General features: G+C 35.0%; 2 protein-coding genes across 3 annotated transcripts; one reads left to right on the top strand and one right to left on the bottom strand.

Moving 5' to 3' along the window:
• Positions 1 to 19,903: 19,903 nt before the first annotated feature.
• LOC106138387 (leucine-rich repeat-containing protein 24) lies at positions 19,904 to 66,822 on the top strand. 2 transcript variants are annotated; one of them, XM_013339519.2, is made up of 2 exons: positions 19,904 to 20,037; positions 64,854 to 66,822. In XM_013339519.2, the coding sequence occupies exon 2, from the start codon at positions 64,889 to 64,891 to the stop codon at positions 66,638 to 66,640; it is 1,752 nt and encodes a 583-aa protein (XP_013194973.2). In that variant the 5' UTR covers positions 19,904 to 20,037; positions 64,854 to 64,888; the 3' UTR covers positions 66,641 to 66,822. The 2 variants fall into 2 exon arrangements, with proteins under 2 accessions (XP_013194973.2, XP_060806220.1); XM_060950237.1 differs by having other exon boundaries at positions 19,940 to 20,037; positions 64,858 to 66,822.
• A 140-nt stretch (positions 66,823 to 66,962) lies between these two features.
• On the bottom strand, positions 66,963 to 71,203 carry LOC106141856 (uncharacterized). The gene is made up of 2 exons (XM_013343493.2): positions 70,610 to 71,203; positions 66,963 to 69,784 (listed from the first exon to the last, which is right to left on the bottom strand). The coding sequence occupies exon 2, from the start codon at positions 69,777 to 69,779 to the stop codon at positions 67,503 to 67,505; it is 2,277 nt and encodes a 758-aa protein (XP_013198947.1). The 5' UTR covers positions 69,780 to 69,784; positions 70,610 to 71,203; the 3' UTR covers positions 66,963 to 67,502.
• Positions 71,204 to 72,089: the final 886 nt, after the last annotated feature.

Below are 72,089 nucleotides of genomic sequence, written 5' to 3'. Positions count from 1 at the left end.
GCTTGAAAACAAGACTATAAAATATATGACATACGTATGTACGAGTACATAAGTCACGTCTTAGATAGAGCTAACTGTCTCGAAAATACTGAAAAGCCACGTTGAGCTGATGGAATTGAGATTCAAATAGGTTGCTCGCTCATCGCCTAAAATAACAATCCTTATTATTAGCGTTTCTCTTGGTTGACTTTTACATTCTGCACGGAAAGAGAAGCATGTATATTATTGTATATGTGCCGGACATATTATGTTTATCTTTGCTAACAGATTAACATAATATGTCCGGATGCATAGACCAGAAACAGTTATTAATTTTCTAATGGTAATGAAGTGTGCTTCAAAACAGTCATAATACATACATTATAGTCACGTCTTTATCCGTTGCGGGTTAGACAGAGTGCACAGTCTTGAAAAGACTGAAAGGCCACGTTCATGTGTATGGAATTGAAATTAAATTAAAATAGTGACAGGTTGCTAGTCCATTACCTACAAGAAGTATCCCAACTTACCCCTATTCGCCTTTTACCACATTCATGTTTTCATTCAACATTCATTATTTTTATTGTGCAATAAGGAGTTGATCTATCTGTAGAACTGCTATACAGGCGATTCTAAATCTGATGGCAATTTTTGGAATAAAAAAATATGACACTACATTTAATGACTCACGCTTGGAGCCTAGACAGTTATGAAGAGACTGATAGGCCACGTTCAGCTCAGCAAAGCTGAATGATGGAATTGAGATTTTAAAAGTGACAGGTTGCACGCCCGTCGCCGAAGAGAACAATCCTTATTAGCCCCCATTAAACTGCATTAAATTGCATTAAACTTCATTAATCTGCATTAAACTGCATTAAACAGCATTAATCTGCATTAAACTGCATTTAACTACATCAAACTGCATCAAACTGCATTAAACTGCGAAGTTTAAGCATTTTTTTTGGTGACTCGCGCTTGTAGCCCTTGTGACGGTTATAAAGAGAAGGGGTCGTATAAGGCGACTAAGGGATAGGCAAATAAACTTAGTACTTTTCGAACTCTCTCCGAAAATTTATACAAATCTGTTTTACTTTACAGTATCCAAGATACAAAATTATCAATGCAAAAGACCAAAATATCGAAAAACCATCGGCCAAAGACCTTGATAAATAAATTTTTACACCGGAGAAATAAAAAAAGTTATATGTACTTCCCTTTTTATTTACGGCGCTATAAAACCTTTGGAATATTCAACCCTGTGGTTGAGTTTATAGAATTCATCATAAATAGATGCCTGCAAACAGAAAATCACGCTTGAGGTAGACAGAAAGCTTCCCACTTGCCACTATCCCAGCATACTTCTTTCGCTTCATCCACATTCATAACTCTGTCCAACCAAGCCCGTCGAGTCGCTTTGAAAAATTTTCGGAAATCCTCTCTAATTGCACCTCTTGATCACTTATACATACATACATGTTAACAAGTGTATATTTCTTGCGGGGTAGACAGAGCCAACTTAAAAAAGACTAAAGGCCACGTTAAACTGTGTGGCTTATTGATTGAATTGAGATTTAAATATTGACAGGTTGCTAACCATCGCCTACAAGAAGAAACCCAAGTTTATTATTAGCGTGTTCCTTAGTTGCCTTTAACGACAAAAATGGTAAAGACATGGAGTGGTTATTCTTAAGAGCCGGGAGATTCAGATTCTTCTTTTATGTATATAGAACCACTAAAACTAATCTATGCTAATATTATAAAGCTGAAGAGTTTGTTTGTTTGTATCACAGGAACTACTGATTCGAATCAAACAATTCTTTTTGTGTTGAATAGATCATTTATCTAGGAAAGCTTTAAGCTATATAACATCACGCTGCATCAATTAGGAGCGAAGAAATAATGGAAAATGTGGAAAAAACAAAACGGGGAAAATTATTCATCCTTGAGGGCTTCAATGATGCCCAAAATAACTATTCCACGCGGACGAAGTCGCGCGCAGAGCTAGTTTAACTATAATATAATACATACGATCAAATTAATGTAATAACGTGTACGTACAAAATTGAAAATAAATCTCACATTGAAAGCGCCTAAAAAAGAATCCCAAGTTTGTAAATCTAAATCGCCTTTTACGACATCCATGGGAAAGAGATAGAGTGGTACTATTCTTTTTTGTATTGGTGTCGGGAACCACACGGCACAAATGAAAATAAATTTGACATTGAAAGATATACATAGAAGGAACGTGATAAATTGTAAAAAAAATAAAACAGTCGTTCAGATAATATTACAGACGTGAATATCACTATGTAGTGTAATCAGAATTATTAGCTAAAACGAACAGGATTAACTGTTTCGAGCGTCAACAGACGAACAGACAGCAGCGTAAACAAACGGAAATATGAGCCATTGCTTTGATCTGTTACGCCTTAGTTTATTTTTGTCGTTGTTTCTTTCAAAATGAGGTCGACAATTTTAATTTAATATTTGACAGGCTTTTTATTTTTTTTTTAATTTAAATTTTGGAGATTTTCTAGTTAAAATGAATAAATACAGTACATATTAGATATATCTCGCCTTCTAGAGTAAGTTCGAGGCGTGTGTTACGAGATATTAACTCAAAAATATTTTATAATAAATACTAATCTTATATATAAAATTCTCGTGTAACAATATTCGTTCCCGTACTCCTTCGAAACGACTTGACCGATAATGAAATTTTGTGAGCATATCGAGTAGGTCTAAGAATCGGCCTCGGCTTGAACCGTTTGCTGCACAAGCGGGCCGCTACTAATTACTATGCAAAAAAATACTACATAGCTACATTAATTCCCATCAAGCTGAAAATGAGTATAATTATTTAAAACACAATCAAAAGCATTATTTCAAAATTCCCCATGATTCCGGTTTAAGGAAAAAAACTTACTCACGGTCAAAGGTATAAAATGGGTGTATCGCAATTTTCTTTAAAACGGTAAGTTTTTCAAATCGGAAAATAACCTCAGACATAAATTGTAGATCATAAAGTTATCTATAAAACAGGTATCAATAATTTTTTTCAACAAAGCTACCGTTTCTGAGATATAACGATGCAAAAAGTTGCAAGCGTCATAATATGCACACGTTTCCACGCCACCTCTGAGGTAGTGTAATATTAGCGCGTTTTTTTTTTAACATTTTTATTATTAAACTTGAAAAAGTCTGAAATAAGTTAGAATAAACACGTGTTTTCACTACGCAGTGGCACTCAAGACTAACTTTCGCATTTATTATTAAAAAAAAAATAGAACAACCCTAAGTGAAGAAAATCATCTTAGGACAATAATAGAGATTACAATTATCAAATTCAATGCAATAATCAAATTAAAACTAAAACTACTTATAAAAAGAAAGAAAAAAGATGACTACAAACTAAAATTTAATTTATAAATTGTACAGTCCTTGCATAGCATCAACATGCTGGAATGTGCCCAGAAGGCTGGCAGCATTGCCAATTCGAATGGCAATGCTGATTCTCTGAGCCAGATAATTTCCAGCCCTCCGGTCAAGAGATACCTCAATTAGCTTTTTCGACAATTGTCGGAAAAGCTGATGGGCAGATAGGCCCCCCGGTCCCAGAGTTTCTACCCCAAAAGGTTCAAAAGTATAGATATTACCGATAACTACATATTTGCGCCTTTTGAGGTTTTTTGCCTCATTTGAAGCAGAACGGCGTTAGATTTAGTAACCTGAAGATGAGACGGCGCAAGTGTGTCCACACAAGTAACATCCCACACCAAAGGCCGCCCCAATCTCCAGGGTACCAAAGTCATACCACCCGGTCTCTTGGCATCATCCTGAGCCAGACCGTTTCGTTCTTAAACGGGTGGAACATGGATGGTGGCAAGAGCACGGAGGATTATATCATTTAGGCTGGCATGGCGCCCTAAACGGCCGGCACTCCTAGGGCATGAGAGGCCGTGGTGTCCATAGCCGACAACGGTATCCCCGCAAGGACTACTATTATTAATTAAGATTAATTAAGACTAACGGTATTTCATGTGTTGAGCATTCTGAGATAAAGCAGCTATACGACCCTAGCCACGTACACAATTACACAGAGAGACAGATGTTGTCTCAAGGTTTCACTACAGTATAAATGAAGGGACTGGGTTTCATTATACTTATGTATATTTTATATTTTGAATTCAAGTTAAAATTACCGACAGAACAATATTTTTACTTATGTTACTGCTACATAGAGTATATACGAGACGTGCTTATGCATATTATGACGCTTGCAACTTTTTGCATCGTAATATCTCAGAAACGGTAGCTTTATTGAAAAAAAATATTGATTCCTTTTTATAGATATCTTTATGATCTACCTACAATCTATGTCTGAGGTAATTTTCCTATAAAACTTACCGCTTTGAAGAAAATCGTGAAAATCCCATTTTCTTACCTTTGACCTTGGGTAATTTTTTTCCTTAATCATGGGGAATTTTGAAATAATGCCTTTGATTGTGTTTTAAACAATTATACTCATTTTCAGCTTGATGGGAATTAATGTAGCTTCATTCTTATTTTTTTGGTCTAAATTGACCGGACTGAAAATAAAATGGAGAAATAAACCATCTACGCGAAGACCGACATCCGCGCGGACGGAGTCGCGGGGGGAAGCTAGTCCACAATAATTGTTGTTTTCGTTTCTACCTACTCCTCTGGATAACAGTCATGATAAATGATGTTTGTAAATGCATCAATTAGAAACATACATACATATATATGGTCACGTCTATATCCCATGCGGGGTAGACAGAGCCAACAGTCTTGAAAAAACTGAATGGCCACGCTCAGCTATTTGGCTTAATGATAGAATTGAGATTCAAATAGTGGCAGGTTGCTAGCCTATCGCCTAAAAAAGAATCCGAAGTTTGTAAGCCTATCCCTTACTCGCCTTTTACGACATCCATGGGAAAGAGATGGACTGGTCCTATCTTTTTTCGTATTGGTGCCGGGAACCACACGGCACAATGTCGATTATATTGTAAGAATTAATCGGTTAGTAAATGAATGAGCAATCGCATAAAAAACAGGTCGAATGTAGAACGTCTTCTTCTAATGAAGTAGGTTAAAAAGTTCCACTGAGCACTTTCTTAACATAATATAGGTACGATACTGATAATAAATAACTGTTAGAACTGTAATAGTAATGAATGTGCGGTTTTGCTTATAATTCTGGCAGCTGGCATGTGCAATGTGCATGCAAACTGGTTTGCTCTTCGTTACAAACAGATTTTGTGGTTTTATGACAACGTCTTCTAGATATGTAAATTTTAAATAACAAAATACATAAACACATTATCCATTACGGGGTAGACCCGTTTCAAAAAAATGTAAGGCCACATTCAGTTGGATAGTTTCGGTTTTTGCTAGCTTGAGAATGTTAGCCCTTTACCAAAATGAACAATGTTTAGTTTACAGGTATTTCCCTTTACTGTCTTTTACAATTCATTAATTCCTATAATCACGTGTTTATCCCATGCAGGGTAGACAGAGACAGCTATCTTGAAAGATAGGCCACGTTCAGCTATTAGGCTTAATGATAGAATTGAGATTCAAATAGTGACAGGTTACTAGCCCATCGCCTAAAGTATGTATTTAGATACATACATATGGTTACGTCTATATCCCTAGCGGGGTAGACAGAACAGTTTTGATAAGACTGAATGGCCACGTTCAGCTATTTGGCTTAATGATAGAATTGAGATTCAATTGAATTCATTCAGTCTTTTCAAGACTGTTGGCTCTGTCTACCCCGCAAAGGATATAGACGTGACCATATGTTATGTTTGATATTCAAATAGTGACAGGTTGCAAACCCATTGCCTAAAAAGTAAACCCAGGACTCCTCTTCACGGTGATGATGCAACCGGGACTGAAGTCAGGTGGTAGAAGAAGACCTTTAAAAATTCTTTTGACTGATTATCCGGACTTCTATCCATGGTGAGGATGCAACCGGGATTAAAGCCAGGAGGCAGAAGGAGACCTTTAAAATTCTTATGACTGATTACCCTACTTCCCAGTCATCATAACATGACAAAGATTCAGAAAAACCGCTGTAACAATCTGAATGACTTGGCGGCCCGCCAGCCACGAACATCTTCTAAGTAGAAAGGGACAGAAATACTCCGTTAGGGCTGACATTTAAAGGATTATAAAGTTTTAATTAATAATTCCGAGTTGTACATTTGAATCGAGTTGATGTAACTCATCGGTTTAACAATTATTCAGATAGGGCATTCAACTTTTTTTAAGCATTTTTTCTATAATTCGACTTAAGGAAAAAATAACATTTTTTATGTATGTATGTTTGTAAAGCGTTAACTTTCGAACCATCGGTCTGATTTTGATGAAATTTAGAATGTATATAAGGTTTGTCAACAGAAATTTAAAGTTCGTAGCAGACAACGGTTCAATATCAAAAAAATATGAAAACGATCGCGGTGACCAAATAAAAAACAAAAAAATATTAAAAGTTAACAGCTATTAAAGTGAGCAATATACATATCACTGAATATTAAAAAAAATAATAGTGACAACCCTATATCGACGTGCTTGTAATAGCCGACTGCCACTGTTCCCAATTTCCGTCTACCGAGCATTTATACAATTGTACGTTTTAGTACAACAACTACTGCGTTTTATGAATGCGGGATAGACAGGGCCCCAATTGGTCAAACACGAAGAATATTAGCATTATAGCATAGATCTGGACAGCGGGAAGCAACTTTTTCTTGACTACATACTACATATACATATAATCACGTCTATATCCCTTGCGGGGTAGACAGAGCAAAAAGTTTTGAAAAGACTGTTACTTCAGCTGTTTGGCTTAATGATAGAATTAGGATTCAAATAGTGACAGGTTGCTAGCCCATCGCCTAAAAGAAGTATCCTAAGTTTATAAGCCTATCCCTTGGTCGCCTTTTACAACATCCATGGGAGCGAGATGGAGTGATCCTATTCTTTTTTTTATTGGTGCCGGGAACCACACGGCACATACTATTTAGTGATAATTGTTTGTTTGTTTGTAAATTCTTTATTGTACATAACAAATTATAAGTTATACATAAAAACATTAAAAATAACGACGTACAAGGGCGGACTTATCCCTGTGAGGGATTTCTTCCAGTCAACCAGGTATTTCAAAGAAATATATAATGTAAAGGGATAGTAGCTGATAATATAGAAATTCGATGATGCGTAAGATAAACGAATGTATTTTATGTGTGTACGAGTAAGATAAAAGTCTAGCATGAGTCGGTAGAAAGTTTTTTAGCATAGGTATCTAATCTGCACAGCTATAAATATGGACTGAAATCTGAACAAAATACTCGAAGCACCTAAACTTATGGCCAAAGCACTCTGTAAGTATGGATCTGAGAAGTTCTCACAATATTCTGTGTATTGTTCTTACTCGTACTTTATCGGAAACTTTGACAATGGAGCTAAAAGATTACGTATTAACTTGTCTCGGGCTTTTCTTGTTTATAAAGGCCGTTCTTACTTACATACATACATAAAATCACGTTTTTATACGTTACGGGGAAGACAGAGGCAACAGTCTCATAAGGACTGAGACGGATAATACTTACTATTAAAACTAACCCTACATACGTAAACACGCCTTTATATTTTACGGGGTAAACAGAGCCAACAGTATCAAAAAGCCATGATGGATAATACTTAATAGGGTGGAGTGAAATTTTTTTTTTCTTAATTTTAAGTTTCCTGTCTTTCCAAACAGTGATCCATGGTAATGATAATGTTTATGCAAAATTACAGCTTTCTAACTCAATATCTTGAGGTGGCGCATTAGATATAAAGGTAGGCAAATAAGAAAGAAAAATAGTTTCAAACTAACATTTATTTAAGACATTATTACCATATATTTTACTGAAATTATACTTAAAACTACTAGTAGTATGAATAACTATATAAAATAACCATAAAAACAAAAAAAAATATGTTCCGTATCAGAAGATCTAGAGTCTTATTTTTGACGGAAATACTGAGATTTGGCGTTAAAAATGGGTATTTCTTGCCTGTATTTTATTCGCGTACGAATGAATCCATCTCTAGCATCGGGTCCACAAACAGATGCTGAAGCCTCAGTAAAAATTTTGAAACACATTTCGACTGCCTGAGTGTGGCAAGGGTAGGTACTTTTCAATGTCAAACAGTTGAACTCCAGATGCAATTTATTAGTATCTAATTTCAAAGTCGCTGTATTTCATTGTTACAGGAGGTTCTGTTATCTTCTCTTTCGCCCATTCTATCAAATCATAATAATTTGTCGCATCTATTTTTTGCTCTAGTAACTGGAAATCACGAACTTTCTTGCCTTTGGACTCTCTTCTTGCCTTTAAACCTCTCCGAAGAGCCAGCTCTCGTAAGTGTTGAATATCATCTTGATGTTACATAGCCAGCAAAAGATTTTCTGGGTGTATGATATGATATGATTGAGATATGTTCTTCAACTTTAGTCTTCCTTTGATATATATTATAAGCTTAATATATATAATTATTAGTTATATTAAAAGTTTTGTCCTTACGACCATAAAAAAAATAGCTGTTATAGGTTCATGTTTTTTCTATAAATTGCAATTCTTTACGAATCATCTGCCGTTCTCTTCGTATTTTGCTTCGGTCTATCACTTTTGTTGAGTCCGCAATACTAATAACATGTAAGTCAAGTAACGCTGCCTTAAATTAATGCTGCAGATCGGTCAGAAACTTTAGTTCTATCACACGATGTAGCAAGATTTTTTAGCTCATATCTCATCTTTTGAGTTATTTTTTAGAATGGTTTAGATAATAATTCTGCAGAAATTCAGCGTCCTCATCTGATGTTTTAGCAGAGCAACTATCAGACGTCCAAACTATAGCTGGGATAGATATTGATGTACTTGGAGTGACGTTACATTTTGCAATAAATTCTTCATATTTTCGCTTCCTTATTTCACGACGTAGGAAAGATTGAGTTGTCACCTTATCTACAGAACCAATAAACATTTTGGGCTCATTTCGTTGATCTTTCAAGAAGTTTTCCTCAGCAGCGGGTATTTTAGTCACACATTTGCATAGTTCTCGATATATACGCTCGATATATAATAAATAAGTTGTTTGATATCGCAACGTGTAAATGTTTACACGTTGCGATATCAAACAACTTATTTATTGAATCTTCGTAGAATATCGGCTTTTTTGAGTCATTGCGTAACTTTTTCACATTCTTGTACTCTTGATAATACGAAATTAGTCTAGACACGATTTGTTGATGGGAAATTGTAGGCATAGATGCTTTACTCCGGATTGTTTCAATATCGAAAGCAATCATTTCACATAAATCTTTGACTGAAGGGTCCTTCCCAACTCTATCAAACTCTAACTTTGTTTCTTATCCACAAGTAGTGTTTAATCACATCATAATATGTAGGTAACATATTATCACTGAATTTAATTGGATCACCTGGATCACCAAATAAAGGACACCGCACATCTTTACGCGTTTTTTGGCATTTTTATTTTAAATCACTAAACTTTTTGCACTATTTAAAAACTATATATTTAAGATTTATGAAAAAAAATATATATTTGACTATGAGATAACAATTAGACAAACCTAAAAACAGTACATTTGAAAGCAAAACATTTAAGAACAACTCTTTTTTTAAGGGTAGGCATATAAGTAAAAATATTCGTTTTTGAGAAACAATTTTCTCGATGCGCCACCTGAAAATAAAATCGTAGACCTTTGCTTTTCTGCACGAATAAAGCTTTCACATATGGTCACCTATTAATAATACAGGCGATATATAAAAGAGCAAAAAATTTTTTTTCATATGTTTCACTCCACCCTAATACTTAATGCTAACACTACATTCGTATTAGTCACTACATATTATAGAATCGTATTTTCTCTGTCTTTATGTATGCGCTAATCTCGGAAACTTGTGGATGGATTTTGTTCCTATTTAGAAAAATTAGAAAAACGGTTTACTGAGGAAGGTTTGTATCTATTAATGCTACCCGTGCGAAGCCGGGGCGGTCGCTAGTAATAAAAAAGTAATAATTTGGTTTAAAAATGCAAAAGTTCTCAAATTTTTACAGCTAACTAATAAACGGTGTTTCATTACCTAAACAATATTTTCCTTAATAAATTTATTTTGTAATTTATTCATATGAAACCTGATATAAAGGGGAATGATTATATCTGGTAGGAGAACCAATCTTAAAATTCACATACATACATATAGTCACGTCTAGTCAATATTCCTCGTGGGATAAACAGAGCCAACAGTTTTGAAACTGATAGGCGACATTTAGCTGATTATTTTAATGATAGAATTGAGATTCAAATAGTGAAAGGTTGCTCGCCCATCGCCCGAAAAAAAAAAAGAATTCCAAGTTAATAAGGGGATCAAAGAAAAAAAAATGGTAAAATAAGAAAAAAATAAAAAGAAAAAAATGATTTTGCCATTTACTCATCAAAAACATTTTGTAAACACCAAAATTTTATATCAACATGAAACAGTAACAAAATTTCTTAACATAATTTTACGTCAACTTAATCCCCATATCATGACGAAGGCTGACAGGCAAATCCTGGGTACAAACATAAGCTGAAAGGGTCGCGAAGTTTATGTGAAAAGAGTTTTTAGTGAGCCCATTAATTATTAAGTCCCTCGACTGATTTTCTTCTTTTTATTTGGCTTAAAAATATATATATTTACATAGTAAGAAGCGTAAATATTAGAGCGCCGTTTGTTGAAATAGTAAAGTGGCCGGTTAAAATGCGTGTTGCGCGTAAAAGACACAGGTTCTAATCCCACCTCGGTATATAGTAATGACTGTTCTAGAAGTTATGTACATTAGTTTATATACTAACCGATCCTCTACGGCGTGGGAAAACATCGTGAGAAAATCTGCACATTCAGGCAACTGGATATGTAACCATCATAGTTCCAATACCGTTATTTTACCGTATTTTCAGCTTTATAATACTAGTATAGATGATAGTCAAGTCGTTTGGCTTAATGATAGAATTGAGATTCAAACAGTGACAGGTTGCTAGCCCATCGTCTAATTAACAACAAAATTAAAATTATTTTTTTTTATTTATTATTATATGGGACATTTTAAAAATCACTTAAAAATTGTCATATCTTTAAGGTTTCACAATATTGGTTGACGTCAAATAAATTACTTAAAACTAAGTTTACTGCCGCTTCTAAAGCGTCAGTGCTAAAAAAAGACATATCTATATTATGAAAAAAAAAATATATATAATAATATGAACAACATGATACATACAACGTAAGAGACTCTTAAATTGCAAAAGTTTTTCCAGTTTGTCATAAGACTGGACATCTTAGACGTTCTAAATATAACGGGAGAAATCTCCGAACGAAATAGCTCTTATTACAGACAGACACCTTTGTAATAGCTTTTAATATTGTTGTGGGTATTAGATTTCAAACCGATTATAAGATTCGATTAAACGGGTATTCCAAGTATAGATATTACTAGAAGAGTGTGATTAATATTAATGTCTCTTTCGTCACTTCATTATTAATTTATAAACTGACTAGCTGTTGCCCGTGACTTCGTCCGCGTAAATTTCGAATTTTTCCGCGTAAACTTATTTGCAGGCAAACTCATGCCTTGAGTTCATTCAAATGACGATAACTTTTTTTTAGTGAACCGATTTAGATGAAACAAACTTTAAATGTTTCTCTGAGTTAAAACAAAGCTATTGGTGAAAGTTTTAAGTAAATCGGTTCAGGATTTTCAGAGATAAGCGTATAAAAAAGAATTTTTGCTTTCTATTATTCATTTTAAGAGTCCATCTATAATATATAATCATAAATACTAAATGTGCAGACAAAATATTTCTACTGTTTTATTATATGTATGTATATAGATTTATTGACTGACTGAATGACTGACACATTGCAAACCGACAGGTCTAGAGATTTGAAATTTGGCAAACAGGTTTCATATGAAGTCTAGGAATTATTTTTTCCGAAATTCTTGCGGGAACGAATATTATCTCAGCTGCATGGCTTAATAATGAAATTCAAATTCAAATAGTGACAGGTGGTAAGCCCATCGCCTATAAGAAGAATTCCAACCGTGTCAGCTTATCCCTTTATCGCTTTATTGACAAACCTGACTTACATAGTGCCGTGTGGTTCCCGGCATCAATACAAAAAAGAATAGGACCACTCCATCTCTTTCCCATGGATGACGTAAAAGGCGACTAAGTGATAGGCATACGTATGGTCACGTCTATATCCCTTGTGGGGTAGACAGAGCCAACAGTCTTGAAAAGACTGATATGCCACGTTCAGCTATTTGGCTTAATGATAGAATTTTCAACATAAAATAGAATTTGCAAAAACAGGTTGCTAGCCCATCGCCTAAAAAAGAATCCCAAGTTTGTAAGCCCATCCCTTAGTCGACCTTTACGACATTCATGGAAAAGAGATGGAGTGGTCCTAATCTTTTTTGTACTGGTGCCGGGAACCACACGGCACACACAAATTGTTTTAAATACACCTATCACGAATTTCCTAGGAAAAACAAGATAACATATCTAGAAAATTAATTCCTAGTTGGAGCATTATTGAAACCGGATCGTTCAATTGCTTGTAAAGATTTCCAGCTCAGCTTTTGTGCTTGAATCGTTCTGTCGTCGGAGGCGATGGTCAATCGAATAATAATGATGAAATCAGATTGAATTTATTTCTTCTTTGGTCACAGCTACAACCTCATCATTTTGGAGAGGAGCTTTTGAATGTGATCCTGGATTAGGTGAGTCAGGTTTTTACACGAAGCGACCGTTTGACCACCGCGACTTTGCAGGTAAACCTAACCAGTATTAATAAATAAATAAATATATACCTACGGGACAAATTACACTGATTAAGTTAGCCTCGAAGTAAGTTCGAGACTTGTGTTACGAGATACTACTCAACGATACTATATTTTATAATAAATACTTATATAGATAAATAAACAAGACCCAGGCCAATCAGAAAAAGTTCTTTTCTCACCATGCCCTGGCCGGGATTCGAACCCGGGACCTCCGGTGTCACAGACAAGCGTACTACCTCTGCGCCCCAGAGGCCGTATTGGATCGATCATGGTTACACATCCAGTTGCCTGAATGTGCAGGTTTCCTCGAGTTTTTCCATCACCGTAAGAGTACATAACTTCGAATATAGTTATTGGTACATTGCCGTGGTGGGATTCGAACCTGTGCCATTTTGCGTCACACCCATTTTAACCAGGCACCTTGCCGATTCGACCAACAATGCCCTTATTTTATTTATTTACAGGTATATAGTGATACGTATAAATTGAGACAGATTCTCCTTCTCTTTGGACCAAATGTCTTAAAAAAGGAAGATATTAGGAGTAATCGTCGAATATGCGTAAAAAGAGTAATGAGTGTGGAGGAAGTGGGAGAGGTCTCTAAGAATAGCAGCAAGCCTACTCCGATGGAAGACAGTCGTGATGGTATAATAACAGAAAAAGAGATTGTACCGCATGGAAATTTAGAATACGACCACTTCACCTGATCCCAGGTGACTAAGGGAATAGAAACAATCTAGTGGAGCTTTTACTGTGACCTAATAAGCTGAGGTTCCCCTGCAAAGGCTGGGGAGGTAGACGGGAGTCATTCCGTGTAAAAGCCAGACTTACACAATGTAGGTTTATGGTCAAAAGGTGTACCCCGGGGTCAACATGGGATGTTGCTGGGTTTTGTGCCAGGAAGAAGTTACAGGAACAAAAGCGGGTATATCTTACATACTTGGCTTGATCAATTGGAGTGAAAGCTGACTTACTCAGCAAACTGTATTCTGTATGAGAAAGTTCGGAGGTGAAGTTCGTAAGGTAAAGATATAGGACTTCAGGTCAACGATACCCGAAACCGACGAGCTTGCATGACGGGAGTAATGAATGGGAATGAAGCGAAAGTATTATGCAGGAATCGTGAAAAGATTGAGTTTCCGCCTATATACATCACTAGCTGTGCCCGCGACTTCGTCTGCGTAAAATAATTATTTGTTTTTTTTTTCGCTCCTAATAGTTGCAGCGTGATATTATATAGCCTAAAGCCTTCCTCGATAAATGGTATATTCAACACAAAAAGAATTTTTCAATTCAAACCAGTAGTTCCTGAGATTAGCGCGTTCAAACAAACAAACTCTTCAGCTTTATAATATTACTATAGATTAATTTCAAGAGTAGAATTTGTTTTTCAGCAAATTGCCTTTGAAACCCTGTATCCTAAATAAATATATACGGGACAGAATACACAATTTAATTACATTCTTCATTCAGATAATAAGATTTTCTTCCATTTAAAATCTTTCAGTAATTTAGAATAGTATCACATACTACACATACCGTGCGGTTCTTAGTACCTAAACAAAAAAAAGAATAGGATCTCTTTGCCATGGATTTCGTTAAAGGCGACTAAGGGATGGGCTTATAAACTTGAGATTCTTGTTTTATGCGATGGGCTAGCAACCTTTCACTATTTGTATCGCAATACAATTAAGCCATTCAGTCAAACGGCTAATTAGAATTTTACAGGCTATAAGTACCGTTAAGGGAAAAGAAGTGATATTTCGGATAGTTAGCAATAGTTTGTTTTATTATTTTCGAGTTTTCTTATCGTGCCGTGTGGTTCCCGGCACCAATACAAAAAAGAATAGGACCACTTTATCTCTTTCCCATGGATGTCGTAAAAGGCGACTATGGGATAGGCTTACAAACTTGGGATTCTTTTTTAGGCGATGGGCTAGCAACCTGTCACTATTTGAATCTCAATTTTACTTTAAAGTCAAATAGCTGAACTTGGCCAATCAGTCTTTGCAAGACTGTTGGCTCTGTCTACCCCGCAAGGGATATAGACGTGATTATATGTATATATGTATGTTTCTTATCGTTACCTGACTGGGGTACGAACCCGGGATCTATTGATTCAGCGAGAATCCAAAATCTGCGGCAAAGAGGCCGCCTTATGGTAAATCTAATGGACACCCACTAGTTATATATATACAAGAATCGATTTAAACTCTACAGAGTCACTAATTAAAAGGGTAAGGTAAATCTTGAATCGCAATCTGAAATGGACGACCTCAAACCTCAGTCGAGGGTCGAGTCAATTAAATCGATGGTCAGATAATCGGGACCAAACTGACCGATTGACAGCGGTTTATCGATTTCGTTGTTATGTTTCATGACTATTAATGGGACTGAAGTTAATTGGAGACATTGCAAAGGAAAACTGTGCCGTCTGGTTCTCGGAATATAGATAGATAAAACTCTTTATTGCATCATAAGAGTAAAACATATAAAACAACATAAATAAATAATAAATAAATAAATATATACAGGACAAATTACACTGATTGAGTTAGCCTCGAAGTAATATCGACACTTGTGTAACGAGATACTAACTCAACGATACTATATTTTATAATAAATACTTATATAGATAAACATCCAACACCCAGGCCAATCAGAGAAAGTTCTTTTCTCATCATGCCCTGGCCGGGATTCGAACCCGGGACCTCCGGTGACACAGACAAGCGTACTACCGCTGCGCCACAGAGGCCGTCAAAACAGATAGAGATGGTACAAAGGCGGACTTATCGCTAATGCAATCTCTTCCAGTCAACCTTTGGGTGGAAGGAAACCAAACAGGAGATTGGCGTTGGCGCAGAGCAAGATAAATAAATCTTATTATAATAGAACTGCTCCTTTTTCTTAAAATTGTCGTGAAAATCTACTACAACATTAGGAACAGTAATCTAACTAGATTAGAAGGAACTAAACCCAAATTGTATCAATAAAACGTAGTTTCATTTATTCGTAGTAGAAAAGCTAGTGTTATATGAAGTTTGTATTATAGTGTTATATTATGTTTTTTGGACAAATCTTTCCAGGTTCAGGCTGTAAGGCTCTGGAATGCTCTTTCTGAAATGATTAGAAGAGCTCCTAGTCGCTCTGCGTTCAAACATGCTGTGAATGGGTTCTTTCTTCGGCAGATCAATAATGGGTCATCCTTATTTGATATTTTATGTATGCATATGTATTTATAATGTTTATTATGTGTCTTTTATGTATTTTTGGATTTTCTTTTGTAATGTATGCATGTGCACTTTATCGCACCACCAACTTAAAGTTTTTTCTGTTTGGTCAGCTGGTTGACTGGTAGAGAATGCGAAACGGCATTAAGTCCGCCTTTTGTACATTTTCTTGTGCAATAAAGTTTTAAATAAATAAGGCTTTAATAAAAACATAATACGGATCTGACTATTTAAAGACTTTGATTGATCACACGTCTTCATTTTACGACGCTCTTATTAATAAGTCTTCGGTTAATTTCAGAATTAATTTTAGTTTAATCCATAAGTTAACATGGACAAATTGTATTTTATTTAAAAAACAATAATAGGGTATCAAATGCTGTGAAACCCTTTGAGCTGAAACAATTTTGAATTTAGTCATGTAATTAAAGCTGCCTAGACGAGTTAAAATTCACAAAGTGCAACATAGCTGTTTATTGTACAAAATTCAACATAATTTTGTGCGTTCTATAAACAATTATTTAAGAGAGGACATTGACTGACTGACTGAGTGACAGACAAAGCACAGCTCAAACTGCTGTATCTAGAAATGTCAAAATTGACAACAAGGTTCCTTAGTTGATTTAAAGGTGCACTAAGGCAATTTTTCTCGAAAAAGCTGATAACGGGATTATACTATTTTACGCGGGTGTAATCACGGGCATACTATAGCGGTATAATAAAACTATTCTAGACTTTGTTCTGATCTAGCCTTTCGGTCACAAAGATCGATAATGTAAAAATATGAATTAATGTCCCAGCTGACCTCGGTAACCTTTGCTGGGAAACCAAAACTCCCTCGTTGTCAGGTCATTCATTCATTCATATATTCACGTCTATACACCCTTGCGGGGCAGACAGAGCCAACAGTCCCGAAGAGACCGAAAGGCCACGCTCAGCTGTTTGGCACTATGATAGAATTGAGATTCAAATAGTAACAGGTTGCTAGCCCATCCCAATCCCAAGTTTGTCAGCCCATCCCTTAGTCGCCTTTTACGATATCCATGGAAAAGAAATGGAGTGGTCCTATTCTTTTTTCTGATGGTGGCGGGAACCACACGAAACTTTAACTTAGAAAATAATATTTGTTACATGACCACGCAATAGGGTTTGAACCTGTACCACACTTTTTAATTGGTGCATCTTAACCATTTGACCAGCGATGTTCTCTTGAACATAAATACATTCACCTTAAAATGTATGAATGGTCCAAAATTAACATATACATATGTATATTCTCTTTCTTATAAACTTTAAAAAATGCTAACCTATTTTGTAACTTCGACAATATAAAACCTTATGATGACCTTATCAAAAATAAATTGACGTACTTATTAATTAATAATTAACAAGTTCAAAATAACAGCACCTAATGACCTTATTAAAATAAATTAATTTATTAATTATTCCTTTCATTTTTTTTTAAATTATCGAACTTATTTTAAAAAATGTTTCAGCGATGACTGAAGTCTGAAAATCGTTTTAATTAAGACCGATTATACGCTTTAGAAATTGATTTAATTACACTTTTGTGAGCGAAGACTCATATCACCAATTGATAAAATTGGTAAATGTATTTTTTTTTAATTTATAAGGAAATGACAAATTTTAATATCGACAGATGAGGGGAAATTTTTAGTGATAAGTTTTTGTCTTTATCTAAGCACTACCTGTGCCCGCGACTTCGTCCGCGTGGAATAGTTATTTTGGGCATCATTGAAGCCCTCAAGAATTAATTTTCCCCGTTGTTTTTTCACATTTTTCTTTATTTCTTCGCTCCTTAAAATTGCAGATTGATGTTATATAGCCTATAAACTCCTTCGATAAATGGTCTATTCAACACAAAAAGAATTTTTCAATTCGAACCAGTAGTTCATGAGATTAGCGCGTTCAAACAAACAAACAAACAAACTCTTCAGCTTTATAATATTATTATAGATAAACATGCGAGGATATAAGGTCATCTGCTACTTCAATTCATGTGAATTTATTTATTATGTGTCTTTTCCTTTTCCGAAGAAAATAAAATAAATAAATAAATGTCAACTTGCAGAAATTCATGTTTAGTTCCCGGCACCAAAAGAAAAAAAACATAGGACCACTCCATCTTTTTCCCACGGATGTCGTGAAAGGCGTCTAAAGGCTTATAAACTTGGGATTCTTCTTTTAGGCAATGGGCTAGCAACCTGTCACTATTTGAATCTCAATTCTATCATTAACCCAAACACCTGAACGAGATCTATCAGTTTTTTCAAGACTGTTGTCTCTGTCTCCCCCGCGAGGGATGTGGACGTAACTATATGTATGTATGGTGGACAGAGGCAATAGTCTCCAAATACTGTAAAGCAACCTATAACTGGATGGCTCTACATAAAATGAAACCTGTTGTGGGCAAAAAAGTATTACCAATGTATTTTCTACTATATATTCCAGGAAATAATATAAATAAATATAATTACGGGACAAATTACACAAAATGAGTTAGCCTCGAAGTAAATTCGAGTCTTGAGTTACGAGATACTAACTCAGCGATACTATATTTTATAATAAATACTTATATACATAAACATTCAAGACCCAGGCCACTCAAAGAAAGTGTCTTATCATGCCCTGCCCGGGATTCGAACCCGGGACCTCCGGTGTCACAGACAAGCGTATTACCACTGCGCCACAGAGGCCGTCAAAGAAAAATAAAAAGTTTCATACCTGAAATCGTTAACCATAATTTGTGGACAACAAACCATATTTTAATATCAATTCAAAGCAACGAACTTTGAAGGAAACTTGCTGAATTTTCGTATGTGTTTCAAGCAAACAAATGCGCGTAATTGAAAAATATTAAATCCGCTTTCAAGACATGTGTAATTTATATCCCAATTTCATTTGTACTGTACAGTGTATATACATATGTATGTATGTACATACCGCAATTGGCTAAGTCAACCTTTTTCTAACCTATCACATTAATTTTTTTTTCTTAAAGAAATAGGCCATATTGTGGGCTCTATAGTTTATTCAGTGATTTGTATCGCCGTCCGCGTGATGTCATTTATTAAACGGTTATTCGGAGCTGTTATTTCCAACTAAATAATTTTCTAATTAATTCAAGAAAAAATAACATAACGCAGGTAAAGAAAAAAATTAAATACCTACTTGAATCGATATTTTTATTTCCAGATTTAAGTTCAAAGAATGTTATTTGCAATGTCTTTTTTTATTAATTTTCAATTTTTTTTTTAATTTTTAACGACATTTATTTGTCCTTTTTTACCTAATGTTTCTCATTTATTTTCCATTAACAGCAACAATGAACATTTTCCAGGTTCTGTCAATAATTTACCCACTGACGGTTTTTCATTCGACATTGATAGCTCGTGTGACAATTGAAAGGGTTGGAATAAATTCTATTGACAAGACCAACAATTAAATACGAAAATGATGAAAGAGACGTCTTCTCCATGAGTTATTTTCAAAAATGACATCACCGGAAAATAAAACATTTTTATTTTCGATTGAAAATTTTATTGGATTTCCTAAAAAAAATTTTTTTTTTAATTAAAATATTTTTCGATACTGCTCTTTTCTTAATTCAAAATATAAAATAACTTTATTAATTTAAGTAAACCTAGCCAATTCTTGCATGGCGCAATATGGTAGCTGAATAAATATTTTTATGGGATTCTGTGTAACGCCGCCATGGCGGGGAGCGGGGCAGGCAGTATCCAACGCGGCAGAGTTCTCGCTCCACGCGAGCGTTACAGACGTCCGGTGGAGGTGTATTGTCATTGTGTTTTTTACGTGTTGTGTCAAAAACTGTTTGCTCCCAAACTGTATTGGATTTGAATGCTTGCTCTATTCAATGGTGAGTATTGTTTTTTTATTGTGATATTAATATAATTTTTTCCTTTGATGTTTGCGAGAGTGAAACATCTTAATGAATTATAAGATTATGCGGGACGATTGTGGTGTATTTTCGTGAATAAGGAAATACGAATTGTCTTCCTTATTTATGATGATTTTATGAAGTGACAATACTTTATGATAGATAAATAAATAATAAAAATATGTAGATATTATTATAATTATTAATTGGAGCGATAACTTTAAGCGATAATTCTTAAATAAAATTTTATTATTTTAATTACAGAATGAATGATAAAATTGAAATTTCTGCATTCAAATAAATTTTGAGTAGACTTTTTGAGTTGACATGATAAAATAATTAAAAAAGTAATGAAGCTTTGAAAGTATATTCAAAAAAATATTTTGTTTTAACATTATCTGAAATAAAAATATGGCAACGTCAATTTGAAATCAACTGTCAATACTTATTTAAGGAGACAGTCGGGAAAACGTCTCTACCTACATCCATTCTAAACCACATATCATATAAATAAAATAAAAAAAAATTACGGTAACCAAGTGTAACCTCAAGAAAGATAAAGTTATAAATATCATGGATGTCTTAAAAGGCGAAAATATATAATATATTGTAATATACTATAGGCCGCCCGCGACTTCATCCGCGTGGAATCAATCCCGCGGGAGGTGGGATAAAAAGTAGCCAATATGTTATTCTGGGTCTCCAGCTACCTACATACCAAATTTCATCGTAATCGGTTCAGTAGTTTTTGCGTGAAAGAGTAACAAACTTTCATACTGACATCCTGACATACTCACAAACTTTTGCATTTGTAATATTAGTAGGATTAATAATATATAAGTCACCGAAGTAGGTGTATAAATTTCATTTATGCTTATTTAATAAAGATTTATTACTATTATGATTATGAATGTATGAGAGTTATTAAAAGACAAGAAAAGCATTTTTTTTTTTCAAAAAAAGTTTATTCACCATTAACCTAGTTGGTATTTGTGACCCAAATAGAAATAATAGCAAATGTTACGTGCAAATATTAGTCAGGACTTTTTATGGCCGGAGCTTTTGGGTTGTAATGTTCAGGGGAAGTATGCTTTATGGCTTGAACCTTGAGCTTTTTAATCTTTTAATTTTAAGAGATGCTTGTAATAATTATTCTCTTTATCGTTTTCATTTTTTGTTTAGACAATAAGCTTGTATTATACATAAAGTTCCACAGTACCACATAAAGTTTCTGTCAAACCCAATGGTTGACTGATAGAAAATGCTTCTAGCATTAAGTCCGCCAATTGAGCTATACATTTATATTTTGTGCAATAAAGTTTAAATAAATATTATAAACTTAACATATTATTAAGCTTTTGGTCTTCCAATTTCATCTTTAAGTTTTACCGTTAAATACCGTTTAATTACCGTGTGATTCCTGACCATTAGAATAGATACCACTCAAAATCTTTCCTACGGATGTTGTAAAAGGCGACTAAGGAATATGCTTATAATATTGTAGGCGACGGGCTAGCAATCTGTCAATTATTTAATCTCAATGCCATCGTAAAGCCATACAGCTGGTAGTGGCCTTTCAGTCTTTTGAAGACTATTGGCTCTGTCTACCCCGCAAAATATGTATGTATATTTATTTATTTACCAACACAAATTCGAGTGTGGTCGCTCATTCTTAAAACAGATTCCACGGTTCCAAATTTCGCTTCAATAAAAACAACAAGGCGTCATTTTTCACTTCAAACCAGTTAATTATAGACTTTACAGTGTCAAAAATAGAGATGAAACTGGAATAGCAATGTGCATCATTAAAGCAAGAGGTCAACAGTAAATGGGGAACTTTATGAGAGAATTTCATGAGATACTTCTAAAGTGAAGGTTTTTTTTTTTTGTGGAATTGGTTTTATGTAATTTTTTCAGTGTTCAGTACAAATTAAACTTACATACATACATACAATGTGCCGCGTCGTTTCCAGCAATACAATACAAAAAAAGAATAGGATCACTCCATCTCTTCCCCGTGGATGTCGTAAAAGGCGATGATGTATATGTTGATGTTGACCTGACCTCTTACCAGGACGTTCTAAAGATCAAGGTACGTTTGTGTACGCCTTCCCACTCTGACCTTTCCCTCCACACTCTCCTTGTATATTTGCCAGTTAGCTTTCATTCATCCCATGACCAAACCATCTGTATTTATTACATTTTATAACAAATTCAAATTAAAAAAAATATTCATTATTATGGGACATTTCAACATCACTTAATAATTGTCATATCTTTTGGATTCACAACGTTGGTCGACGTCGAATTGATTACTTAAAACTGAGTTAAGTGCCGCTTCTAAAGAGCAGTACAGGATATCCATAGCCATCCGATAGGGGAAACGCAGCTAGTGTGATGGGTACCTTTGAGCCGGGTACGATTAGGGGTGGTATTTTTGACTGACATAAAAAAAATCATGTAAAATGTAATTGAATCTCAATTCCATCTTAAATCCATACAGCTGAACGTAGCCTTTCAGTCTTATCAAGACTGTTGGCTCTGGCTACCCCGCAAGGGATATAGAAGTGACTATATGTATGTATGTTTATAAACACATACATATATAAATATAGTCACGTCTATATGCCTTACAAATCTTCTATCAATCTTGTCATAATAAAGTTGTAATCTATATTAATATATAAATCATAATGATAATACTTAAATATTAAAAATACATTTTTAAATATCATATATATCCTAATTAAATAACTTACTATATATACATATATTATACTTTACCACATAATATAAAACTAATAAAATACCTTTCAAAATCAAACTTAATATGTTAATAAACTTTGTACTAAACTAAAATACTAACAACCTGAATTTATATAAATAAAAGCGTTAACTTATTTGCCACACTCCATATTCTTCGTAGTCTAACTAAAATGAATTGAATGCTCACAGTCGCACGGCGCATGAGTCATGCTTGTTTACACCAATCTTGGGATATTTTGTACCTCCGTGGTAATTATGTGGGTAGTTTGAATTGTTTAATTAGTTAGACACCTTTATGTTCGTAATATATTATAATTTTGTACTTAATTTGAGAAAATAATAAATGTTCTTTCTAAATGTAAATAAATATTCCTAAAATGTTATTTTGTGAAGGGACCTAGTGTTTATAATACAGGCTCGGCCTAGTTAAACACTAGTGTGATGGACTCAACCAATAATTATGTGATTACGATTACCTAAATACATTATTACTGTACCTAATTAGACGTAAGTCCAAATATGTATGTTTTTATGAAATAAATAAATTATTATTATTATTATTATTATAAGGTAGACGGAGCCAATAGTCCCGAAAAGACTGAATGGCCACGTTCAGCTCCTCTGCTTAATGATGGAATTGAGATCCAAATAGTGACAGGTTGCTAGCTCATCGCCTTAAAAAAGGATCGCAATTTTATAAGCCTATCCCTTAGTCACCTTTTATCCATCTATGGGAAAGAGATGGAGTGGTCTTATTCTTTTTGGTATTGGTGCCGGGAACCACACGGCACAATATATAAACATATTTCAATAAACCACACCTTATTATTTCCAAGCACTCAGAAATAACAGCAACCACATTTTATTACAATTCACCGTGTATTCGACAGACGCCTCTATAAAATTCTTACGTCATGGTGACGGTAGCCGTTATGTAAAAATAAACGCATGCCCTCTATATCAATGTTTATAGCTCTACGTGGCACTGTGAAAAACAAAACATGTGTGCGGTAGGTAGTAAACAATGATTTTTCTGCACCTTCAAATGAAGTATGTGTAAAAAAAAATGATGCATTTGTTGGAAGAACGAAAATGGCGGAACTCGTTTCTGTAATAGCAGAGATTAATATTGATAAAAAAATAGATAATTTGACGATATAATTATTATTGAAATAATTAGTTTCACATTCATTCATGTTTTTTTTTATGTAGTCAATGTGCATCGTCCACGATTTAGATTTAAAAGATATATAGCAACCTGTCACTATTTGAATCTCAATTCTATCATTAAGCTAAACAGCTAACCTATCCGTGGCCTATCACTCTTTTTTTTTGGCTCTATCTTCCCCGTAAGGAATATAAACGTGATTATATATTATATGGATGTATTTCTTAATAGAACCGAATAATGATTAGTTTCTAAACGGAACCAATTAACATATTCTGAATTTATGCCACACGGCCGACCAAAATAAACTTTACCTACATTAACATTCCAAAAGATCACAGGATTAATTATGATGTGAAACATGTAATTAGCCGGCAAATGAGCCCGAAATATGCCTATAATCTTAAGGAGATTATAGGTACAATAATGATAATCACAAAATAGGAGGTTGCAGATGTAAAACTCGATTCTGGAATGAAGATAATATTTATTTGTAAAAAAAAAAATTATAATTAAAATCTCAACCTTAAAATACATTACAAAGCTTAGAATAAAAAAATAATAAAACTAATTTAAAAATGGCGGTCAAAGACGTATCACAATTCTGATGCGTTGTGCGAGGCGGCTAAGGGATAGGCTTTTAAACTTGGGATTTTGGGTTAAGGCGATGGGCTAGCAACCTGTCACTATTTGAATCTCAATTCTATCATTAAGCCAAACAGCTGAACGTGGCCTGTCAGTATGTGCGAGGAATCTAAAATCTGTCTACATGCTGAAATCCCTGCCTACATTATTTTCATCCATATTTATTTATCAACTAGCTGTGCTCGCGACTTCGTCCGCGTGGAATAGTTATTTTGGGCATATTTTTACATTTTTTACATATTTTTTCATTATTTCTTCGCTCCTCATAGTTGCAGCGTGATGTAATAAAGCCTCCCTCGATAAATGGTCTATTCAACACAAAAATAATTTTTCAATTCGAACCAGTAGTTTCCGTGATTAGCGCGTTCAAACAAACAAACTCTTCAGCTTCATAATAGCAGATAAAAGGGAATCAGTATAAATACTAACATTCCTTCTACATATACGTTATTTTGTATCACAGCAATGCGTCACAGGCTTAAACTTTGGTAATTAATCACTGGGAAAACGCTTATTTTATTTTATTATGTAATTAAGCTTTCCACTCGTCTTTGTTTTATCAACACATTCCGGTCTTCATGTATACTTTTAAAATTCAGGTTTTTTATCAAAAAAATATTAAACACAGGTCCTCTAAGGTAGCTTTAAATTAAGTTCATGAGCGTACAGGCTCGCCTTTTACGACATCCATGGTAAAGAGAACGAGTGGTCCTATTCTTTTTTTTCTTGATGCCGGGAACCGTTTATTATAAAATACAGTGTCGTTGAGTTAGTAAGTGCAGAGTGGTTCCCGGCACCATAAGAAAAAAGAATAGGACCACTCCATCTCTTTCCCACGGAAGTCGAAGAAGGCGACTAAAGGATAGACTTATAAACTTGGGATTCTTCTTCTAGGCGATGGGTTGGCAACCTGTCACTATTTGAATTTCAATTTTATCACTAAAGCTAAACAGCTGAGCGTAGATCAGTGTATAGATGATAATGTTTCTTACTTTGATTAAATAAATATATTGTATTAAAAAATATTACATTTTTTGTTCCTCCAAACGCCAATTTCATATGTAAGGAACTTTAATAATACCTACACGGTAATCGTAAGAATGAACATAAAAATTTGTGATAGAATATATCGAGTAGGAGCGTCTTGTTCAGCAATACAAAATATTCTATCTTTTAGTACATTTCTAACAGAAGAATAAGCACTTAAATAAACGGTTTCATCTCGAAATAATGGGTAAAATAGTTCTTTTGTACGCAAAGACCATTTGCGCATAAGCACTAAACACTAAATGATATAAATCACTCTTACAGAAAACAATTCTACGTGAGACTAATTTATATCTAGAGTAGGTTTACGCCCGCAGTCTCGCTTACATTTATTTGTGTGTGTTCCTTTAACTTTCGAATAAAGACCACGCTATATATTTCCCATGAATCCCGTTAAAGGCGACTAAGGGAAAGGCTAATGCGCTGAGAAAGCTATGGTCGGTGTTTCTCTTTGAGATTGAATCTGGAACGAGGGGATCCGTAGACGAACGAAAATAACCGACATAGCATATAAAAGAAGTTTAAAAACACAAAATTGCTGAGATTAATCAATGGCTTTTTGGTTAATTTTCCACGAAATTAATAATAAATATGTTTATGTTTAACACAGATACGTACTATTATAATTTCTATATATTAATTTATTTGTCTTTTCGATACTATGTATTAGTAAACAGAAGAAACTTTATTGGTTTATGCACCATAGTATAAGATAATATTAATAGGCAACTATGTAACTTTTGTTTCCCTAATAAAGATAAAAATAAAAAAAATAAAATAGCTCAGGGCAGCAAAAACCACATCTCTATAAGGCCCTATGTGGCCGATAGGGTCAAAAAGTCCTCGAGTGGAGACCATGTACGGGAAAGCCCAGCGTATGACGCCCCCCCGCAAGATGGACTGATGGTCTGAGAGGTTAGTGCGAGTTTTATTCCATCAAACGCGTCGAGCAAGTAACCGCGTATTTGTATGTGATTTGATCAGCGCCATCTAGTAGTAAAGCTGTGGCACTAATGCAATACTATACAAACTCGTGATTAGTTGCTCGACGCGTTTGATCTAGTAAGCTCGCACTAACAACTCTGGTGAAATCCGTGGGGAAACTCTGGTGAAGTTCGTGGTGAAACGTTGGGTGCAGGTCGCCTTCAACACAGCGAGGTGGAAATCATTGAGGGAGACCTAAGTTCAGCAGTGGACGTCTTAATGCTGAAATGATGATAAAAGTTTTGTAGTTCATGTCAATATACACACATACATACATACATAAAATCACGCCTCTTTCCCGGAGGGGTAGGCAGAGACTACCTCTTTCCACTTGCCACGATCTCTGCATACTTCCTTCGCTTCATCAACATTCATAACTCCCTTCATGCAAGCTCGGCGGTTTCCGGTACTTTTGACCTGACCCTTTACAAGGACGTCCTTAATTTGATCAAGATGTGTCATGTCATGTCAATGTAAACCAACCAAATCAAATAACGCGGATGGCCAATTTGCTAAAAACCAGGTAAATTTGGCAGACACCCAATAGGTTTAGTCTGAACAAATATTTACGCTCGCGCGCTGTGAATGGCCACAATAAACCTGTTTTATGGACTATAAGGTTTATTCCAGTGGTTTGCTTCTGTGGTAATTTCAGGATAAAAATATGTTCTTCAATTATACATTCATATAATCACGTCCATATCCCTTGCGCGGTACTTGTGATTCTTCTGTTATGCGATAGCTAGCAACCTGTCACTATATTTACGAGATTCCATTTTAAGCCATACAGCTGAACGTCTTTTTGAGACTGTAAGCTCTGTCTACCCGGTAAGGGATAAAGACTTAATTGTATGTATAACATGTAGTTGAAACCCTAGACTGCATATGAAACCTATATATGTCAGTCAGTCAGTGTTTTATATATTTAGAAGATATAACTTTCCTTTGGTGCCGTGTGGTTCCCGGCACCATTACAAAAAAGAATAGGACCACTCCATCTCTTTCCCACGGATGTCGTAAAAGGCGACTAAGAGATAGGCTTATAAACTTGGGATTCCACTTTTAGGCGATGGGCTAGCAACCTGTCACTATTTGAATCTCAATTCTATCACTAAGCCAAACAGCTGAGCGTGGCCTATCAGTCTTTTCAAGACTGGTGGCTCTGTCTACCCCGCTAGGGATATAGACGTGATCATATGTATGTATAACTTTTCTCATTATTATCTCAACCTTCGTTATCATTCTTCCTTGAACGAATGTAATCACAAATGATCTATTATTTTGACATGAAAGCCAACGAATATGGCTAATGATGGATTAAGAGCGGCTTGTAATATCTGTTATGTTACAGCCATGTGGCGTATTCGGATGAAATTCACATTATTTACACTATCCAATTTCAGATGCCGATTTTGTTAACGATTTGTTTTTTTATAGGGTCCCTAGTGCCGTGTGGTTCCGCGCACTAATATAAAAAAAATATAGTCCATCTCTTTCCTTTGGCTGTCGTAAAAGATAAAGATAAGATTGATAAGCTTATAAACTTCAGATTCTTCTTTTAGGCGATGGGCTAGCAACCTGTCACTATTTCGATCTCAACTTTATTTTGTTAAGCCAAACAGCTGAACGTGGATCAGTCATTACATGACTGTCGGCTCTGTCTACCCCGCAAGTGATATAGACGGGGTTGACAGAGCCAACAGTCTTGATAAGACTGATAGGCCACATTGCGCTTAATAATAGAATTTAGATTCATATAGTGACAAGTTGCTAGCCCGTCGCCTAAAAGAAGAATCCTAATATTATGAGCCTATGCCTTAGTCGCCTTTTACGACTCCATGGGAAAAAGTTGGGGTTTTCATTTAATCTATTTAATCTATATATATAAAACTCTTCCGTTACTGAGTGACTGACTGACAGACAACGCACAGTCGAAACTACTGGTCGTAGACAGCTGAAATTTGGAATGTAGGTTCCTTGGGATATGTAGGGGAGCACTAAGAAAAGATTTTTGGAAATTCAACCCCCAAGGGGGGGAAAAGAGGTAAATACGTTTCTATGAAAAATCTTATTCCTTGGGTTTATAAACTTGAAACTTGGCATGAACACGTACATAGGCAAGTAAATATGTTTGACATTATAAGTTTTTTCAAACTACCCTCCAATCGTGATTTAGGGGGTGCGATTGGGTGACTGATTTATTAACGCACAGCCGAAACCGCTCGGTATAGGAGTCTGAGATTTTGAACAGAGGTTCCTTTAGTAACATAAGTGAGCACTAAGAAGGGATTTTTGAAATGTCAACCCCCAAGGGGGGGAAACGGGATAAACTGAGCCGGGGCTGCGGGAAAGTTCTAACGAGATACCGTGGCCCCGGAACGCAAAGGGCAACTGAAGGAACGAGGTGGGTTTTAGTCAGTAAAAGTCTGACACTCCCTTCCGTTCCACCCAGAGCGGGAGAGGTCATTTGATGATTTCCCATCCTTAAAAAAAAAGACTTTGTATGACAACTTTCAGTCGGCCGCGCGGACGGAGTCGCGGGGGAAAGCTAGTACATAATAACATACATAATTATGTACATACATGCATAACATTAATAACATCACGCCTTTAAATCCCTATTTTGTGTTAACACTACCCATACAAACAGCTACGAAATTTGTCCGCATCCATTTTCACCTAAATTCTTAACGTTAATGAGATTTACTTTTTATTATCAGGTCAACCTAATAGCCTCACATGTACGTATAACTTCGTAAGAATTTTCTTTCAACTCCTAACTACTATACTTCAACTGTCTGTACTGTCGAGATCATTAAAAAACGCTATATATAACCGAATTACACGTGGGCGAAGCCGCGGGCGGAAAGCTAGTTATATATAATACACTTTGTTTCTCTTTTGCAATCGGGTCAAATTGAGAGATGTAGTCTTTGTCTACCTCTCCGGGAAAGTGAGGTGATATTATAAAGGTTTAATAAATAATTAATAAATAATAAAAAAAAATCGCGTGGTATTTGCTACGGATTAGTTCGAGCAAAAAAAATAGGAGAAGTATAAGAACAAAATTTAACAATGTATTTTATATAATAAAAATTAAATTAAAAAGAATAAAAAAAAAACTAAACAAAAACTAAAATCGGCGTGGGTTTGACGAGATAAGAATTTACGTTTGACTTTCTTCTTCTGATTAAAATCATTGCCTAAATCGGCTCCCTAAATCGGATGTTGTAACAACTGTTTATGACTGTGATTTATTATTGTATTTACCTACCTGTCAGAAAAATAAGTGGGTTGTGTTATAACATCAATGATGGACATTCAGTTCAACTTTTGGCTACTATAGCGTTTAAAATGGATAGCTAAAAAATTTGCTGGTTTCTTAATTATTTTTATAACACAAAATTAATTCACAAGGCTTATCACAGTAAAAAAATTTGCTTGTTAAACTTATAGTATAATATTATTATGAATAATAACTAAGTAAGTACTCAAAGTTTGAAACAGTTAAAAATATCAGAGCGGAGGTGGGTAAAGTACGACAGTTTTATTTTTTTAACCGACTTCCAAAAAAGGAGGAGGTTTATCAATCCGACCGTATATATATATATATATATATATATTTTCATGTATGTCCGCGGATAACTTCGTCGTTTATAAACCGATTTTGTCACTATACATTGGTTTTACTGACATCTACCGACCACCGCTCGGTCAACCAGCTGGTTTATATTTTAACCAAACTTGGAACATGATCAAAAGACGCACCCTTCTTGCCAGAGTGGTAAGGATGGGTCTTATAACAGGAGGATTATGATGACCCTGTAAGGTATAAAGTCGTGGATATATGTATCTATGTATGTATGTTCGTAACATGACTCTAACCGCCGTAACCGTACGTGGTTTAATTACGTTCCGATTTACGGAGTCAATAAAAGATTAGTCCCGTTTGAAGCTATGTGGATGAGGGGACTAATTGGGTGAAACGGGATGTAGGTACAGCAGACCGCAAGTGAGTGGTACAAAGTGGAAGTGACAGCGGAAAATATTTGTCTCACAAAAAACATTACTAATTCATTGCATTTAGAAATTACGACCGTGAAACACGAAAAAGCAGCAAATTTTATTATCCGCGGTAATAAAGGGTAATCGTCTCTTATATACATATAATCACATCTTTATCCCTTGAGGTAGACATGGCCAAAAGTCTCGAAAAGACCAAGAGGTCACATTCAGTTGTTTTGATATATCTCTTATTGGAATTTCAAGACCCAGATGTTTGGACTGTGCCTTGATATGTCGCTCGGTCAATCAGTCAGTCAGTGACCTCCTATATACTCGTATATAAGAAAGATCGAATAATTTGAGTGCATTCAAGTTTCGACTTCAAACTGACAAATGAAAATCAAGATATGGTCTGAGGTGGTTTAGATGCAAGCTCCATTATATATAGCTAACTAGCTAGCTAGCTAAGCTACATTATATAATGCATACATATAATCACGTCTATATGTCCGTTCATAAGACTCATAGGTAGTGATTGAATTAGTTTCCGAAAAGTGATACGTTACTAGCCAAATGTACAAGACTTTCTTCTGACCGGCATATATGTACATACATACAATCTTCGCGGGATTATTAAGGTCGATCTGGGTAATACTAATTTTTCGCTATTATCCATTCATACATACATATAATCACGTCTATATCTCTTGTAGGTTAGACAGAGCCAGCAGTCTTGAAAGATGTACATTATAAAAGGGCACGTTTAGCTGTTAGGATTAATGATATAATGGAGATTCAAATAGTGACAGGTTGCTAGCCCATCACCTAAAAAGAATCCTATGTTTGTAATCCTATCCCTTAGTCACTGTTTGCGACATTCATGGAAAAGGAATTGAGTGGTCCTATGCTTTTTTTTATTGGTGCCGAGAACCACAAGGCATATTTTCGATATTAAATTCATAAATTAAATGTTTATTTACTTTTTTTTAGACCAGCGTTCCTCTAGCTTACGGCACTGAAATTAGTTAAGGTATTTTTTAATCAGGCTAGCTCGGTGCTGAGCTAATGTTATTATTTTAGAGTTCGAAGCTCGGCGGGGGCTAAAATTGCAGTTACTTTGGTTTTATAACTTCACTAGCATTAGCCTGTGAGATTGCATGCTAAAATTCTCGTTTTAAATTCTTGTTGGTGCAGAAAAATATCACTTAAATCACACTGGCCGTGAATCTCATCACGTTCCCATGTAGTCGTAAGAGGCTACTAAGGGATAGGCTTATATGCAATCCGTAGTCTCAGAGACAAATTGACAACTCAACAGCTGAAGGTAGTGTACTATGCATTAGTCGAGTCAAAACTGCGTTATAGCATAGAATTTTGAGGAAACAGTTTTAAATGTAATCTACAAAGAGCCTTTATAGCTCAATAAAGGGCTATACGCGCCATGACGAGAATTCCACCTTGGGAGTCATGTGTAAGTTTTTTTAAAAAATTAGAAATTTTAACTATACCTAGTCTGTACATCCTGGTCCTTTTAAATAACTTTTATAAAGAAAGGCATCTCTACGAATCTGAAGAAGAAATGATTGAGAGAGAAAACAGCCGTAGAAAAAACTTAAGGACAGGAATACATCCTACTCTAAGAGTGATAACGCAAGGTGTACGTTTTCAAACAGTGGTTTTTTTCAACAAGTTGCCTATAGAGTTAAAGACTATACGCAGTCGAAACATTTTTAACAAAAAGTTGAGGGCCCTTCTTGTTAAATAATGTTGTTACTCCCTAAGTGAATTTTAATTTAATTAAATGTATGTAAGTAAGTAGTAACATTATATTTTATTTTTATAAGTACCTAGATTTAAGATTTTTTATAAATTCGAACACAATATTTTTTGTTTACCGAATAAATAAATAAATAAAAATAAATAAATAAATATAAACTTGGGATTCTTCTTATAGGCGATGGGCTAGCAACCTGTCACTATTTGAATCTCAATTCTATCATTAAGCCAAACAGCTGAACGTGGCCTATCAGTCTATTCAAGACTGCTGGCTCTGTCTACCCTGCAAGGGATATGGATTTGACAAATGTGTGTATGTGGAATGAAACAACTGCTTTATTTAGTAGGCTTTTTATAATGTTTAACCTCAGCGTAAGAGCTATATATGTATGTATAACCCTTTTCACTCACTTTGGTAATGGTTGCACCAACTTATTTATGTATATTGATTATTTATTGTAGTTTTAATGTAAGTTTATTATGATTGTTTCAGTTTGTATGTTGCACAATAAAGTTTAAATAAATGAATAAGTATTAATTACTTAGAAAATCATTGGAAACCTACGCTAGCATTTGAACCTGCTTCTAAATCATGTGCATATCTAAAATCAACCTGCCAAAATTCAATGCATAATTGACTCTATTACCGCGCCATAAAATCCAGTTCTAAATAACTGTATTTTAACCGTTCGATCACCGATACAGAAATATATCACATAACAAACATGTTCATATTGATGTTAAAAATTGTTCCCAACATTCTTATTGAGTTTTATGTAATCCTTTCAATTTGGCATACGCATACAAAAGCTATGTATGTATATCATGTCAAAGAAAATCGGCATAGAGCCAAAGATGGTATCGATCCTTTGCGGCGAAATATCTAAGTACTTCGTTGTGTTTGATATGATAAGGTTATTTTTTGGTCACGGATAAAAATGTTAGTGTAAATGAGAACAAGCTGGTACCAACGTATCCTAATCACATCAGGGAGATTCTGGAGAAAGGTTAAGTCGATCGATAAAAATGGTTGATGAATGTGAATCAATAAAAGGAATATGCATGTGGAAAAATTATTGTTCTTCCTTCTCTTTCTTTCTCGTCTTTGTGAGAAAGAAACGCAAAATATCTTCTCACTGACACGTTACCTGCATACTTCTTTCGTTTCATCAAAATTTCACATTATTTCATATCATTACGAAACTTTTCCTATTTCATACTAACTTGAAGATCCTCAAATTATACAAGGCATGATAATACAGGTATTCCATATAACTATATTACATTGACAAATATTTCCTAACTGCACTATACCTACATAATTCTCTCGCACGCATAGTTTTTGTGATAGCCTGAATGAGATTGCATAATACGTATTCGAAAATGCAACAACAACACACAAGCGTTATTTGCACAAGCATCTTTCAACTTAAATATTGTACCTTATGTTAACATATCTTTAGGACGAATTTTCATTGGCAAGCTCTAGCATCTCCCTCATGAAAATAGGTTGTTATATCCCCTCAACAGTCATATAACTGATAACTCTATGAATTTTCTGCATTGCCGACTGGCTCATAATGCATGTTAAATGATACGGTTGAGGTGAGATATAATAACTGAACTTGGAAAATAAACTTGGGATTCTTCATTTAGGCGATGGGCTAGCAACCTGTCACTATTTGAATCTCAATTCTATCATTAAGCAAAACAGCTGACTGTGGCCTTCCAGTTTTTTCAAGATTATTGGCTCTGTTTACCTCTGAAGTATAATAGGATATAGACGTAATTTTATATAGGCATGTATATTTGTATATAAGATAAAATGACAATGTGCATTCGTCCACGATTTAGATTTAAGAGATCTATGTATATTTGTAAATTGACGTCCGATGAAAATGCTGCAGTGTAGTTTGTTCCGCCGCTTCTTCAACATCTGCTTTGGAAGCGGTAGTAGTTATAATTAGATTTAAGTGATGTGACGTCAATTAGTGATACCTTTCATCCAATTTTGAAAAAAAAAACTGACATATCATAAAGGCATGTGCGTTACGTGTACATTAAATGTGTTACTGTAAGAAGATTTATGTCAAACTGCTTAACACACTGCTTACAAAAAAAGAAAAAGAAATCGTCTCTTAACATGTGGTCAAAATATACCTATTCTGTTTTCAAACATATTCTTTAAGTAGTTATATACATGCATACTTCTTAAGATGCTTATGGTTTTAAGTTGAGCTCTCGCACTAAGCTTCAAAGATAGATCCCCTTTGTACTCGAATCCAACACACGGTTTCACCAACGATAAAAGATTGCAGCATTCTAACCGTTAAAAAAAAAGGTGTAAGAATCTATTGCAAGTTTTCCCCTTATACCGTTTGCGGGATAGACAGAAGCAACTTAAAAAGACTGATAGGCCACGTTCAGCTTTTTAGATTGATGATAGCATTGAGTTTCAAATTGTAACCGGTTGCTAGCTCATCCCCTTTAAGAAGTATCACAAGTTTTGATAGATAGATAGATAATTCAGGCCACGTTCAGCTTTTTGGGTTGATGATAGAATTGAGATTCAAATGGTAACAAGTTAGTAGCTCATCCCTTTTAAGAAGTATCATAAGTTTTGATAGATAGATAATTCTTTTATTCGATTTGCTACACACAATTTACAATATATATATAAAATAGAAAATTAAAATGGGTGTGAGTTGCAGCAATACAAAAGGTTATAACTCAACGAATTTATTGCTATAGAGAAAGACTCTGATTTTTCAGTTATGACCTAGTGCTAGTGCAGGTCAATCTGCGCACTTAATAAAAAGAGACAAAGGCTTGTGTTTATGCAGCTTATCTTTTTTTTTATTGGTGCCTGGAACCACACGGTTTTATAAAGTCTTTATATAGATTTCGGTATTTTGTAAATAATCTAAAATCGAAGTTATTTCCAACTATTGCTTTAGCAGGGATGATAGTTGACAGGATCTAATAATAACAAAAGCAGGTCCACCACCTCCTATAAAGTTAGTCTTCTTCATAGTCAAAACTCTTGTCAAAGTGGTCGTGGTTGCGCAGACGAGTAAGTATAAAGTTAGTATAGAATTATAATTAAGAATCGGCTGTGTCGGCCAAAGTGACCGGTCACCGGTCCTCGCTCAGATTAATTGCCAAATTGGATCACGTCCGAGAGAGGTTGCAAATGCAGAGGATAATACATACGAAGACAAAGCTTTAACATTTTTATTTATTTATATATTTATTTATTTAAACTCTATTGCACAAAATACAAATGTATAGCACAATTGGTGTACTTAATGCTGGAAGCATTATCTACAAGTCAACCATGGGGTCTGACAGAGACTATATATTTGTGTATATCAAGGAAATAAGAATAAAACTTTAATATAAATAGAAAATAAGTATAATACTACTTATTTCTAAAGAATTTCTTCCAGCAGGCCCACGACAGGAAAGTTTATTATTGAAAAATACCAAATATTTCACTCAAGAAACAGTGAAATAATGATAAGTTAACAAAGTTGAGGAAAAGGTCTATGAAACATATAAAATAAATCTAAATTAAAATTTCATCATGAGGCTGTTCAGCTGAACGTAGACTTTCAGCATTTTCGAGACTGTTGGCTTGGGACACTATCTTCCTCGTAAGGGACAATAACGTAATCCGCAATATTAATAAAGAGAAAAGATTAATTTCTTTTTTTTATTATTATTATTGTATGTTTGTAACGATTAATATCAAAAACGACTGGACTGATTTAAACGTTTGGTGCAGATATAGAATAGACCTTCGAAAGTAACATAGGCTTTAGTAACATAGGGAGCGAAGCCCCGCGCAAAATCTAGTATACATAAATACATATGGTCACGTATATATCTATCCCTTGCGGGGCAGACAGAGACAAACAGAAAAGACTGAATGGCCACGTTCAGCTATTTGGCTTAAAGCAAGTATATTATAAATATATACATATATGTTTGCAAGGATTCAAGTGGAAATATAGTAGTCTGCGCCTGATTCATATCCCAAAAAAAAACGGCGTGATTCGCAAGACTATCGGCCAACAGTACTATTGACTTGATAAAAACATCGCCGATTTGAAAATGGCAAGTTCGTTTACGTTGGGTTTGATCTTCCCTGTTCTAAGTTAAATAAAAAAATATATATATAACCTAATTTTGTAGACTTGCATTATTTTTATTACTTAAGCCTAAACTAAAAAAAGCTTAGTATCTATGCATAATCTACTCTTTACTTCAAACGGGGCGCTCCCACACAGAAAATTACGGCTGATATCGTCAGCAACGGTACCTACCGGCTTTAATCTTAAGACTTGTTTAATTAGTTTACGTTTTAACAGAACAGAAGCATTCGCGATAACCGCTGGGATTCATTGATTTTAGAATTATAGAATTCCGCCCTTGGCTTTGCTTGCATTATCCTTTTTGAACCTTGAAGTTGTTAACTTGTTCAGTCCAAAATTGGTCAGATTTTGAGTTTGTTTGTTAGCAACAACAAACATACATACATATAATCACGTTTATGTTCCTTGCGGGGTAGACAGAGCCGCCAGTCTTGAAAAGATTAAAAAAGGGATTCAAATAGTGACAGGTTGCTATCCCATCGCCTAAAAGCAGAATCCCAAGTCTATAAGCCTTCCCCTAAGTCGCCTTTTTTTCGCGATGGAGTGGTCCTATTCTTTTCTTTCATTGGTGCCGGGAACCACACGGCACAAACATAAACGTCATACATAAACGTTCCCAAAAAATGTTAACGTTTTGACAGCTTTAAAAATGGAAACAAAATTCTAATTTTCGATCGCCGTTAGCGAAAAGCCGTTAGAATATTTTCCCTTTGAAGCGTTCTCATCACTCTGCATTAAAATCCTGTACCTACTTACATTCCCCTCAAACATATTTCGTTTAGAAATTCCTGAATAAAATATACAAAAAGGTAACGTTTCAGAGTCCCTTATATATAAAAGGGAGTACTTGACCATGTGCTTTGATCATTTCGGGTTACTTCGGGCGAATGATTTGATTGGCTATTGTTGGTTCAAGGGTCAGGGGAGCTAAACATTTTCCCGCGGAACTTCCTGGCCACAACTAAGGAGTTTGTGCCAATTGAAGGTTACAATTTGTAACGAGTTTATATAATTCAGAAAAAACATTACAGGGTAGACAAAGGTTGCTTGAAAAGACGAAGGGCCATGTTCAGCTGTATGGCTTATTGATAAAATACCTACATATATAAAAAAGTTAGTTTCTCGTCATGCTCTGGGATTCGAACCCGGGACCTCACGGGTGTTATAGACAAGTGCTCGACCTTTGCGCCACGTCGGCCGTCATTATGGTTCTTCGTACAGTTATTCAAATAATTTCTCCAGGACATTGTTATCTCAAACAATTAAATAAGGCAGAACTTCAAACAAGTCTTTGTCATGAGTGAAATAATATTATCTTAGTACGTTATGCCTTGCTTACTTCGACAACCATATTTGCTTTGGCGAAATTTCATTTTATCCTGTGTTTGTTTAGAATTATTTTATTAGCCTTTTCAGTTTAATTCTAAGTTGAAATATAAACAAATAACTTATAAAAGTTAATAATATATATTTAACCGCCTTCAAAAGAAGGTTTCACCTGTATGTGTGTTTGTCCGCGATTACCTCACGTTTCGCCCAACCGATTTTGATGCGGTTTTCTGGAAGGTGATTTTTATGTTTAGGAGAACATTTTAAAAATTACCGACGTCGAAAAAGAATATATCGACTGTAGGGGGTTCTTTACTCACAAAAGTTATCAGGCATACATTTATTTTGTGTAAGCTTTCATACTATTTTCTGTAAAAATGTTGACAAACGCTGTTTTATGTACATCGCTGTACAGTTTGTTTGGAACATGGATACATTACAAATTATTCTGACCAATTTTGATAACCTGACTTTTACCTCTATACTGATAAATATAGTGTGAGCCAGCTTCTCATCCATTTCAGATTGTAAAATCAATCAAGGGAAAGGAAATAAACTTTTCAGGTTGGCTGGAAGAGATTCCACTTAGGGATAAGCCCGCCTTTGCACTGTACTGTTTTTTTTGTGTACCTACTCTATTAGTGAACAATAATGCATTTACTAACTTACTTAAACTTGGAATTCTTAACGATGAGCTAGCAACATTTCAAATAAATCTATACATATAATAAATCTGTAGAAAGGTCAATTCTGTACATTGAAAATATTGAAAAAATAAATAGCAGGGGGTGTTACTGGATCGATACCAAACACAAAAATGTGATTAAAAAAATTTTTGTCTGTCTGTCTGTATGTTCAGGCATCACGTGAAAACTAACGGTTCGATTTTGATGAAACTTGGTATAATTATACCTTATTATCCTGGGCGTAAAATAGGATACTTTTTATCTCGAAAAAATACGAAGAAAAAAAAATCTTAATTTTTCAGTTTATCCATAGACGTTGTTCTGTAGAACCGCGAACACACGTTGCGTTACCCGCAGTGGATTTAGCGCCGTAACCTGTAGCGCCTAAAGTCGGCTTTGGCTTGAACCGTTTGCTGCACAAGCGGGCCGCTACTAATTACTATGAAAAAAATACTACATAGCTACATTAATTCCCATCAAGCTGAAAATGAGTATAATTATTTAAAACACAATCAAAAGCATTATTTCAAAATTCCCCATGATTCCGGTTTAAAGAAAAAAATTTACTCACGGTCAAAGGTAAAAAATGGGTGTATCGCAATTTTCTTTAAAACGGTAAGTTTTTCAAATCGGAAAATTACCTCAGACATAAATTGTAGATCATAAAGTTATCTATAAAAAAGGTATCAATAATTTTTTTCAACAAAGCTACCGTTTCTGTGATATAACGATGCAAAAAGTTGCAAGCGTCATAATATGCATCCGTTTCCTTGCCACCTCTGAGGTAGTGTACTATTAGCGCGTTTTTTTTTACATTTTTATTATTAAACTTGAAAAAGTCTGAAATAGGTTAGAATAAACACGTGTTTTCACTACGCAGTGGCACTCAAGACTAACTTTCGTATTTAATATTTAAAAAAAAAATAGAATAACTCTAAGTGAAGAAAATCATCTTAGGACAATAATAGAGGTTACAATTATCAAATTCAATGCAATAATCAAATTAAAACTAAAGCTACTTATAAAAAAAAAGAAAAAAGATGACTACAAACTAAAATTTAATTTATAAATTGTACAGTCCTTGCATAGCATCAACATGCGGGAATGTGCCCAGAAGGCTGGCAGCATTGCCAATTCGAATGGTAATGCTGATTCTCTGAGCCAGATAATTTCCAGCCCTCCGGTCAAGATATACCTCAATTAGCTTTTTCGACAATTGTCGGAAAAGCTGATGGGCAGATAGGCCCCCCGGTCCCAGAGTTTCTACCCCAAAAGGTTCAAAAGTATAGATATTACCGATAACTACATACATACATACATACATAAAATCACGCCTCTTTCCCGGAGGGGTAGGCAGAGACTACCTCTTTCCACTTGCCACGATCCCTGCATACTTCCTTTGCTTCATCTACATTCATAACTCTCTTCATGCAAGCTCGGCGGTTTCGGGTACTTTTGACCTGACCCTTTACCAGGACGTCCTTAATTTGATCAAGATATGTTCGTCTAGGTCTTCCCACCCCGACCTTTCCCTCCACACTCTCCATGTATATCTGCTTAGTCAACCTGTTTTCATTCATCCTCTCCACATGACCGAACCATCTCAACATACCCTTTTCTATTCCTGTAACTACATCTTCTTTCACATCACAACATTCCCTTATCACACTGTTCCTTATCCGGTCACTCAATTTCACACCCAACATACTCCTTAACGCTCTCATTTCCACTGCATTTATTCTGCTTTCGTGCTTCTTTTGCCATACCCAACTTTCACTCCCATACATTAATGTCGGGACCAACACGCCCCTGTGCACAGCCAGTCGAGCCTTTTTGGATAGTTTCTGACTGCTCATAAAGGCATGCAAAGCTCCATTCACCATGTTCCCCGCGTTCACTCTCCTTTCAATATCACTATCACACTTGCCATCTGATGTAAACTTTGATCCCGATAACTACATATTTGCGCCTTTTGAGGTTTTTTGCCTCATTTGAAGCAAAACGGCCTTAGATTTAGTAACCTGAAGATGAGACGGCGCAAGTGTGTCGACACAAGTAGCATCCCACACCAAAGGAAAATAAAATGGAGAAATAAACCATCTACGCGAAGACCGACATCCGCGCGGACGGAGTCGCGGGGGAAAGCTAGTAATCAAATAAATATATACGGGCTTTACAGTATTTTTAAGACTGTTGGCTCTGTCTAACCCGCAAGGGATATAGACGTGACTATATGTATGACTAAGTCTATTAAAGCTTTTCCGACAATTGTCGAAAAAGCTGATTGAGGTATCTCGTGACAGGAGGGCTGGAAATTATCTGGCTCAGACGATCAGCATTGCCATTCAAATTGGCAATGCTGCCAGCCATCTGGGCACACTCCCGCATGTTGATGCTATCCAGGGACAATGAAAATTAAATTTTAAGTTTGTTATCTTCTTTTTTTCCTTTCTTTTTTATAAGTAGTTTTAATTTGAGTTCATTTTAATTATTATTTGTCAAACCTAAATAAATTAAAGGTCTGAATTTGTATTATTATAGTTTCCACACCACGCAGGCGGAGCCGCCAGAACAGCTAGTTTGAAATAGTTTTCGTGTTATCCGTTTCTCGCTCGTTCCCAGCAGTTCCCGACAAATATGAGGACTCTTATGGTTCCCACGGGATATAATATCAAGCCACTAGGCTTATCTCGTGATTCTATTGTGCCCGAATTACGGTTACTATCCAGTAGGCGGGGCCAATGCGATTGTTGAAAGTTTCGGACAACAAAACCGCTTTAATTTTCTTTTATATAGATAACTGAAAGTCCCGGCAAACGTTGTTTTAACCATATAAATATTTTTTTAGTAATTTCTAGTTAAAAGAAATGTCGATGATGGACAACCCTTATCAGTAAGTGGTATGGAAAATAGATGTTGGCCGATTCTCAGACCTAATACATTAGATCATGTCATTATGCCTTACGGCGTAGACAGAGCCAACAATTGTGAAAAGACTAATAGGCCACGTTCAGCTGCTTGGCTCAACGATAGAATTGAGATTCAAATAGTGACGGGTTGCTAGCCCATCGCCTAAAAGAAGAATATCTCTATCCCTTAGTCGCCTTTAACGACATCCATGGGAACGAGATAGAGTAGTCCTATTCTTTTTTTTTTATTAGTGCTGGGAACCACACGGCACCTACTCAATATACTCACAAACGAACATTGTGACACGAGAATTTTATATATAGGATTAAAAAGATTGAATTTAAACTTTGGCTAAAATAAAAATAGATTTCAATTACCTTCGGCAAGGGATTTTGTTGTCAGGCTGTATCTCATAAGCCCTGATATCTAGAAAGCTGAAATTTTCACAGAATATTAACTTGTTTATTCCATTCAAAAATAAATAATTAAATAATAACTAAATAATTATTAAACGGCGTACGGCAGTGCCGTGTGGTTCCCGGCACTAATACAAAAAAGGAAAGGGCTACTATGTCGTAATAGGCGAATAAGGGATAGGCTTACAAACTTGGGATTCTTTATTTAGGCGATGGGCTAGCAACCTGTCACTATTTGAATGTCAATTCTATCATTAAGCCAAATAGCTGAGTGTGGCCTATCAGTCTTTTCAAGACTGTTGGCTCTGTCTACCCCGCAAGGGATATAGACGTGACCATATGTATGTATGTATGTACCATTTTCCAATGCTAGTGCAAAAATGAATTTGAAATTCACTCTATATTTTTCGGATTATAAAACGTTTAGGCTTTTACGAACCCCACTCGTTCAATTCCCGTGAGATTTCGAACCCATTTCTCTTCCTTCGCTAACCAGTACCGACATTTCGACTATTTGCGATTCTGAAACAGATAGTCTATCCCGCGGGAGTCATAAAGTACTATCATATAGGTATTTATGAAATATCGACATTAGATAATGCGATGAGGAAGCGATTAACACTGGTTATATGAGTATTATTTCAACTAATATTATAAATGCAAAAGTATGTTTATGTGCCGTGTGGTTCCCGGCCCCAATTAAAAAAAAAAGAAAAGGAACACCCCGTCTCGTTCCCGTGGATGTCGTAAAAAGCGACTATGGGATAGGCTTATAAACTTGGGATTCTTCGTTTAGGCGATGGGCTAGCACTATTTGAATTTCAATTCTATCATTAAGCCAAACAGCTGAACGTGGCCTATCAGTGTTTCATGACTGTAGGCTCTGTCCACTAGAATAAACCCGCGACTCCATCTGCGTAAAACGCAAAAATTCTATTAATTCCCATTCCATTGGCGACTTCGTAAAATCTTCCCTTAGCGCACCTATGGATGTGTCAAGTTCCAAATCTCTAGAATATGCGTTAATTTGTCAGTCAGTCATCAAATAGATTGACTGATCTCAGAACAAGTTGATAAATAAACGAAACATAACATTACATTCATACGCAGAGTAAAAAGTAGAAAATATTTGTGAGCAATCAATTTGCTTTTATCAAGAAAATTGAGGAAAAGTTTATCCAGTGGATGACATACTAAAAGTGTAATTCAGTTGGTACGAATCGCAAAAAATCCCAAAGGATAAGAAAAACATCTCTTACATAAATAAAAGTGCGACTTCGCGAATATTTTTTATTGACATTGCGCGTCTAGTTTTATGGATGTGAATTAAGAGTAACAGTTCCTGTATCTGACTGTATGATCACGTTTATCTCCAAAAGTACTAAATTGAGTTAATTACAAGTTTCAAAGAATTGCTTTATTGGTCAAAAATAATTTACTCGGTTAATGCACATATTTAAGTTAATATTTCATGTCATAATATATGGTTAGTATATTGATTTATTTCACATTATTGTAGATTCAAGTTCGAAATCAATCAAAACAAGATCGAAATTTACGCGGACGAAGCCGCTGGCGACAGCTAGTATTTAATAAAGTTAATCGTATTCATGACTCACTATGTCTTTCAATATTAAACACGTTTTATCAATCACCCTGTATAACTAGCGATCCGTTAATCTGATTAACCCCCATAAAACTAGACGCAAAACTGTTATCAATTTTTGTAAATGGATATATTTAATATAAAGTTAAATATAAATTCACGTAAGAAGGTCCACTCACTAACCATTGTCTATGTCTGATAGTCGAGTCAGGTCATTACAATTTACTTCCCAAATCGTTTTGAAAATCCTAACCTAGCCATGCGAAAGAAACTTTAAACGCAAATTATATTCGAAAATACAATGCATTTTCAACCAAGAACTGGAATTTCACTTAGCTTTTTTTAATAAATTTACTGCGTAGTTTACATTCAAAAGGAAGGCACTGTAATTTACAGCTTAAAAGAACGGAAATCATTAAAACTCGAGATGTACAAAGAAAATTGGCGGACTGAGAAATCTTTCGTAACTTTAAAAGTTATTAACTTGACTACATTTATATTTCTCGTTTTGTTTCCCTCATTCCTGTATTGGAATCTAGCAGACATACCTACACTACATACATATAATCATGTCTATATCCCTTCCGGGGTAGACAGAGCCAACAGTCTTCAAAAGACTGATGGGCCACGTTCAGCTGCTTGGCTTAATGATAGAATTAAGATTCAAATAGTGACAGGTTGCTAGCCCATCGCGTTAAAGTAAAATCCTAAGTTTATAAGCCTTTCCCTTAGTCGCTTTTTACGACATCCATGCGAACGAGATGGTCCTATTTGCGGCGCTCAATCAACACACGGAATCTAGCATACATATATACAATAACGTCTTTTACCCTTGCGGGGGAGACAGAGCCAATACTCTCAGTTAAACTGAAAGGCCATGATCAGCTTGGCTTTATTGATTGATTGTCAGACCGGCAAGACAGCATGGGAACAGTTTGTGATATTTTGGGGTCGTTTACTATGGTAGAGATTACCACACTATTCGCTATAATATTATTTCTTTAGACTAGACACTCAATTGTATGTGACGTCATAGCTTTTAGTTGTGACAGACATACGTACATACATATAGTTACGTCTATATCCCTTGTCGGGTAGACAGAGTTGACAATCTTGAAAAGACGTTAAGGCACGTTCAGCTATTTCGCATTATGATGTAATTGAGATTCAAATAGTGACAAGATGCTAGCCCATCGCCTACAAGAGGAATCCCAAGTTTATATGCTTATCCCTTAGTCGCATTTTACGACATCCGTGAGAAAGTAATAGATTCTACAGTGCCGGAAACCACATGGCACAATTTTTATAAAAATCGTTATAATCTTATCTCATCATAAAATCTGTATTCACGAAATTATAATTCAAAATACCGATAAACGATTATTTCAGTAAACGAATCTTGTATACAGCATTTTCAAGATCCAAATTATCTTTCGGAACGAGATTGTAACGGGAATTTCTCAAAAGGTCAATTAAGGGCCGGAATAATTCTTCTTAGCGACTTATTTCTTTAGCTATACCAAATACGACCCAGCTACCATAGATATTAGGCATTTTTGAACTGGCAATATTAACTTTTTATTATATTACATTCCCTGTGGAATATGAGACTGTGGTTTGAATACCTGCTTGAGAATACGCAATGTATTATGTACAAAGCAATGATATGGGTAAATCAATTTCATCGCTTTATTACTTATTCAGAAGGTCTTTTTGAAGAAAGGTTCACAGTTATATTATGAGGGAAAGCTTAGTATTTTGTTTGTATTGTGATCGTTATATTTTCGACAGTTATGTACCTACACATAAGGAAAAGTCAATCTTAAGTAGTTCCACGTGATTGTGGTGTATGAATCTTTACAAAAAAAAAAAGATACCGTGTGGTTCCCGGCACCAATACAAAATCCATCGCGTAAAGAAGAATCTCAAGTTTATTAGCCCATCCCTTAGTCACCTTTTACGGTATCCATGGGAAAGTGATTAAGTAGTTCTATTCTTTTTCCATTGGTTCCGGGAATCACACAGCACAATGGCAAATATCCTAACATGAAAATCTAGATTTTCAAAACTCAGACAGAGTTTTAGGCAAAAAGTAGTTCTCTAACGTTTACTTTAATTTACTGGTGTGGATCAGTCGGGGAACGGTTCGTGCTTTTGATTACCCAGACCCGTCTGTGATTCCCCATTCACTTTGGTCTGCGATAGTAACGGATCTATTGATACGGTCGTAAATTGATGCCGTATTTTCGGAGGGACATGGTTTACATCAACCTACCTTGTTAGTACGAGTAGCTGGTTTTAAATCATCTACGTTTTGTTGAATTTTGACATACATACACATACATATGGTCATGTCTATATCCCTTGCGGGGTAGACAGAGCCAGCGGTCTTGAAAAGACTGAATGGCCACAATCAGCTATTTGGCTTAACGTTAGAATTGAGATTCAACTAGTGAGAGGTATCCCTATCCCTCAGTCGCCTTTTACGACATCCATGGGAAAGAGATGGAGTAGTCCTATTCTTTTTAGTATTGGTGCCGGGAACCACACGGCACTTTGAATAACATGTTATCACGTTTTCATTACTTACAGGGTGGACAGATTTATTTATATGTACTTTGTAGCAGTCTTTGTATGTAATACAGATACTGAAAAAGGTTAATATTTTTTGGTCTTTTATCTAGTCTTTTGTACATGCGCTTCGGAAGTGGAAGTAGTTATAATTAGATTTAAGTGATATGACGTCCATTAGTGATACCTTGTATCCAATTTCGAAATCAATTAACTTATTTAATTTTATTCATGGCAAGTTTCCACCTTCATATCCGAAAAAATAAATAAAAAAAATTGATAAATAATTATTTTTCTACCAATAGTTATCAAATTGGTAAAAAAAAAGTCTTCTCTTGTCACTGGTTTTGTAATTTTAGTTATCAAAGTGGAAAAAGGATCTTAGCTTTCCCCTCTTGGAAGAAAACGTGTTATTATTTACATACATGTAACGATCCTCCGTAAACTTAGCACGCGCGACGCAGTTTTTATCGCGCGAAAAACTATCGCTGTTTCGCTTTTCATTATGATATGAAACGGGACAGCGATAGTTTCCGACAACGAAATTGGTATTGCTTGTATTTTTTTTTATAAATTACATCAGGTATAGACAATTTGTTCCGAAAATTCAATCAGGCGACAAGAATCCCGATTCGAGTTTTAACAAGACACCCGTCTTATTTCCATATCACATATCAGATCCCGTAGATACCCACCCAATGTACAGAATATAAATAATATAGAGATGAAAGCATACGGAAAAGTGTGAATACCTTACCACTTTAGTTTGAAATGCAAGGAATTTTAAAGTTTTCTTATCTATACTAATAATATAAAGCTGAAGAGTTTTTTGTTTGAACGCGCTAATCTCAGGAACTACTGGTTAGAATTGAAAAATTATTTTTGTGTTGAGTAGACTATTTATCTAGGAAGACTTTAGGCTATATAACATCACTCTGCAACTTTTAGGAGCGAAGAAATAATGGGAAATGTGAAAAGAACGGGGAAAATTATTCATCCTTAAGGGCTTCAATGATACCCAAAATAACTATTCCATGCGGACGAAGTTGCGGGCACAGCTAGTTGTAATATAAGTTGTTTGTTTAATTTTTCACATAAAATATATTTTTTTACAATTATGTAACGTAAAACAACTTTAAACTTTGCTAGTCATAGACGTATAAAAAAAACCGGACAGAGTTTTATTATACGGCAAAATGAAGCATCAAAAGTATGCCCCCTGGCCCACGTTTTATTATACGCCTCACGCACGCACTCTTACCAATAGTGTGACAGTCGGTCGCCATTACGTCATAGATTTTCTCACGAATGCAAGTTTTCTGTCAGTCACATATGGGTACAACGCAGCCATTACGAAGCTTCACTTTTTATTCAAGCCATAGTCAGTCCGCCTTTTTTAGACGTCTATCTTGTAAATGAATATTTCTTGCGTATATATGTTAATATATTGCTTTGTTTATTTAAATCAATAATCTATTTTATTATTCAGAATTTAATATAACTTATGTCATATTGTCATAAATGTCATATTGCAATAAAATAGAAGGAGTTCGTCAAGCTTCAGCGATTATTTTTAAATATGTCTATGTTACCCTTAAAATAATACCTTGAAAATAAAAGGTTGCGCTTCAATTCCGCTGTCGATGAGGGGGAGTGAAAAAATGACCTCACGTGCGACCCATTTACGAAAAGGAATATAAAAACCTACCGTGTTTGGGGGCTATAAGTACGTATTTACGTTTACTTATTTTAAAACACCTTTGATGTCGCAATGAGGATGATAATGTAATGTTTATTCATACTGTACTTAACACATTCTTTGTACATAATGATCAGATATTTATTATTGTGAGACATAATATTGAGAATAAAAAAAATAGGACCACTCCAACTCTTTCCCGAGCCTCCGACTCTTGTCATGGATGTCATAAAAGGCAAGTAAGAAAAAAGCTTATAAATTAGGGATATTTTTTTAAGGTGATGGGCTAGCAACTTGTCACTATTTGAATCTAAAATTCTATCATTAAGCCAAACAGCTGAACTGAAATACTGTTTCCAATAATATTATGTTGATGTTAACAAGTAATAAATTTCCTAACTCGATTCTTCTACGTCCTAACCTTTATCCACTCTTTACGTGGGGTCGGCACGGACTTTTAATTTCGTTCAATTTGTTCTGTTGTCACTCCTTTTCAACGCATATTTTTATTTCAGATCTCCTTTTTCAGTCTATCTTCAGTTCTTGAATTGTTCCGAATTCATATTTAAGGGAGCTCTTAGTAATATATAACAATTTGTATAGCTAGATTATAAATTTCTAATGATGCCATGAAATTCCTTAATTTCTCGCCAGTTGACAGGATATTATGATCCCGTATTAGGACATAAACACATTTTGAACTTACCTATATTCATAATTTTATATATTTACTTTATAAAATGACACGTTTTTAGAAAAATAGAAGCCTATGCCACTATTCTATATCTGTGCCAAATTTCGTGAAAATCAAACAGACGGCCTCTGTGGCGTAGCGGTAGTGCGCTTGTCTGTGTCACCGGAGGTCCCGGGTTCGAATTCCGGCCAGGGCATGATGAGAAACGAACTTTCTCTGATTGGCCTGGGTCTTGGATGTTTATCTATATACGTATTTATTATAAAATATAGTATCGTTGAGTTAGTATCTCGTAACACAAGTTTCGAACTTACATCGAGGCTAACTCAATCTGTGTAATTTGTAAAAAAAAAAAAAAAAAAACAGATGTTTTTGAGTATCTAGAGTATCTAGTAGAACGAATAAATCGTTACAAACATACAAAAATACAAATCCCTTTTTTTATTTATTAATAGTGCGTGGGTGTGGATATGTTCGTTTCCTTTTAAACTATATTTCTAGAAAATAAAATCTCAAAGAAAATTTACCTTTTTAAACCTTACATAAAAATCTGGCTTGTTTTCCGTACAACCGCTGATTTGTCCTGTAGATTTTCTCGACGTGTAATTTCATATGTCGTATTTTATCTGTGTCACACTGTGATGTCTCCGATAGTTGGGAGTTTCCAATACGATTCCATTTGAGGATCTTTCCAGAAAATATTCCATGTGACATTGGCTCCAGTCCCTGTTTATTTAGGGCGTTCAGCTGATGTTACTATTTTTAGCGCGCTTGTTCTTTGAATTTTACGTATTTGTTTGTTGTTTCTTTTGTTCTATCTGCAATCCTTTTTTCTGTACAAAATGCAATTTGTGTAGTCTGTGTGGTAGACTTATCTAATACTAGAATACTAGCTTCTACTCTCAGTTTCGCTCGCGTGAATTTAGCGCCATCTACAAAAAGCTTCATATCTTTTCCATGGATAATGGACTAAGGGATAAGCTTATAAGCTTCGGATTACGCTTCCAGGCAATAGACTAGCAATCACTAGTGACATTATTTGAATCTCAATTCCTTCATAAAGCCGTACGTCTGAACGGGTCTTTGAGTCTTTTCGAGACTGTTGGCTCTGTCTACCCCGCAAGGGATAAAGACCTGACTATATCTATGTATATTCAAAAAACGACTAAATTAGCAACACCTAATAAAAACAGCAAATTAAACGCCACCTACAAAAGGATACAGCTTTTTCGTAAATCCCATGAGATCTATAGATTTACTAAAGGATATCGATACATAAAATATAGAGACATATAACAGATGGAAGGTACCCTATGTCTTTCTCCAGACTCTTAATTATATATACGTGATATTTCAAGAAGATTTATTCAGAACATAACCCGTGAAGATATAACAAAGAAACATATGTACTTTCGCATTTACAATATTAGTTGCGATTCAATGAAATGTGATGTTTAAGTAGGTACGTTAGTTTAGAGAGTATTTTGTGGTTAATAAAATTATACCGCTCCATTTTATATTTGCATGTTTTAAATGCTGCAGTGTATGTATATAATTATTTATACATTAAATTTCATTTTTAATGTCCTATAAATGTTTTGATTTTATCATCTAAAATTAGAATCATCCGAAGAGATTTGCCCGTAATGAAATTCCAGGAAGCTCGCGATCCTAATCTCAGTAACATTAAGGTTAAGCCATTACTTGATATCCTTATTCCAAATACTCCTCTTGGACAGCTATAACAGAGATTTACAGCTTCAGAAATCCGGTAGCAGACACATAAACCAACAGAAATGCCCACATCTTCCTCATACCAGTCCGCTACATATTTAGGTACGTTAGCCAATAGTCTAATGCGCATAGCATTAGTTTCAGCGTTGGCTTTATGCCAACTCCTGGACTATTCGGGGCAATGATCCCTTTGAGCTGAGGTTTGACCGATGGCGGTCTGAATGAATTCGCTGTCAACGTTTCAGGTGTTTAATCAACCTAAAATTGTTGACGTGAACGAAGTAAATGGTTACATTTATTGAATAAAAAATAAATTATTAGTATGCGCTGATTAGTTATGATATCGTTGTTATTTTCTTTGAAATGTCAATCTATACTAATATAATTAGGAGAAAATAGTTGTGTTTTTGTTTGTAACGAATAAAGTTAAAAGCTTCTCGGCCGATTTTGGTGAAATTTAGAACATCGATAGAATCCATTTTCAGGAGTATATTATACTTATATTTCAACCCAGCGCAAAAGCTAGTAAGATTATATTATAGTTAATGTATTTATAGGTAGCATCAGTAACACAGATTTAAACAAATAATTAATTCTGATTGTGTAACAATACTTACACCAATAATAAGTAAAGGAAACATGTACCAACGCTAGATAAAAATTATAACTAGGACTGAGCTTGGACTCTTAATCTTTCAAGGTAAGGGTGCAACTGTAAAAAGACAAAGGACGCATTGTGAAAAAAAGATAACAGAAATAAAAATTATAAATATATACAAACGTAACCGCTTTCCGCCTTCAAAATGACCTCAGCTTTTTGTTACTACGTTGAAAACAATGCGTTTTTTAACATTTCCACCATGTAGTTACTGATGGAACTTTTAAAATTTGGCCTTTCAACATTATAACAGACTTACGACATCATGGATGTCGTAAAAGGCGACTAAGGGACAGGTTTATAAACTTGGGATACCTCTTTTAGGCGATGGGCTAGCAACCTGTCACTATTTGAATCTCAATTCTATCATTAAGCCAAATAGCTGAACGTGGCCATTCAATCTTTTCAAGACTGTTGGCTCTGTCTACCCCGCAAGGGATATAGACGTGACCATATGTATGTATGGGAAAGAGATGGAGTGGTCCTATTCTAAAGTACCTTGGTTACCACACGGCTTTTGTAAACTATCAAAATAATATTTTAACTCTAACAAAATGAGAAAAAACATAATGAAAATTGGTATAAAAATGAGCGAAATATAACAAGTCCTAGTTATAAACTAAGTTTAACTTGCACCCACTTAGCTGTGGCTAATAATAACGAAAGAACAGAAGAATCACAAATAGTATTGTTGTTCATTTTGTAAAAAAATAATAATAAGACTACTTGTAAGTGTCTCCTGGCTTCACTGTAAGAACATCGGTTAGTATTCAAACTAATGTACATAACTTCTAAAATAGTCATTGGCCACATGACTATGTTGAAATTGCATACATTGTGCCTTTTTGCGCTACATGCATTTTAATCTGGCACCTTATTGACGCTCTAATGACGAATATATTTCTGTTTTTGTAAAACCTGTGTAATTTACAGTATTTATAATGTAATATTTTAGATTCTCAAAATCTTAAATGTTAATTTTAAATCTAGATTTCTTCGGTAAAGCGAGATGAAGTGACTTCGTTGTCATTAAATTATTTTTTTATTAATATTTTTTATTAAAACTTCTATTACGTTCTAAACATTTTTATGATAATGAAATTCTGTTGACGTATAGCGATTAAGTATTTATCTTTTTTAATTAATTTTTTTAAGTTAATCGAATTTTCATGATGAAAATTTTAATTCTGTTCTTTCATTATTTTAGTTGATGGATATTCCGATGCAATTTATTAACAAAGTATTGAAGTTTTGCTTTTAAAAAGATTGAGTGCGGAATATTCTAAAACTTCTCACTTTAGTTAAAGAAAATACTGATTTATGCATACAGATGAAGGGAAGTTAATTTAAGTTTCGCTCTTGTCATATTTTTTATTAACAGTTCGTGAGTAATGGGAATATAGATGACCTGAAGTTAAACTTTTAACGATTACATACATAAATCTTGTATGTGTGTGTGTGTGTGTCTGTGTGTCCAGTAATAAATAAGAAAAAAATAAATCATTTTATTTAGTAGTAATACATACATACAAACATATAATCACGTCTATATTCCTCGCGGGGTAGACAGACTTAACAGTCTTGAAAAGACTGATAGGCCACTTTCAACTTTTTGGCTTAATGATAGAATTGAGAATCAAATAGTCACAAGTTGTTAGTCAATCGCCTTAAAAAAGAATGTCAAATTTATAATCCTATCCCTTACAACAGGCGACTACGCCTTGTACGACATCCATGAAAAAGATATGGAGTGATCCTATTCTTTATTTATAGTATATTGGTGCCGGAAAATAATTTTAGGAATTGTGCACACATACAGTAATATAATATTTCTGACTCTCAGACCCAATTTAGGATTAATGGTGAAAAGTCATACTCCGAACTCCTCTTAAGAGTGGTGAGGATGCAACCGGGACTACAGCCAGGTCGGAAACGGAAAGAAGAAGAACCAATCTACAGAAATATAAACAAATTCTCACATCTTTATTGAAACCCCGCATAAAAGCTAAGCTTATAAAATTAATCACAATCTGTAACCATTTTGAATTCTATCGGGTATGCTGAAATATTAAAAAGTTTTTTTTTTTTTTTAATAAACGTAGGCGTGATGTTCATCAAGTTATTCTATTATTAACTCCGCCTAGTAATTTAAAAACCTAATTCTGGTGATCTTGTCCTTATAAATCTTAAATGACAGTCCGAAAATGAAAACCTTCAAGTCTTCGCTCTGGGGAAATTACAGAGCGGTTTTAAATTAATAAGATGCTGCGATGCCATTTGTAATGACTATGAGAAATCACATTTTGTATTTATGGGTATAAAATTAAGACACATTTTGTTTATATATACATAATAATGATGCCAATATCTCCTTTAGTGATAATGTTTTGCGCGCTAAAAATGGACGCTGAATCTTAGTTAAACAGAGCCTATATATTATATGTATACTAGCTGACCCGCGCAACTTCGTTTGCGTGTATCCCGCTACTTCGACAAATACAGTCAACGCACCAACACATATTGGATACTAATTTTCAATTCACAATAACTTCTCTTTCCCTTAACCGCGTTTAAAATATTAAAATGTTTTTTGGTTTCTGTGACTCTTCTTTGATCGCCCCCCCTATCAGTTTTTGGAAAAAATATTTAAGTAATGTACAGATTTTTTTTTGTCTTATATGTATAGATCAAAGTCGTAGTACCTACTTTTTAATATTATTTATTTTTTATGTACCGTTTTTTTATATTTTTTGTTTTTTTTTTTTATGTACTTACCTACTTTTGTTATATACATCTAACTATTATTTTCTATAGGGACGCTGCCCCCGCCGCCGCGGCCGGCCCGTACCGTGCCGCAATACTAATATCGTGATATCTCCTAAACTATATGTCTAAATAACACACTGTAAACTGCAAAAATAATCTAAATTAAATGTTCGTGATGATGAACTTACTTATTTTGATAAGGATATATATGTATTATTGGTTATATCACCAGTTAAACATCACCCAACGAATTAAATGTTTTTTTAATACAGAAAAGTAGTTTTTGTGACTTAAATAAAAAAGCTGGATATATGTCATCGCGGACTTTTTTGTAGAACTAATAAAGACCAATGTTTTTGCTATACATTGTTCTTACTTGTATCCAACGGTATAAGCGGCGCACGCACAAATGCAATCTTCAATTAGATTTTTTTTCTGACTTCTTGGACATAAATCGCTATAACTCAGCTAATATAGTTTCAATGTATTTCAGTTATATATAAAAACCTGTCGGAGAAAATACTCTTTCTATTAGTGAAAACCGCATCAAAATCCGTTGCGTAGTTTTAAAGTTTTATGCATACGAAGGGACTACAGACAAAATGGGCGACTTTGTTTTATACTATGTAGTGATGATATTGTCTTATAACTTTATACACACAATCATCATGTTGGAAACGTTATATTTAACTTAAGCGTGGGTATTAAACACTCACCGCTTAACGTTATTTACATAAAGTTGTGAACATGGCAAGTCGGTCCGACCTACAGAAACGTACTATGCCCTAAATAAACTCCGCCGAGTTATAAAATATCGTAACTACGGAACTGCTCTACCGTAAGTTACGGTTACATATCTTCACTTCTCCGGACAAGAGCACTTAGTGCGACTTTGAATATGAACACGGATTGTGGCACGAGTCAGGTCTGTACATGAAGCGACTCATCTGACCTTCGCAACTTTTGCAGGTGAATGTAAGCTATACGGGCTGCAGTAAGTTTGGATAGTTGTGAAGTTGACGTTGTTTAAGAAAATGCTGCAGTGCAGTTTGTTACCGCTTCTTCTACCTTGGAAGCGGCAGTAAACTTAGTTTTAAGTAATTTATTTGACGTCAATTAATGCTGTGAAACGTTCTTTATTAAAATAATTTTAACTTGTCTACCAATTTTAACACAAATTAGGTTTTTTTTTTCAACTTACATATAAATAGTGGAATAACTGAAAAATGTGTCTCGGTAAACCTGATCTAATATAAGTCAAATATGCCTTTGACAAGGAGGCTTCGCAGGTGCTTGTCAAAGGCATACCCGGGGCTCCACTCCAGAGTGATAAGGATGCAACTGAGACTACAGCGAGAAGATTGAAAACTGAAAAATATGTCACATCTGTGGATACCATATTTTCTTTGGCGAAGTTCATAGTTTCACTTTATGTATATATTATGTTTATGTTATGTGTTCCGCCATGAAAAATGGGGTGAATTGTCAACGGCGTGAAGTAACAGAATTTATTGGTTTTGTTTTGTAAATTCTTATACCTGCGTTTCACCATGCTCCGAGTCCACTCCGAGTAGCGTAGAAAAACATATTATATATAAAACAAACTTAATTAACCTAACACTGTTCCCGGCGGCAGCGGAAAGCTACGCTAAGTTAATTTTATTTACAAATTCCTGCCATGTAATTAACCCTGTTTATTATATAAGTACATCTCTTTAGGGCACTATAGGTCTTTAAATTGTACTCGTAGTTTATGTAAATTTCTATTTGGAAACGACTGTTTGTTGCCTAAATAATTGCCTAAATAAAGATAAAAAAAATGTAAAGAGTTTATTCAAAATTCAAAAAATTCAAAATTTTTATTCATTATTATAGGATACTATATGTATATCGCTTAATAATTGTCGTATGGTTTAACAATATTGGTTGACGTCAAATAAATTACTTACTTTATAAATAATACAGGTATTAAACGCGCACGTAACGTACCTTTATTTTATCTCGGACATGTCGAATCATGTTATAATGGTCCGTGGTCACCGAGCGATTGAAAACCAGCGGGCTACTGTTCCTTCTGCGCGGCAGAATGTTCTTCTAACGCCAACTTGTTAACACGCCAACTACCGTGACAATGTGCCGTGTGGTTCCCGGCACCAATAGAAAAAAGATTAGGACCACTCCATCTCTCTACCATGGATGTCGTAAAAGGCGACAAAGAGGTACGCTTATATACTTGGGATTCTTCTTTTAGGCGATGGGCTAGCAATCTGTCACTATTTAAATCTCAATTCTATCTTAAAGCAAAATAGCTAAACGTGGCCTATCAGTCTTCAAAAGACTGTTGGCTCTGTCTACCCCGCAAGGGATATAGACGTGATTATATGTATGTATGTATGTACCATGACAATACACACTAACAGAGTCTGTATTCTGAAGCGCGGCCATATTACGGTGAATTTACACCGACTTTGCAGAACGGGGTAATTGCAAAAACGTGACCTCATTTTGTAGTTTAAAATCAGTTGAAATATGATGAGTATCAGCTGCTTCTTTTGCTAGTTTTTTTCATAAAGTTATGCAAGAAAAACCGAAAACAGAACAACTTGGAAGCAGCTTGGCTCTGTCTACCCCGCGGGAGATATATACGTGATTATATTTGTGTATGTTTGTATGATCTTCGTCAAAAAATTGTCTCCTACAGTATGCTCTTTATTTAAAAGTCGGTTGGAAAAAAATAACTCATAAAAATAATACCAGTTCATTCCAAAGATCCCGGCGACACAATAGCAGCGAAAAAAAAGAGTTGAGTTGTAAATGACGTGCGCTGAAAAAGTTCGCTGGGGTAACTTGGAAAGTTCGCTACAATACAGAAAGTTAGTCTACAGTCTCAGGAACTGTTTCTCTGTGATTTTGTGAACGTCATTTGTCATTCTTTGTGCGATAAACTAGTTGCCGCTGATGACTTTGTTCCGAAGTTTATCGCTATCTTGTTAGAGATAGGGACTTAGATTTCGACACGTCCTATATCCTTTGCAGGTCCAGTGCCAACAGTCTTGAAAAGGCTGTAAGACCACGTTCAGCTGTATGGCTTAATGATGGAATTAAATGTATGAATGTAAGCAACAATAATCCTATTGTAGATGAGTTGATGTCTCTTAAGAGGACAGATATCATACGTGATAAAAACCGTAACATGGTATATATAATGCCGCGTGGTTCCCGGCACCAATACAAAAAAATAGGACCACTCCATCTCTTTCCCATGGATGTCGTAAAAGGCGACTAAGTGATAGGCTTACAAACTTGGGATTTTTCTTTTAGGCGATGGACTAGAAACCTGTCACTATTTGAATGTCAATTCTATCATGAAGCCGAAATTCTGAACGTGACAATAAATATTAACTGGGGTGTATAAATAAACGTTAACTAGCTGTGCCCGCGACTTCATCCGCGTGGAATAGTTATTACGGGCATCATTGAAGCCCTCAAGGATGAATAATTTTCCCCGTTTTTTTTTCACATTTTCCATTATTTCTTTGCTCCTTAAAGTTGCAGCGTGATGTTATATAGCCTAAAGCCTTCCTCGATAAATGGTCTATTCAACGCAAAATAAATTTTTCAATTCGAACCACTAGTCCCTGAGATTAGCGCGTTCATTGTTTGAACGCGCTAATCTCAGGAACTAGTGGTTCTTGTAACAAACTCTACAGCTTTATAATATTAGTATATAGGGTAAACCAGAGAGTGATTGCCCACAGGCAGTGATTGCCCGTTTTTAGAAAAAAAATCTGAATCAAAGATTGTGTTCTCACTTGTTTCGAATATAATTTACTAGGTTACTCTATGTTCAATTTAAAGTAGATTTTTAAATTGATAAGTGTTAACACTGAAGAAAAAAAACATTAATGGTAGATTTTGTCAAGACGGGTGAACGTGTTACTCAAACAGGTAAGCTTTTTAGCAATTTTCTTAAGGAATTACTTGCTTAGAGGTTCATTTTTTCTGCATTTTATTTGATATTTCATTATTGGTGTATGGTTACGACGAAATCATACGTGTTATGTTATGTTTTTAATGAAAATATTTGAAATCAGATTAGATTCAACGGTTTTTTAACGGTGGGCAATCGCTATACGTATTTCGGCATATTTTTAGTTATTGCCCACCATAATTTTAGTGATTGCCATGGTTAATATCTATAGTTATTGACCAGGGCAATCATTATCGGCAATTTTTTGATTAAGTCAGTAATGTTGCCGTCACATTTATTAGCTTAATGGCTTGCATACGCGCAATAATATTGTCAATATTTTTTTCACTATGTATCTAATATTGTCAATATTTTTGCCAAATGCACGCAATAATATTGACAATGTAGCAAATATTGTTAACATTATTTCGTGGGTGCGGGTAGCCAATCGCTATGCACAACATCTTATTGGCCGTTATTGTTTTATTTACAGTATGCCAAAGACACCAAAAGTGCAATATAGCAAAGCAAATTTACAGAAAGATATCGAGGCTCTTCAAGATGCTTCTTACAATTTGTCTACAAGGCAAATTGCTGAAAAATACCCTGTTCCGAGGTCCAGTTTCCTTTATTAATAATCTGGGACATAAAACCAGTTTAGGACTGTAGGGATCACATTTAAATAGTTGTAAATACTATAAATAAATAAAATTATATGTTAGTAACAAACGGACAACCGTATGTATAAAAACTCATACGCGGAACTCCTTCGTCCCGCCATAAATTCGGCGGACAAGTAAATTTAAAAATGTCTGTTTGACAAGAGTCAAGTTTATTGTATTTTTTGGCCTGTTTGTTCCTATACACTTAAAAAGTAATTTAAATCTTTCATTTTATCTTATATCCCTTCCCCTCTTCTCTTACTTTGACTGCGCTTCAACTTCAATTAAGTAAGCTTTAAATCTATCGCTATAGGACCATCTTTACTAATATTATAAAGCTGAAGAGTTTGTTTGTTTGAACGCGCTAATCACAGGAACTACTGGTTCGAATTAAAAAATTCTTTTTGCGTTGAATAGACCATTAATCGAGGAAGGCTTTAGGTTATATAATATCACACTGTAACTATAAGGAGCAAAGAAATAAAAGAAAATGTGAAAAAAACGGGGGAAATTATTCATCCTTGAGGGCTTCAATAATGCCCAAAATAATAATTCCACGTGGACAAAGTTGCGGGCACAGCTAGTCACTTATATTAACTGTCTGAAGAAAGTCATTTGGAGGATTGGATAATAATATCGGCTAGAAAAGGATTTCCTCGAAATAAAGAAGATATTTTAGACTCCATGCAAAAGTTTTTGGAAGAAAACCCGCGCCCTAATTCGTTTTTATAAAATAGGCCAGGTGATGGTTGGTGGAAGGCATTTTTGAAGAACATCAGAAGTAGTGACAAAAGTTCAAAGTCTAATTTATCATTTTAAGGTACTGGGCAATTACTGTGCTGTGATGTGGGCAATTAGTGTAAGCAATGGGCAATAACTGTACATTTTTGGATAATTTTAAATTTGTTTAATTATTTTCTAAGCCATGTAAGTTTTGACTAAAAACCCTTAACACTTTGATGGAGATTTTATTTAGACATAAGAATAAAATTATAAATGGTTGAAACTTATAATACTTTTTTTATTGTTTGAAGCCAAAGTGTTTGAAGTCCTTAAGTGGGCAATAGCTATACGGTTTACCCTATATCACAAAAATAGGCTACAATAGGCTTACAAAATTGGGATTCTTTTTTTTAGGCGATGTGCTAGCAACCTGTCACTATTTGAATCTCAATTCTACCATAAAGCCAAATAGCTGAACGTGGCCATTCAGTCTTTTCAAGACTGTTGGCTCTGTCTACCCCGCAAGGGATATATACGTGACAATATGTATGTATGCCACAAAAAAATACCCATTTCGTACACCATATAGTTTCTCAAAGCCCACAAACCAACCAAGTCATCTCGCTTACGGTATCGATTCATCTATTGGTCAACTATCCGGAACAGAACGGACAAGATAAATGCCTACCATTGGGTATTAATCCTTCTAATCTTGACAGAAAACCTCCGGGAGGTGCATAGAAGATTTAAGGCTTGATTTTTAATAGTATGTCTGCCCATGAGCAAATAATTACTTTTTTATGAAATAAAGTTGCTAGTAGTCAAGTCTAATAGGAACACTCCGTCTCTTGCCTATGGATGTCGTCGTAAAAGGCGATTAAGAGATAGGCTTATAAACTTAGGATTCTTATAGGTGACAGGCTAGCAACCTGTCACTATTTGAATCTCAATTCTATCATTTAGACAAACAGCTGAACGTGGCCTATCAGTCTTTTTAAGAAGATTGGCTCTGTTTACCCCGCAAGGGATATAGACGTGATTATATGTATGTATGTTTATGTTATAAAGTGTACTAAGTAAAAAATTACATAATTTTATTTATATTTTATTAGAGTTAGAGACATTGTTTCACTTTGCCACCAAAGGGAAGATCTTCCGCCAGGCTAGGTGTTATGCCTGGGGAACCGCGGCTGCGACGATGTTGTGTCGGAGGTTGTATATATGCTCCAATCCGTGAAATCTTTGCTTGCGCGATTTAGACGCTTCGCTGTTATTGGTGAATGGTGTCACGTGATTGGCTGTTGTCTTGTGGCGTAGAGATGTCGTCACAAACTTGTCATATAGAGTAGTTAACTCAAAGTTAATTATTTAGTAGATTAATATTGTGATAAGTAATACATTCCAAATCCTCTTTGCAACATTTTTATTTTGATTGTTGCATGTCTCTCTACACTCTCCTAATAAGTTCTGAGAAATTAATTAAATCTCGTTATCGTTAGATCATATAACTATAATAAAAAAGAAGAAAAAAAGAAATCCCGATTGGGATAAGTCCGCCATTATACATATTCTTCTATATCCAATGACTGTTCTATTTTTGTTACATTTATTTTTATATGCAATAAAGAGTTTACAAACAAACAAACAAAAATAATATCAACCTATAATAAGTACATTACAAAGATTGTATTTCAAAGTTATGTATGTATGTTTGTATGTATTCCAAAGTGGGTGACAGTAAAAGTGTATAATAGCTAGAAAATTAACAAAAATTTATTAGTTAACACACATCTAACATCGAGCGGTTTGTCTCTCCGATGCACGAACAAGGAAAATGCATGAAAATGGTTTTTTACAAAAACACAAAAGTCCCATTCTTGGTATCCTCATCATGGACAACCCATTTACAATAATGAAGGAAGGAAGGACAAAAGACGAATGTCTTCCATCCAAATGGACATTAAGACTGTCTCGATTCGCTAAGTCAACTTTTTTTAGGTTAGGTATTTATTTTTACGAAGATATATATATTTTTTTCTTTCTTTTTTATAAGGGACAGATTACACAGATTGAGTTAGCCTCGAAGTAAGTTCGAGACTTGTGTTACGAGATACTAACTCCACGATACAATATTTTATAATAAGTACTTATATACGTAGATAAACATCCAAGACCCAGGCCAATCAGAAAAAGTTCTTTTCTCATCATGCCCTGGCCGGCATTCGAAACCGGGACCTCCAGTGTCACAGACAAGCGTACTACCCCTGCGCCACAGAGGCCGTCATTGTTGCGTCAGTATTGTACAAATCTTATTAATATTATAAATGTGAAAATTTGTAAGTGTGTTATATTTGAGACTCAAGCAAAAACTACTGAACGAACTTTCAAGAAACTTTACGGTAATATAGCTTAGACATTGGAATAATTATTTTAAATAGGACGTAGTCGCAGGCAACACCTAGTACAAGCAACCTGTCACTATTTGAATCTTAATCTTAATTGTGACATCAATAAGTGATACCTTGTATCCAATTTTGAAAATAAATCTATTCTATTCTAATTCCATCTTTATACCATACAGCTGATCTTGGCCTTTCAATCTTTTTAAGACGGTTGGCTCTGTCTACCCTGTAAGGGATAAAGCGTGGTTATATTTATCTATGTATATGAACACAGTAGCAGTATGAAGGTGAAAGTGTAACTTTCCTAAATCGCATCTCGCATTCAACAACCACAAGAACTTAAAAAAATCGTACATTATAAAGTTAACTTATGGAATCTAATCGTTTACCTTCACCATTAGCTTACAATCAAATATATCTTTTATATAGACATCGAATGGACTAAACACAAAACGAATCCGTCTCAGAATTCTTCTTTCAACAAAGACATCACCACCAAATTACTTCAAGTGCCTCGAACAAATTGTTTTGTAGGAAAATGTTTGTGACTTCAGCGCTTTGTAAAAGTATAATCAATCAATTTGTCGATTGAAATTGCTTTTGACAAAAACAATTATGAATGACTTAAAACTGTCGTGATACTTTCGAGATCGTAATCAGAAAACTTATAAGTTAGGTATTTTTGAGTAATTTTTCACTAATTAAAAACAGTTACTTATAGTGTGACAAGGGTCAATATCGAAAAAAGTATTACAGACTTTCAATACTAATTATTATTACGGTAACTACACCTATTGCATAGAAGTTACGACTATAATTTGCCGTGTGGTTCCCGGCACAAATAAAAAAAATAAAAGGACCACTATATTTTGTTCCCGTGGATGTGGTAAAGGCGACAAAGGGATAGGCTTATTATTAAATTGGGATTCTTTTTTTAGGTGATGGGCTTGCAACTTGTCACTATTTGTTTCTCAATTCTGTTATTGAGCCAAACAGATAAACGTAGTCTATCAGTCTCTTTAAGACTGATAGCTCTGTCTACCCCACAAGGGATATAGATCTGACTACGTTATATATATATATGTATGTACGTCATTTAAAGAAGTTTTGCTATTCAATTCAAAATCTTTATTGCATTATCATATTACATCAGTTGAATAACAGTTAGGTAGGTACTGCTTATAAATAGGTACAATAAGATAGATAGGGCATCGCAATTTTAAAATAATATGCAATTATAAAATTATGATGAATAAAAGAATAATAAAAACATGTCGTATATTTATAAGTTAATATTCACGAGCGGACGTCATTTTGAGGTGAAACACTAGAACAAGGTAGCAGATAACGTAGTTTAGTACGAGTAGAATTCATTAAGTGAAACGTTGATTTTGCTCACAGCCATAATCTTAGTTTATTAGTCGAGTGCTTGAACAACAGAGCTAGTACATTGTTACACTGTCCTCATACATTGTCGTCAGTTATATAATTAACTAGCTTTCGTTTGCCGCTTTGCTTATGTAAAATTAACAGAAATATAGTTTATCTTTAGTCTTTATATACTCTGTGTGCATTTATTTATCTTGCTATACGCCAACGCCAATCTCCTGTTTGGTTTTTTTCCACCCAAAGGTTGACTGGAAGAGATTGCATTAGCTATAAGTCCGCCTTTGTACCATCTCTATCTGTTTTGTATGTTTTACTCTTCTTCTTCTTTGTCGTTACCTTTTCCCACTTTCTACGTTTCTTTCTACTTTTTCCCATGTTTTACTCTTATGGTGCAATAAAGAGTTTTATCTATCTATCTTGACACATTTTTGTCAATGCCAATATGTATTTATTTATCAAAATCCGAAAAAACACAGTCATTTCTTCTCTTTAATAATATATTAGTGCTTACCTTCGCTCGTGTAAAGTATGACTAGTATTGTGGATTGGCAATATTTTCAATTAAACTCGTAGATTTCTTATTAACCAATGTTTTATTTATTCACTTGTTGCATTACACTTTTACAAAAAAACAGAGGGCAGAGACAAGGAAAGTAGCGCACCTAGTGGCGGAAAAAGGAAATATGTACGTTTACAAAGACAGTTGGTAACGAAATGTTTATAGATACACCTATGAACCACTTTATAAATTTATAATCATTCAACAACTAGCTTTGTTTGCAGCTTTGCCCGCGTGAATTAAGCGCCGTCTACAAAAGAATACAGATTTTTCGGGAACTATTACTTTTTACCACGATGAAAGGTACCCTATGCATGTTCTGGTTGCACCCCCCACATAAGTGGGTCCCAGGGTCCGCCTTCCGACTTTTCTCTCTACTTGGTTCGATTGTCGGCGACCCAACTTAAATAACTTTCTGCAGACTCTTGATTAGATATAAAGAGAAATTTCAATAAGATTGATTCAGAAGATATCGCGTGAAAAGTAACAAACAAACTAACTTTCGCATTTATAGTATAAGTATGGACTCTGATGATTCTATAACTTACGTCACTCCATCGATATACATTCAGTAGTTTTTACTGTAAAAAGAAACAATATACACATTTTTAACATAATATATTGATGATATTATGATTTATGAGTGTGGTTCCCGGCACAAATACAAAAAAGAATAGGACCACTCCATCTCTTTCCCATGGATGCCGTAAAAGGCGACTAAGGGATAGGCTTACAAACTTGGGATTCTTCTTTTAGGCGATGGGCTAGCAACCTGTCACTATTTGAATCTCAATTCTATCATTAGGCCAAATAGCTGATCGGGGCCATTCAGTCTTTTCAAGACTGTTGGCTCTGTCTATCCCGCAAGGGATATAGACGTGACCATATGTATGTATGTATGATATTATGAGTATAAAGTAATTTAAACAATAAACATAAAATCTACATAACGACAACGCAAAGTATTATCACATTTTTGCAACAGTTTAATAGTAAGCATATAATCGCCTGGTTACAAAAGATTCATGCATTGTTATTTTTCGTTTAAAATATTTCAAATGTTCTCCTAGAAATACAACTTAAATTGAATGAAAATTGAACTCTCGCTCCAAAGATATCAAGTATAAGATCACACCGTTTTATTTCCGAGACTCCACAAAATAAACGATCCGTTTCTCAATTAAGAAAGTTGTTCTCGAACCGATCCCTACGAGGGTGTATAAGCATTTAATCAAAGCATTAATATTTCGGCAATTCCCAATAGAAATTCAACCTGATTCGATAGAAAACCTTTTGAAATATGCGCTTAAAAAAATATTTACGTTAAATTGTACTTTCCGTCAAACGAAGGTGTTAAACACGCAAAAATATAACGTATTACCATGGGGTAGAAGATAAATTAGCTTGACGATGCCCAGACTCATTGTTCGTTAGTGCTGTTTAGCTACTATAAACACTTCTCTGTTGTTTCAGGCAGTCAGCCGCTGTAAACACAAAGCCGAAATGAGATGAGTATGCGCGTGGCCGGGTGGTACTGGATAGTGATTTTCACTTCGTGTGCCGCCAGGACCTCAAGCGATTGGCTGGACTGCGCACACATTGACACATGCCACTGCAAATGGTCTTCCGGCAAGAAAACAGCCACCTGCGCCTCCGGTGACCTCCGCCGTCCACCGTCACTCTCCCCAGACATACAAGTCCTCGATTTGCACGACAACCCGCTCAGAAACTTACCTCAGCAGATCTTCGCAAACATCGGACTCCTCAATTTACAAAAGTTAAATCTACGGGCGACTAAATTGAGATCGATACACGCTGACGCATTTCTAGAATTAAGGATTTTAATAGAGGTGGATTTGGGAGACAACGACCTCTCAAATCTGCCGAGAGACCTTTTCAGAGGCAACGAAAGACTGCGATTAGTTGTACTAAGTAACAACCCTCTAACCACGCTTGTGGCTGACCAGTTCCCACCGCTACCACACTTACGAATACTATTATTAGATGGTTGTAGACTAAGATCTATGCATACCAATTCATTACGCAATCTGAAATCATTAGAGACGATTGATTTACGTAGAAATCAGTTAACATTCCTGCGTTTGATTACATTTTCTTTGCCGTCTTTGAAGACGGTGTCATTATCTGGAAACCCTTGGAGATGCGACTGTCGTCTCAGGGAATTCAAAGAATGGTTCTTAGATAGTAAATTGGGAACAGAAGAATTATTGTGCGTAGAGCCTTCTACTCAAGCCGGTAATAAGTGGAGAAACGTCCCTAGTGAAAGCATGGCTTGCTCTCCTGAAGTGCGTTCTAGCACATTAGTAGTTAGGGCAGAAGTCGGCTTAGCTACTTCTTTTGGATGTTGGGTGCATGGAGTTCCAAAGCCAACAGTAACATGGTTATTCGATGGAGTAAATGTTCATAACAATACAGTAGATATTGATATGGAAGAAACAGAAACTACCTTGGATGATGATAGTTCAGAAGATAGAGTACCTGGAAGTGTAAGATGGGTGAATATAACTCTTCATAATGTCACATCAAATGCTGCTGGTGAATGGACCTGTGTGGCTAAAAGCCCTGCAGGAGAATCCAGAGCGATAATAAGTTTAGTGTTACCAAGATCGCAAACAGCTACAGCTCGTACTGCGCCTGGTATTCCCCAACTTTTAGGAGTTGTCTTCGGCGCGTTGGGTGTATTAGCTAGTCTGGGGTTTATAGCTGCAGTGGCCTGTTGGCATTTGAGAAAACGTTCAGTACCACCAAGCAGGAGTTTTACTGACCAAGAAAAGAGACTAATCGATGCATCGGTAGTTGTTAGTTGTGATCGATCTATTGGAGATATGGCATCACCGTGTGATTTCGAATTAACTGATCGATCAATGGACGATAATCAACCAAGAGGGTGTGGTTTTGAGCCTGTACATATAACTATAGAAGGTACGCCTGGCGCATTTCCTCCTCCACCAGCAGAGTTCGCAGTGCCCGTTCCTTATGGGAATATATTCATATCGGTACAAGTAGCAGGTAGAGGAGAACCGGGGAAGTATCCTGATCTGTTAAGCGGTGGAGCAACGTTACCAAGAAGAAGTAGAACGTGCTGTACAGCACCAGCATATGATAATATGGGTCCGAGAGTTACTGCGACTGGGAGTTCAACATGGTCACTTCCTGGAGCAAATTCGGATAACCCTGAACAGTCAGAAACCCCAGTTTTAAACTTACCACCTCCCCCACCAGAGTTCGTCTCCCTTTAGCCTAGGCCACTGGTACTGGATGCCTCAGCTCTGAGGTGACCTGGTACCTAGTGATTTAGAGTCGAGTCAATTAGACTTTCCCCAATTTTATTACAATTATGACAATTTCGAAGTGATTATTAATTTAAATGTAAATAGTTTAAATGGATAAGAAAAGTGCGGACGATGTGTGACATCCTGTGAGATATGGGTCAAACACAAAATCGGTGACTCGTGAGGTCTAAAAAATAAAACATAATAAATTGTTTTGAAAATCAGCCATTTATTATAACATAGTATCTAGTTATTCTTAATCATGTTAACGTAGATCAGTCTTTCATAATCTCTCAGAAAATCACATTTTAATTTTTTTTATGGATACAGAAGAGATCCAATTTTCTACAGAAAATAACATTATCTTCACTTTAATAATCAAATAACTAAAATTTTAACCCAGAATTTTGAAAACCCGGGTTAATATAAACGTAAATAACATCAGAAACAAGAAAATTAAAAAAAACTTAATAACTTTACTTAAAAAAAAAATAACAAAAACCGTCCACAGAATGGACAACTTTCCTGTAGAAATTCAACAGAAGAGATCCAAACGCCTACAGAAAATAACATAATCTTAATTTATGCTATCAAATTATGATAAATTTGTTATCAAAGTTTCAATACTGAATCATGATCTCAAATGAATATTTATTTCCCTAAAGTCTAATTATAAAAGGGAATAATTAAAAAACAAAACAATAATCACTATCTGCCTACAGATAAGATGTCACTTCTGTAGTATTTTTTTTAATATAACAACATCAGTATATTTTCAGAAAAAATAGCAAAAAAACATTTCCAAATGAAATAAATTTAGAAATATAGTCTAAAAAATGTTTTCGTCCTCAGAATCATCGAACCAACAAGGCATTCGGCGTTTTTTAGGGACAGCTTCATCGGAAGAATCAGAATCGTTTAAAATTAGACGAGTGCGACGTACGCCTTTATTAGGCCTATAATTTTGTAATAAAACATCTTCTATAGGATTATCTGGGGTCAGTTTATCAGAAAAACCAGGCGATATTGGTTTTGTTGAGGCAGAGCTAGTCCTAGGGCTTTCAGGTAAATTTTGTTCAAACAATGAATTTGGTTGATTGGAAGGTCCCGCCTGAGGTGATGCAGGCTCGTTATCAAAAGTATGGCCAGATATTATTGATTCAATAGGACTATTTGTAACTTTGAAATCTATTTCAATTTGTCCTATTTCATAATGAGAGCATTTTTCATAGGCTGCGCATTCCAAACAACTTAATCGTCTGGCATGGATGACATTTGGATTTTCTGAATGCCATGTAATCTGATGAATTTGAAGCGTCCCTTTGAAAGGACGAGTAGCGCTCCTTTTCAATAAAAGATCGATTTCGGAAAACTTCGACTCATCTATTTTGAATACCTCTATTCCTTTGCAATTGACGGATAAGCATGCCATTAAATCATCTAAATTAGACACGTCTTTACCTCTTGCAACGTGACTGTCACAAATGCGCTTGATGCATCCACCGACACCGTCGGGTGCACCTTTTCCATGACCCCGTTCACTAAAATGCCAAATGATAGATGAAACAGAAAATTCCTTACTTAATAAAGAGGCGACTAAAAAAAACATCGACTTATTGCGATATTGAGTAAGGGGGCCATCGCTTAAAATATGAAGTGTTTGAAGATTTGGAGAAAGTTCCTTAATTCTCTCTATTAAACTCATTAAGTGAATGCTAATAGCAACGGGGTCATGGCGCAGGTTCTCGGAGGCAGTACAGAAAGATGTACTATTTATGTAATTATTGGGAGGCTCTAAGTTAGTATTGTAATACACGCTTGTATGTAGTGAAATTTGGGCTTTAGATCCCCCAAAGTGAGCTGACTGAACCTCCTGCCCATATTTACAGTTATAATTTTCCGAAAAATCGATGTGCAATAAACCATCGACTGGAGACATATTTTTCTGCACGCATTGTATTGCTTTGATCTGATAGATCATAGTACCTACGTGTTTTTTCAAAATTGGCAAATTTGAAATAAATTTTTCAAACAAACCTTTTTTGGTGGTTTGCACTCTTTCTTTAATCGTTTTACGACATTGTTTTGTTACATTTTTGATAACTACTGGAAAACTTTTTGTAATCCATCTTTCATATGATAATGTGTCGTTAGCATTAGAAATGTCACATTCTAAAAATTTATCCTTGCAACCAGAACATCGATTATCCAAACAAGCCAAGTTAAGAGAATTGTTACAGCATAAATGCTTCAGCACTTCTGTTATAGATTTATATGGAATTATTTTAGCAGTATGTAAAGATTGAATCATAAAATCATTATTTGCATGAATCACACATAAACAGGTGTTCCTAGAGTTAACTTTAGGGAACAGCACCCAAAATGGGCGGTATCTACGGAATGTTTCATACGAAATATTAATTCCTAACTTGTTGACAAAAGACTTATGTAAGTTAATGAGCGAATCGTTTAAAAATCTAATCTGCTTCTTGATCTTCTTTCTTGTTATTGTATCTTTCTTTCCTGAAGTGAGTGTGCTATTTCCATCTTGAAGCAAAAATTCTTCAACAGCTTTCTTCGTTTCTTTTACTTTCTTTAATTTCTTTCCTGAATTTTTATTCCTGTTTTCATTTCTTTTGCTAGATCTTAAAGCTCTCATACGATATTTTGCCATTTTAGATTCCAAGAAAAGTATTCTTTGTTTGAGACTTCTATTTTCATTCCGTAATTTTCGTGCGTTGCGCTTCAAAGTCGCGTTACCAACATTCATACGTGAAAAGGAGGGACTAGATGGTGGAGTATTCTGTTCAATAAAATTCAAAGCATTTTTGGCATTTTTTATCTTCTGACGTTTTAATTTAGCTTTTTCTCTCCATATTTTTCTAATATTTCGTTGTTCCCTAGGCGTGTAGTCTTTAATAGTTTTTATTTTACCCTGTTCCTTTTTACGGTAATATCTTTCTCTGTCCTGCCTTCTTCTTTCTTCTAATGCTGCTTCGTCCATTTTGGCGCGTGCACGTCGAATACTAAGCTTCTTTTGTTCACGCCTACGCTTTTTTTTCTCTTCATCCGAAAGCTGAATCCTACTTCTGCCGGTACGTGGCATGATGACTGTAACAATAACGCAACAAACTGTCATGCCTTAGCTAAATTGACATAGTTTCAAGGATGCTTTTTCAACTTCTAGTTCCATGCATGTGAGTTATGACTAGCGTCTGCAAATGATTATTACCTCCCATCTCTAAACTTGTAAAGAAAGCATAATTATGTAGAATTTAAGCTTCCCAGGTTTAGTAGTTATGTATATGCATTATCTGTCAGTCACTCAGCGAAGCCTTTTATGTATAAAGATAAATAAACCTAAGTCTATTTAGCTCAACAGTGAAGCTTATTTCATCTTTTCTGTAGACAGCATAATTGTTATCCTGTATCACTCGCATGACACAAAAATATTATAAAAGAAACAGGAAAAGTGCATAATTATGCAACTATTAATAAGCAGCACAGGCGGACCACTAGAAATTTAAAATAATTTATAATATTTATCAAGTTGGTAAGTCAAAAACAAAAATATACCATGTAAAAGTTCCTAGTAAGTATTAAATCTTTTATCTTTTTAGAGAATCGACCTGATTAACGAACATTGAGTGACTATTATAACGAAAGAATATAAAAAAAGTTTATTATCTCTAAAAAGTCTTTTTAATACAAGGAAAATAAAAAAAAAAGAAATTTCGCATCTCTTCTGTAGACAAATGTATTTCCTGTAGACATGCGCATACACAGAAAAGATGTCTACAGGGAAGATAATAATTAAAAACAATAAGATGGCGGACAATGTTGTGAGGTTAGCACGAAAGCATGATCAATTTATTAAACCTATATATAATGGACATAAAACTTCACGGTTTAAATATTTATTAAGTAAGTACTTACCAATTTATGCAAAATACAGAAAAGATCTTCAAAAGTCGACCAAAATCTTGTGTATCCTATTAAATTATTATTTTTCACTAAAAGAGACGCCATTACTCAGTGTTATGGACGAATGAATGACAGCTAACGCAGTAATGCCAACACAACAAATTTAACTCAAAGGATGCGTTCAAAATACTTAAAAATTTTGGATTTTTATGTGTCTACAGGAGAAGACTGCAAATATTGGAACAGTATGTTTATGTGTCTTAATTATTGTTTGTAAAATGATAAATTAATGACCGTTCATATTTGGATAGCTGTATTCTTCCTACACTGTGACAATAATGATGACTAATTTATTTGCTTTTGGGAAATATTTTTTAACATCTTTTAAAGTGAGCAGCTAGGTATCCGAACAGTCTACAGGAGAAGACATTTTGATATTGGTTAGGCCAAAGAAATAACTTATTTTAATATAAAGTAAAAGAAACATTAAAATCCTGTTTATTTAAAAGGTAAAGTATAATAATAAAATAATTGGTACTTTTAAAAGTGGAAAATGAGGTCTTCATGAAATCTGAACCATTTTTCTTTCGTTTTTGTGTTTGACCCATATACGTAAGGTTGTTATCAATATTAAATTTAAATTGTACGATAAAGCGTTTATGGTACTTGTTAATACGTTGTGGTATTGAAGTGAGGATGCAGGCTTTATTCCAAGGGAATAATGGAATGCGTTCCACGTTAGAATGGGATTCTAACAATGAAGTCGATCTCTGAATGACTTCAATGTTGAAAATGTCCATTGTTAGGGGACATTGTAATCTAAATACGCATTCCTCTTTGAAATAATGCATTAGATTTACCTTCTTTATTTCTTAGATGTTCCTTTATGCCTTTTTCATGTATGTCTTTGTCTTCCCAACTTTTGTAAATATTGTTTATTATACAAACTTCCCAAACATAAGACTGATCCTTTTGTCTTGTTTTCTCTTTGTAACTTTAACGATGTAAAAAGCTATGTATACACTCCACTTTAGTGTCAGACGATATAGCTTCAACGTTTTCTTTGAAAGCAACTAATGTAAAAGGAAATAAACCGATCATGTGAAACTCGGAGTTTATTTTATTGTGCTCTCCCGTTTTTACCTTAGGGATGAAATAATGACAGTTGTACTGCCTTTTCAATTTGTGTTGGAGAAGCGGCCGAGTACCAAAAGATTGGTGTAAGGCTGTTATTGTGCCACTTTACAAAGGAAAAGGGTCACAACTGGACTGCAAAAATTATCGTGGTATAAGCCTGCTTAGCGTCGTCGGCAAATTGTATGCTAAGGTATTGATTAATAGAGTCAGGAATGAAACTGATGACAAAATATGGGATGCTCAAGCGGGATTTCGAAAGGGAATGGGATGTACTGATCAGGTCTTTTCTTTGCGGTGCATAGCCGAAAAGTTTTTGGCCAAGAGTCAAAAAGTCTATTGCACATTCGTGGATTTG

The sequence above is a fragment of the Amyelois transitella genome, chromosome 21 (genome assembly GCF_032362555.1).
Source record: "Amyelois transitella isolate CPQ chromosome 21, ilAmyTran1.1, whole genome shotgun sequence".
Lineage (NCBI taxonomy): Eukaryota > Metazoa > Arthropoda > Insecta > Lepidoptera > Pyralidae > Amyelois > Amyelois transitella.
This window is presented reverse-complemented; position numbering and strand designations above follow the sequence as displayed.

Bases quoted from the DNA above. Each gene is read 5' to 3' on its own strand.
- LOC106138387 (XM_013339519.2), top strand. From the start codon at position 64,889: ATGAGTATGCGCGTGGCCGGGTGGTACTGGATAGTGATTTTCACTTCG.
- LOC106141856 (XM_013343493.2), bottom strand. From the start codon at position 69,779: ATGCCACGTACCGGCAGAAGTAGGATTCAGCTTTCGGATGAAGAGAAA.